General features: G+C 36.2%; 5 protein-coding genes across 5 annotated transcripts; all 5 read left to right on the forward strand.

The window, feature by feature from the left end:
- The first annotated feature begins 1,605 nt into the window (after nt 1-1,605).
- LOC104888652 (peptidyl-prolyl cis-trans isomerase FKBP53) lies at nt 1,606-8,792 on the forward strand. Its single transcript, XM_010673676.4, has 10 exons — nt 1,606-1,753; nt 1,874-1,947; nt 2,775-2,998; nt 3,142-3,278; nt 4,787-5,147; nt 5,849-6,119; nt 7,272-7,359; nt 7,436-7,477; nt 7,579-7,627; nt 8,242-8,792. The coding sequence occupies exons 1-10, from the start codon at nt 1,741-1,743 to the stop codon at nt 8,321-8,323; spliced, it is 1,341 nt and encodes a 446-aa protein (XP_010671978.2). The 5' UTR covers nt 1,606-1,740; the 3' UTR covers nt 8,324-8,792.
- Nucleotides 8,793-10,297: 1,505 nt separating this feature from the next.
- LOC104888653 (protein SEED AND ROOT HAIR PROTECTIVE PROTEIN) lies at nt 10,298-12,054 on the forward strand. The gene is made up of 2 exons (XM_010673677.4): nt 10,298-10,522; nt 11,546-12,054. Exons 1-2 carry the CDS (start codon nt 10,381-10,383, stop codon nt 11,854-11,856), a joined length of 453 nt encoding a protein of 150 aa, XP_010671979.2. The 5' UTR covers nt 10,298-10,380; the 3' UTR covers nt 11,857-12,054.
- A 6,182-nt stretch (nt 12,055-18,236) lies between these two features.
- LOC104888654 (hypersensitive-induced response protein 4) lies at nt 18,237-23,082 on the forward strand. The gene is made up of 5 exons (XM_010673678.4): nt 18,237-18,681; nt 20,594-20,714; nt 20,922-21,013; nt 21,632-21,728; nt 22,564-23,082. Exons 1-5 carry the CDS (start codon nt 18,487-18,489, stop codon nt 22,932-22,934), a joined length of 876 nt encoding a protein of 291 aa, XP_010671980.1. The 5' UTR covers nt 18,237-18,486; the 3' UTR covers nt 22,935-23,082.
- Nucleotides 23,083-33,393: 10,311 nt separating this feature from the next.
- On the forward strand, nt 33,394-34,452 carry LOC104888655 (hypothetical protein). The gene is made up of 2 exons (XM_010673679.4): nt 33,394-33,526; nt 33,674-34,452. Exons 1-2 carry the CDS (start codon nt 33,470-33,472, stop codon nt 34,289-34,291), a joined length of 675 nt encoding a protein of 224 aa, XP_010671981.2. The 5' UTR covers nt 33,394-33,469; the 3' UTR covers nt 34,292-34,452.
- An 11,669-nt stretch (nt 34,453-46,121) lies between these two features.
- On the forward strand, nt 46,122-47,171 carry LOC104888656 (hypothetical protein). Its single transcript, XM_010673680.4, has 2 exons — nt 46,122-46,235; nt 46,343-47,171. Exons 1-2 carry the CDS (start codon nt 46,167-46,169, stop codon nt 46,967-46,969), a joined length of 696 nt encoding a protein of 231 aa, XP_010671982.2. The 5' UTR covers nt 46,122-46,166; the 3' UTR covers nt 46,970-47,171.
- The last annotated feature ends 15,445 nt before the right edge of the window (nt 47,172-62,616 follow it).

The following is a 62,616-nucleotide window of genomic DNA, read 5'->3' on the forward strand; positions in this document are numbered from 1 at the left end:
GAGTTCTAGCATGATCCAATTTTCATTTCTAGCTAATTTGTACGTCAACGATTAACTACAACATTCCATTTAAAAGAGTCCTACTTGCCATCAGTGAGACTCACTTTCTTAACAATCTTTGGTTTACTTTTAACAGATTTTCTCCTAAGCAAATTAGCGTGACAAGCTAATTGCTAAATTTGTCTCTAATGGTAAAGCTAGTAGTTAGTGACTTTTAAAATTGCATGCAAGTCCCTATTTACAACCATGTGAGATGCTCTTAGGATACTCTGTATGGTTTACGGACAATTACTATTTACTATTGTGTGATTATCGGGTGAGCAATAAATTTATTGTATGTCCACTTTACTTTTAATCAAAATTGGTCACTTTTTAAGTTAGGAGTAGAGGTGATCATGGGTCAGGCACAAGCGGGCTTTGGCCAAAAAAAATGTGGCCCGAGAAAGCCTCAGTTCGAAATTCCGCCACTAATAGCGGGCTTTTCGGCCATTTTGAACCTACCAAAATTTAGCCTAATTTTCATATTTAAGTTACCCTGATTCTTTTTGCTAAAAAAGGATCAAGACCGAACCATGAACCGAAATTTGTGCCCAAACCCTGCCATATTAAGTGTGTGTCGGGCCCATGTTGATCACCTATAACTAGGAGGGATAACTTTATAAGTTAAGAGGGTCACTGTAAATGAAGGAAACTTTTAACTTGAAATATATCACTTCTGTATAAGTGAAAGTGATCCATTTAGGGAAAAATTAACCAGCATATAATGGGCAATTTTGTACCTTTTAAGGGTTGCCTTTTACATAAGTGACTAGTTTAAGTAAAAAGTTAGCCTCGTTTCACTGATTGTACACCTGTCTCAATCAAGAATTTGTAGGTTTACGGAATAGTTTTATCAGGGAGTTAAAACCAATTCAGTTTTTAAAAGTTAACCCAAATTCAAGTCTACTCAAACTTAAAGACTTGAATTATGTTTCTTTTTGAAGACGAAGAAAATACTTAACTTGAAAGTGAATGGTACCTCATATTCCATCGAGTTTAGAGTCGATGCAAACTGCCAAACTTGATAATCCGGGAATGAATAGATTGAATAAGCTTAGGTATTCCAAACTCTACACCAATCTACCTCTATTTAGATTCAAATTTAGTTATGGAACTTGAATAATATTTTATTTCCTCCAATCAAGTAGGACTTATGTCAAATGCAATAAATTAGACTTTTTTATACTATATTTAATAGAATTATAATGCTACAAACACAATATTTCCATTTTAGAGTAAGTTAAATCGATTTGTACATGAGGTAAAAAAATTATTTAGATTTTGGTCAGACCTGTAGATTTTACATAAATTCAACCTCCTAAAAATTCATAGACGAGTTTTCACTTTTCATTTCAAATCTAATTCCTCCTCGTTAAAAACAAAGTCGGACTTAAATCAAATCCGAACTACATTAGCATCCCTAAGTCAACCCACAACTCGATTTGAATGCCAACTGATATTAGATTGGGCCACAAGATGAAAAAAAAAATTAGGCCAAAAACATCCAAACCCTTCAGTGGGCTAACTCAGAAGGCTGCACATTAGAACCCAGATTATTCTAGAACGTTAAGTTGTTAATATCACTATTGCCAAAATTTAAAAAAAAACGTTAAAAGAGAGGTTCAACTAGGGTTTTAGCATTGCGCTTCCAAAACCATTCTTCTCCCCCATTTTCGACTTCCTTTGGGAATTCAAGCGAAAATGACTTTCTGGGGTTAGTATTTTGTTTTATATCTTTCCTTCAATTTCGAATGGAATTTTCATGATTTTAGTTACCATTTTAATTTGTGATTTATAAAGGTTATTAATTTTTTCTGGGTTCACTGAATTTCAGGGATTGAAGTGAAACCAGGCAAACCATTTACTTTTAATGCTGAAGATTTGAGTGGAAAGCTAATTTTAACTCAGGTTGGCTCCTTAATCTTTGCTCCATTTTTTTCTGTATAAAAATTTGTCATTTGGGGTTTGTATATTACAAGTGAGTTGAATTAATTTTGCATGTGGGTCTATTATATATGCGGCATAAATTATAAGGGAAAGAAAAAAAAAGAAAAGAGAGATGGGAAAGTAATTTTCATTGATGTTGGTGCTAATTTTTGTAGTTTTAGTGTTTTAAGATATGTCTGTTAGATTATGCTTAAATGTGTTACCTTTTACACCTTATGTTATTATGTTATGAAGGAATTATAGGTTTTGAAACAATTGAACGATATAGCACGTGTACTTCTTTTAGGTCATGTACTCGTACCGTTCTTAAAATATTGGAATCTCGTCGTTTCCGTCCCCGTACCCAAACCTGAACCTGTACCCATTCTCTTTGCAACCTAGAATTGAGGTGACTATACATTCATCACATAATTTGCATAACTATATACATCACATAGTTATGCAAATATAATTCTAAAGCTGTCTTATATGTGAATCTCAATAGTATAAATACTTGTGACCTCATCAACTATGATGTTTAATGCTGTAATATGATAGCCTAAATGTATGTGGAAGAATGATTGTGAACACTGTTGTGTGACGGCAAACTAGAAATTTTCATTGCTTTTATGTCATGGAAATGCTTTGTATAATTACATGGGTGGCATACTAACATTTTAAGGTATTTGGAACTATGCTGACTGTAATACTAGATGTGGAGTTGGTCTGAATCGAACTTGATTTGCTTCAACTTTTTGTATGTGCTATAATTTTGAGTTTTGATGGAAGTTTATTGTGCCTTAAATCAGGCCACCTTGGGAACTGGTTCAGCAACGAAGAAGAGCATTCTTCAGGTCAATGTAGGAGATAAGAGTCCAGTCTATCTCTGCACTTTGCTGCCTGACAAGACAGAGTCTTGTTCGTTGAATCTTGAATTTGATGAAGATGACGATGTGAAGTTCTCTGTTGTCGGGCCAACTAGCATTCACCTATCTGGCTTTGTTCAGGGCGATGTTGAACATGAGTGTGATTCGTATCCTCAATACGATTGTTAAATTCAATTTTGTACTAGCTGTTAAAATTGGCTTTCTAGCAGAAATTTATCCGGTGTTTCTGGTTTTCTGCTTTTTTCCCCCCATGATAAGTTTAATAATTCCTTGACTGAGGGCCCTTCAGTGACTCATGTGGGGAAGATATCTCTGAGACTGACTCCGGGAGCAGTGAATATGATTCTGAAGATGGTTTAGGGGATGATTTTGTTGATGATGATGATGTTCCCATTTTCCCACCTTCACCTGTCCGAAAGAGTGGAGGTATATTCTTTGGCCTAATGGTCTGTCATCTATTGATGCTTAGGCTATGTTTAGTTCACCTGAAATTTTCTGATCTGAACTTATCTGATCTGATCTGAACTTATTTTTTCTGATCTGATCTGAACTTATTTTTTCTGATTACAAGATCTTATCTTTTAGATTTTTCTCAATATATAAGAAAAAATACAGTCATGTGGGGTCTTGTTTGATTCGTCTCAATGAGTACTTTATTAATATTCAATTATTATAATTTTTACTAATATGTAATGAAAGATATAATGATTTTTAAATATAAGCATGATCTGAACTGATCTGATCTGAACTTATTTTTTTCTGATCTGATCTGATCTGATTAGATCTGAAATAAGCAAAAATAAGGTGAACTGAACATAGCCTTACTCGGACACATTGATTTGATATTCCTCCATCCTGCATTCCTGTTTCTTGTATACCGAAGAGTTTCAACCTTTTTTATTCTTACCCTATCCCTTACAGAAGAGAATTATAGTGCTTTCTCTTTTATCTGCTTTTTGTTCAACGATGAAGCTAGCAAAGACAGTTTTGATTAAAAGTTTACATTTATATAAGGAGTGACAGGTTTCGCTGGGATAGTGCAGCTGTTCAGACATAAGTCCATAGCAATCATCCATTCATAACTCCCTTCCTCACTATGAATTGTAGTCTTGGCCAAACTAAGATAACCAATATATAATACTACCTCTGTTTTTTTAGATGTAACATTTGATTATTTTAATCCACTCCTCAAAAAGAAAATATTGCATCTTAAAAGAAAATGGAGGAAGTAATTTTTAGATTAGGCCTTTTGCACAACATCAATATACATGTAATCATCCATCACATAATTTGCATAACTATATACATCTTGAAAAATTTCATTTTGTTTTACCAATTGGGTAAGGTCAATGGTTCTGGGATGGATATTGCACCTGGAAGGTGGTAAAACAGTGCTAACACAAACTAGGAGTTTGGCCAGGTATATATTTCTGGGGTGTTATTCTGAACTTTGGGGGTTTAGGACATACAGTCAGGAATCAGGATCTTCTATCCTATCTGTGCGATCCACTTTCACCACTAATATTAACCACTAATATTAAGCAACCAACTTTGACTTGATGATGTATCAAACCATCAAATGTAAGGGAAGATGGACATAATACGAGACTCATAATGGTAAATATGATCCATCTTTGGCCATATCATTCACAAACTATTCTATTGTGTTATGCGACTATTTCGCTGTAGGGCTCACATGTGTTTGCTCTCTGTGCCGAAATATTAACAATTGTTTTTCCTCCCTCTTTGTTTGAGATATTTTCTCATTATAGCAATGTACTATTTTTTTGAATCACTTGGCACTTTTCAAGTCTCATTTATGCATTGGCAGTGCTTCCTCCCCTTTTTCTCCATCGGAGGTGTATTTGTTAAGCTTTGTTCTGGTTGAGTAGGAGAATTTCAATGCAGCTGATGTATTCTTTTCATCACCTTAGTTGTTATCGAGGAGATAGTGGATGATGAGAAGGCTGCAACTGAAAACGGTGGAACCAAGAAGGGAAAGAAGAAAAAACAGTTGGGTGATTCTGACAATGAAAAAAGAGCTGAACAGCAGATCGTTGTGAAGGGCGATATTGTTGCCTCAGTGCTGGAAAGTGAAGATGAAGATGAAGATGGATTTCCAGTTTCTTCATCACGTAAAAGTGAAGCTAATTCTGAGAATTCTAAAGCAAACACAACAACCATAGCTGATGAAGGGAAGAAAAAGAAAATCAAGAAGGACGAAGCAAAACATGAAGATGAATCTTCAAAAAGTTTAAAACGGAAGGTTGATGCCATCAATCATGAACAGAAAAGGTACAACTATGCAATTATAGATTGCTGTTGCACTGTGAACAATAATTTATTATGTCATGTCAAAACGTGAATTCTGAATTGAGCATTCATGTTTTTAACCTCGGGGAATTGAATTTTGAGTCGCTTCCTTGTTGAAGTCATTGCGTTAAAAACTGGTTTTGGGGAATCAAATTCTTTAGTTTGTCTTTATAAATATGATTTCCAGGCTTGATCTCATTTTTGTTCAAACAGATTGAGCTGCTAAAATAAACTACCTCCTTTTTTGTTGTTGTACCCAATAAGATTTCCAGGCTTGATTTCATTTATGTTCAAAACAGATTGAGCTGCTAAAATAAACTACCTGTGTTTTTTTAGTTGTATCCAAAGACCTTGGCACATTTGCCAACAATGAATTTTGAGCATTAATATCCAGTTATGTATAAGTAGAATTCATAAAAAGTGGATGAAATTCTGTAATGAGAAGAATCTAACAATGTCAAATGATATGTAAATAGTGTCAAAAGTCAATATGATACAACTAAAGAACACGGAGGAAGTACTTCTATATTGCTTTATAAATAGCTTTTCTTTCTCTAGCTTTTGTTATTCTCTCTTCGTCACTGGAAGGTATGGTGACTGCAATTGTGGATGTCGTTTGGTGTTCTTTGTTATTTATCAAACTTGCTTTTTGATCAATAAGTGTAATATGTGGGATCTTCCAGTGATGCTACTGAAGCTGCTGATGGAGATGCATCTGAAAACAAGAAAAAGAAGAAACAAAAGAAGAAAAAGAAGGGGAAGACAGAGGATGATGAAGAGGGTGCAAATTTGAAGCAAGATGCACCAGAAGATAAGCAGATACATAAAACTGATAAAGAAGCCAAGAAATCTACAGCTAAGGTTGCCAGAGTTAGGAACTTTCCTAATGGACTTGTCATAGAGGACATATCAATGGGAAAACCTGATGGCAAAAGAGCTTCTCGAGGAAGCAAGGTAACTGCATATTCCTGGCTCAGCTTAGTCCAAAGAAAAAATGGTTTTCTTTTTAATTTGTTGCTTTGGATTTGTTATTCTCCTACAAGAAGCTTTGAAATATATAAGTGGATTCACGTGTCGGTACTCACAGCTCTAGTCATTATGTAGAGTTTGCATTTAGCGAGGGCTACTTTGTTTTTTTTAGTTGGGATGTAGGGGGGAAGATGTCTGCTGACAAGATTTTGCTCTGTTATAGCTACTCTTGAATGGAGGGAGCATGTAACTCTCTCGCTGAAAAATATTGAAAGCAACATGTGGTTCATATCTTGAGCTCTTCTTTCTTAGGTAGATCTTCTGAAGGAATTATGAAGTTCCCATGCTGAAAAATAATCTGAAGCAGCATGGTTCATTTGTAAATGTTTTTTTTTTTGTTATGAAGATCTTTTTTCTGTTTCCATAAAAGAAGACAGACATATGGGGGTTAAGAATATCCGTTTCATTTTGTAAGCTTACTTTGAGTCAGGGGCTTTGCCAATTTGAAGTAGATGTTGGACGAAGCAATATGGCATCAGTCTGGGGGTCAGTAATAGTAGATCTGCTGCTTAGATTGAGACTATGACTGAATCATGCACAGGTTGTTTGAAGTAGCCTAAAAGTATACCACTTGCGATTTAGCCAATTCAGACAAGTACTTCACCATGTTCGTTATTCTCTGAAATCTGAAATTTAAGCTAATTAGAGAAGTCCAAGAAAAGAACATCTAATTTTTAATCTGGACCCATCAGAAGAATCCTAAGGAACATTATGGAATTTCGTGTTATAAGTGACATTGACTTGGCAAGTGATTGATATAAAGGCTGTGCATATGTTCCTATTTCCCAAATAGCGATGATGGCATGGTTAGTGGGATACACATTGGCTAGTTGAAAATGTTGCTGTTGGGTAGTCACTGACACTTTGGTCAGTTATCTTTTCCGTGTTCCCACGATGGGGTTAGTTTGGTGATGTGTAAGGATTTTAAGTGATTAGGAGGACATAGTTGGAGTATCAATCTTCCATATGAGAACAGTGATTGTTCAGGACTTTTTTTACTTCCTGCATATTTTGCTGTTCAAGAATGGTGGGCCACCTTCTAGTTTTCGAAGCTTCTCACTAGTCTTCAATTTGCAGGTTAGTGTTCACTATACGGGGAAGTTGCAGAAGAACGGCAAGCAATTTGACTCTAATGTTGGCAGAAAACCTTTTAAGTTCCGTCTAGGTAAAACAAAATGACGAACAAAAAAATTTGTTATTATATCGAGATAGTCAGCTTATTCTTTTGCTTCATGTGACAGGTATTGGATCAGTCATTAAGGGTTGGGATATTGGCCTCGAAGGTAGAAATTGAAAGTTGAACATCAGAATTCTTCATTTGATGTCTTATACCTGCTTATATATTCTATATTTGTCATTCTGATGTGTGAAATTTGATGATTAGGCATGCGTGTCGGGGACAAAAGAAGGCTTACAATTCCACCTGCAATGGGGTATGTACTATATCTTTGTGCACTTCTCGATTTCTTTCTTTTTAGGTATTTTCTTTAAGATTGCAACAGTGTGATTTATGTATACTAATGATGAAAGTTATGTATTTGAGGTCCTCATAGTTTAAGTGTTGCACTAACAAAGAAACATATGAAGTATTGTACTGATAATTTATTTAAGTAACTTGACATGCATCTACATCTTTTTGATTTTTGTTACTTGTGAGAGCAATCTTTCTATGAGAACATGTGTACACAATGCTGTGATTCTTTTTAACCAATATGTAATCCATTTTGGCTAAATTGTAACCTTTTTTCCCTCCTTGCGGGGCTAATCTTCAAAAAGGATAGTTTCAGGACAATGATGTAACATCTTGAATTTGGATTATAATTTCACTGTTCCCATAGTGTTATTTATTCTCATATGAACTCTGTGTGCGCTTGGGTGTTGGGTGTGTGTGTGTGTGTGTGTGTGTGAGTGAGCACGTGCGTGTGCGTGTGTGTGCACGTTTGTTTCGTGATATTTTAGTTAAATAAACTTTCAGAAATCTCATCTTATGGCCCATAATTAAAAATTCGTTTTTCAGCATCTGATAATAACCTCTTGCACTGTGCAGATATGGTGCCAGTGGTGCTCCACCTCAGATTCCTCCCAATGCATGGCTAGTGTTTGACGTCGAATTGGCCGATGTTGCTTAATTGACCTCACCTTTACGGAAAGTGCCATTTTTGTAGACGTTTTGAGGCTATATAATCTACACCCGAGTGTTTGGACTCAAATTTTGTTTCTGTTATTCAAGTGTGGTATGTTATGGGAGAGCAAGTGTAAAGTTTTAATGTAATTCAGATTGGAACAGCTGATTTTATTTTAGATTATATGATCCTTAATGAAATATGGAATGTTTTACTCTGAAACTGTATAGGCAGAACAAGTCAGCCTACCTCCTTTTGCACCTTTGATTCAACATGCTTCGACAGTTCTTTTTGCTGTTTTCTACTTCCTCTCTTTCGTTGTAATTTCAATATTTTGACGTTTTGGGGACTGAGTTTGTAAAACTTCGATAGTGTGTTGTAAACCTTGATGATATGCTTTCATCAAAATCTGAGAAGAAAAGTTCTAAACATTTATAGTGGATTGGGATATCAAATGACTCGTTTATACTTTCAATGCGTTGTATTGAAAGCTTACCTGCCAATTGTAAATTGTTAGTCTGCTAGTCTCCTTCACTAAAGAGGTTCTAACTTTACTTCACCACTTTCAAGTTTCACGCCAAGGAAAACGAATTTGATGATCATAACTTACGAGTCTTTGTATATTTGCAAACTTATATGTAATTCTAAGCTATGTTATGTAGTTTTAGCTTTTTTTCAAACAAAAATATACTCATTTTTTCATCTGTTTTAGTTGTAATATGAGGCGAAACACGATTTTTAAGGAGAGGAGAGAGATAGAGAAATATAAAACAAGGGGATTATGTGACAAAGAAATAGAAAACTCAATGCTAGGTAAAGTATGTTTGCAATTAATTATTTATTAGCGTGAAATAGAGGTGATAATGGGTTGGGCGGGACCAAAATTTTGTGCCTAAAGCCCGCTATTTTGGGCCAAAATGAGTGGGCTTTTTGGGTCAAAATGGGGCCGGGAAAAAAAGGACTGAAAAGTCATTTTCGGCTAGCCCAAAGTCCGCCAAAGCGGAAAAAAATTCGGGCCGACCGCGGGCCAAAAAATTATACCTAAAACTCACCCAAAAAACGGGTTGGACCGGGCCAGAATGATTAGCTATAGCATGAAAAGTAAGTATAACAAGTACAAGTAAACAAAGCAAGTACAAGTGACAAATTGTTAACTCTTATAATGCAACAACTTGATGCGTTGTTTAATAATCCAAAAACTAGGTTATTCAATATGAGTATATGACGAGTGACCAAGACCTTCATAATGACACTATGACAAGTAAATCAATTAGATGTGCATATTTACAATAATATATTGTGCTTTCGAACTTTCAAAGATTGAACACTGAGGTGAAAAAAAAGAAAAGTAATGAGCAATACTATCTCACACTAATTCATTATTGAACTTTACAATCTTTTATAAAAGAAAAGCAAGTCATCCATAATAAGAGCTACACTTGCAAATAACAATGGAATGGATCTAGACCTAGGTCCTGATTTTTGGTAGCAATCAAGGCATGTTTTGATAATATGCTAATTTAGATCCACGTTAGATGTGAATTTGTTGGATTTAAAAATAAAATTTTTAAAGATTAATTCATGTCTTATATAGTAGGCCCGAATCTATAAATCTAGCTAGATCGAGTCAAGATCCATTGTCATCCTTACTTGCCAATAAGTTATTGGGATAAACTGCATTCGTGGCGGGCAGCAGGTGGGCAGGCCGGCCACTTTGTACACCTAGGCAGCTAACCTTCACATAAGGAATGTGACAGGGATCACTACTTGAAGAAATCAACCATTTTGGCAAAGTAATGCTAGTTATGCAATGCACGTCCTAGTATATGATCACAAATCACTTCCATATACAGAAAATTTCTGGGCATAATTTATTCAACGTGCAACCAATGACATCTCTAAATCTGCTTTTTTTTTTTCCGTTATGAAAACAAAATCCTAAAGCAATCAACAAAGAGTATGCCTATAAAAACAGGTGCAAGTTCTTGGCAAACTCACCCATTCATTCATTCATCTTAACTTACTTAAAAAAATCTAAAAAACAAAGAAGATATAAAAAAGCCATGGCTCGTAACTTGATCATCTTCTCCTTGGTTGTATTGTCTATGATTGCAATTGCTTCATCTGAAACCAAGAAGAAAGATCTTGGTAAGATCATCGTCCATGGCACAGTTCTTTGCAAGCAAGGCAACAAGACCATTGAAGGTATACATATATATACTTGCACTTTAATTAGTTTCCACCATTTTCCAAACATTGTATATATGTAAAGCATTCTTCCTAACCTAGGAGCTCAAATAATCTTCTCATTTTGCGAGTAATCTTGTTAAGGTTTGGAATGTGCGAAAACTCATCCATCTTCTCGTTAAACTATAGAGGAATATATATATATATACAACTTAATATCAGAAACCTTACTAATCTAGATATCCTAACAACTTAACAAATAGGAATATAATACAATCAAGACTTCTAATAAATATAATATACTCCGATACTTCCCTTCAAGTTGGAGCATGAAGATCACACATGCCTAACTTACGTAGTGGAAAACCAAACTGGCGTCGTTCCAAAGCTTTGGTCAAGATATCTGCTAATTGATGTCCAGTAGGATTTAGGAACATAAATATCATACTCCAATAAATCTACCCATATGAAACCATAGTAGACTTTGATTGTCAGTGTTCACAGGACCGTCTCATAAAATTAGGGACCCTATGCTAAAATAAAATTATAAAGATTACATTTTTTGGTGAATATAAGAGCCGGAAGAGTTATAAATTGGTCTTTTTGGAGGATAGGAGAAGAAGAAAAACGCCAAATAGAAATTAATCTCTTTATATTTATAATTAGATTTAGCTTTTTTTTTTTTTTCTTTGGACGGACAACTAACATATTTGGGCCCTTATTTTTCGAGGGCCCTGTGCAGTTGTTCACCCTGCACATGGCCTAAGCCGCCTCTGAGTGTTCACAAGTAATAGAAGTATCAATTAAGTTACAGGTTTTACGTACAAAATATAATACCTAAAAACCATATGTCGATTATAAATAAGATTAAGTACTGCGAATGAGCTAACCAACAGCAAATTGCCAAACATAAGGCATTTTAATTAAATTCATTGTTCCTTCAATCCCTTTACAAAACACTACATAGAAGTATATTATATTGATCATACATATAGAAGTAGAACTTTTCTTACGCTTGTTTTACTTTGTTGATGTACGTAGGTGCAACTGTAACTCTTAACTGCACCGGGCAACCACAAGGTGATAAACCAAGACAAATTATTACAGTGGTTAGCAACCCAACTAATGCGAAAGGTGAGTACACCATCGGAGTTGCAGCCACTCTCGAATCCGGCGAGAAGCTGATCCATTGCAAAGTTACACTCAAGTCTTCTCCATTGAAGACCTGCAAGGTCCCAACCAACATCAACAAGGGAATCAAGGGATTTGGTCTTACCAGTGTTAAGCATACTGATAACCCTAAAGACAAGCTTTTCTTGGTCCCAGCTTTATTCTTTACATCTTCCAAGTGAAACAATTAATGAGTGCTGCTAGCTTTTGGATCGATCTTGTCACAATAGTCACTTGCTTGTGTTCATCAATCTGTTTTTTCTATATTCATCATCTAGTCTGCATGTTGCAAACTTGCAATTCTTTTCTATTTTGATGTATTAATTACTTCTTTCTTGTGCTTTCTAAATAATAAAATGGGTTCTTTTTTTCTTATATAATTTGAGACTTTGTATTGCACTGCCACAGTCGTTGCATAATATATTAATATACCATTTGCTAATTATATAATTGTTTTATGTGAACAGTACTATAATTTTAAAATATATTTTTTACTAATACGTAAGATATCAATGATCAAAGTAGTATATTGGAGGTCATGAAAGCTCAAGCGTAGCATCTTTTGTGGAATGGATGAAGTAGTTGCATGTTGTAAATTGTAATGATACTCTACATAGTTTTAGGGTAATTTTAAAAGTAAATATATTACGAAAACCGTATGACCTTACTGTTTGAGTTAAAGGGGTAACTTGAAAGCAAATTGGACAATCAAAACTCCCTTTATATAGTTGTATGAATTTTATGGATATTTTGCGAAAAAAGATAATTTAGAAATTCTATAGTTTTTTTTGTTAAAAAAAAGATCTTACCTTATTGTAGAGGTATACATGGGTCGGGCCAGCACGCGGGCCTCCCCGCCCCGACCCGAGTTGGGCCCGGTTTGGCCCCTTGTTCGCTTCGTGGGCCTGTCACGGTTAAAGACAATTATTTCAGGCCTGCACGAGCACGAGCCCGCGTGGGCCGGTCCGCGGTCCGAACGCTCCTTTCCTCTCTTTTTTAGCCTAAAACTGTCAAGAATCCAAAAAACAACATAAAACATGGGCCAGCCCGCGGGCTCGTGGGCCTAGGTCGGGCCGTGGACAAAATCTGGAAATTTCAAGCCCGGCCTGACACGCCCCGCCATTTCTCCAAGCCCGTGGGCCGAGCCCGTGAACAAGCCCGGCCCATGCCCAGGTCTACCTTATTGTTTGAGTTAAAAAGAGGTAACTTGTGAAACAAGTGGACAAAAAATAACTGCTTAATAATAAATAATGAAGTCTCTTTTGACAATATGTTTTAAGAAAGTTCATAAAAAAATTGTCTCAAAATTTACACAGAATATCGCTGTGACGAGTACTACTATTTGTATATAAGTGTTGTAAATTATGGATACTTTGGATAAATTGTAGCCACCATAATGTTTATGTAATTTGAATTATTTATTTTTAATTTTAGATCCACATCATTCTTTATGATTTTATAATTAAACTATAATCAAAATTTGTATTTTAAATTTGTAAATATAATTGGCTTATATTCCAAAAATCTTTGTGTTGATGGTGATCACAAAGAATGTAAAGAAATAAAGGAATTATACTGCAAAAGGAAGAAGATGAGTAAGCAACAAACGTTCAGCAACAATTTATTTTAATTTTTAAAAATTGAAACTAGCCTTTTCTCATTTTCTTTTGTTTTAAAGATTCAATTCAATCAATATGGACAACATTAGTCTAAAAAAATAGGGTTAAGATGTCAATACTAATACGATTAGTTTGATATTTGGTTATAGATGGTGGTAATGAACCTATATGTAAATTTGTGAAGAAATCATTGTTCATTCCCATGTTAATGCTAATTGAGTTAGTTTTGCGTGGATCTGGTCCATACTAATATTATTGTGGACCAAAGCCACTTATTTAATATAATGACCTTTTTTTTCCATATAGTAACCTTTTAAAAAGCTTAAGTTACATTATATAATTACTTTTTATCATAGTTACCGTTTTTTTAAATATAGTCACTCTTGCTTACATTAGTTTATCGTGATGAAATTTTCAGTTTGTGACATAGTAACCTTTTTTCACATATATAGTGAAACTTTAGAATTTATATCTGTATACACAAATTTCGAGTCAAAATAATATACTTCCTCCGTTCCATAATAAGTGAAACATTTCTCTCTTTTACGTGAGAGGTTTTTTTAGATGAGTGTTTCACTTATTATGGAGCGGAGGAAGTAAGACGGGAAACAAAGTAGCAAAGAAATTACATTTTAATAAATGTATTGAGTACAATCTCTGTAAACAATTTATAATGAAAAAAAAACTAAGTCCTCTGATTCTGTTCAGTAGCTTGAGAGTGACACATGTTCGTGTCGACGTGGAGTTGAATGTAGATTAACGTGTTGTCAACGTCAACCTGAGTTTGAGTGTGGGATGACGTTTTGTCAACGTCAACCTGAGTTTGAGTGTGGGATGACGTTTTGTCAACGTCAACCTGAGTTTGTGTTTTGTTTGGGTATATATTCGAATGAGGGCTGACAAAAGCTTGAATCTTAGTCGGATATGTTTGAGTGTACCTGAACAGGCGGCACAAATTTGATGTGCTTATTGACTATTTGCAGAGAGATTTCCAAGAGAAATTTATGAGCTCTTGAGAATAATGATTTTTCCGCCCCCCTCAACTGAGAGATTGTGAGGTCTATTTATAAGGAATGGAGATCCCTTCATGGACTTGGTAGTTTATGGGTTTGGTCCCGTTTATGACTTGGAAGTCTTTTTACCTTTGCCATTTGACCATCTTATTCGGACTAGTAATATGGGCTAACCCAAATATTTTATAATCCACATTATATTTGTTTAATTTAAGTTGGATATGTCATTTAAGTGGGCTAAAATTAATTAGATTGGGCTAATCATATTTATTTTGTCTCAATAATAATTAATTCATTTTAATTGTACAACACTAATAAATTTTTAGTATCAACAATATCTACTTATTTTTTATATCTATTTTTTTATATAGTAACTCTTTTTTTCATAAATCACATGAGTTAGCATTAGGTCTACACTAATTAGTGTGGACCATGTCTATATAAGAATTTTACATGCTAATTTATCTTAAAATGACTATTTTTCTTCTTATTTTTTTTATTCCTTCCACCTTACTGGTGGTAATGAGTGTTAATGAAAATTCCTCCCCTTCGAGAAAAAAACACAAGGTTAGGGTGAGATAGCTTCCCATAGAGAAAAGAACACAAACTTAGGAGTTGAAATTGTCTCTACATAGAAATTTTAAGGGTAGTTCCTAAATTCATTTCAATTATCACCATTAATTAATGACTACCAAGCGGTGGATGGTCGATAATAACTACAACTTTATTGCAGTTATGAATAATCATCCATTAGTATCTATCTATACAAATATATTAAAAGGCGTGCGTGATAATGTATACACGCCACGTGACACCTCCATGCAATGTATACACGCCACGTGGCGCCTCTGTTACTCCACTAGAGTTGTCCAATGTGTACTCCAATGTGTTCATAAGTCATGTCAATTAACAAAAGTAAAATTAGTTTGCAACGAGATTTGAACTCATAACCTCTTGCAATTATATATCACACAATTACCATCTCAACCAACTTTTAATCAAGTTGTAAGTGTCGACATTATTATATAGTACCATTTAAATGTTGAGTTTTCCTTGATATATTTTAATGGGAATGAAAAAAAATGCATATCAAATTAATTTGTAAAATAGTATCAATCCGGAGTAACACCCGAACCCAAATACTAATTTTCTTTAAATATAGGTCTCTATCACTGGAATTGGTAATATGGAAATGACATTATATCACACATTCACACGATCTGAAGAATATGTCAAAACCCACAATTGAGATTAAAAAAGAAATATCCCCCCTTTTTTTTGGTAAAAACAAATCTGATGGCTAAAGGTGGAAATTAGTATATCCCTCTTATCGATGAGGTATGATAAAACGATAGTAGTTAGTGGATCACTTGTCACTAATAATTACTTTTATTTTTATTTTTTTTTAAAAAGTTTCCTTTTTGTAAAAAAAAAAAAAAATTGTTAACACAAAAATACAAAAAAGCTATTTTTTTTAAAAAGTAAATATGTGATTTCTACCATAAAGCAAAAAGTTGCATTGATTCACGCGTTTAGTTAAGCTTTTCCCCAAAAAGTACAATCAGTTATTAATAAGAACCCCTATTTGTATGTTTGAAACCCTAGTTATTGTTATATCAATCCTTGTTTGTGTGTTTGAAACCCTTGTTTCTTGTTAAACCAATCCCTGTTTATTTATGTTAAAAAAAAAAGTTGAAATCTACCTTATTTTTGTCAAAAATTTAACATGTGATCTCTTCCATAAAGCAAAATGTTACATTGATATGTGTGTTCACTTTAGCTTTTCCCCAAAAAAGTACAATTGTTTTTTTTAAGAAACTCTTGTTTGTGTATTTGAAACCCTGATTATTATTAAATCAACCCTTGTTTGTGTGTTTAATACCCTTGTTTTTTGTTAAATCAACTCCTATTTGTGTATGCAAAAAAGGTTGAAAGTTATTTTTTGTTAAAAAGTAAACATGTGATCTCTGTCATAAATCAAATAGTTGCATTGATTTGTGTGTACCATTCAGCTTTACCACCAAAAAGTACAATTGATTTTGATAAGAATCCATGTTTGTGTGTCTGAAACCTTCATTATTGCTAAATCAACCTCTGTTTATGTGTTGAAAACCCTTATTTTGTCAAACCAACCCCTATTTGTGTATGTAAATATGCTAAAATGACAATATTATCCTTGTTAGTGGGTAAGTTGCCCACGAGAAATGATAAACCACTAACGGATAGTGGGTTCACTATCCAATATCCAACGCATTTTGGTAATTTCCCGAGGGAAAATGTGAAAAGCTAAAATCTTATAAACCCATGTTTTTGTATCAAAAACACTTATTTTGATGAAACCAACCCATGTTTATGTATTGAGGCACGTGTTACTTATAAAATCAACCCTTGTTGGTGTGTAAATTACATGTAATATTTTGTCAAAAACCAAGACTGTGATTTCGGACAAAAAATAAAAATTTTCTCGATTTGCGTGTTGTCGGCAAATTTTTCCCCTAAAAACTAAAAAGTACAACTTGATATTTATATAAACTTATGTTTGTGTATCAAAAACAGTTGTTATTGATAAATGAACCCATGTTTATGTTTTGAGGCACTTGTTACTCACAAAATAACCCTTGTTGGTGTGGATTAAATGTAACTTTTCATCAAATTTTTAAAAAAGAAAAGTGTCCTTTCTGAATTTTTATAAAATCCGAAATTTGGTTTCGAAATACTGAAAGTGGGGTACAAGTTTTTTAAGAGGGAAAAAGTACTTTTACTCGGTTTGCAGCCATCTTTTCACTTTTTTGTTTGGTTAAATGACGCTTTTACCCTCGATATGGGATAGTGAATCCAATATCCGTTAGCGGTTTATCACGACTCAATTATCTACTAACTTTAACGTTTTATTACCCCCTTATCTTAGATGATGGAAGTATGACACACATAAAACTAGAATGACACATTTGGATATTGCACAATTTTCAAATAAAAAGTTCACTAAAGTACCATATTGTCAAAGTAGTTGCGGCTGCTACGCATTAATAAAGCTCTGACTGTGAGACGCTAAAAATTACTCTATGATGGTAACACTTCGAATTAGTCCTGGTATCAAAATATTTGTGAGATGGCAAGAGTTACCAATACTTTATTGCCTATATAATATGAGACTTTAAATATTTTGATGAAAGGTTACAATCAAGCTAAGACTAATATGAAAAGTTCAAGCTTTATATTAAATCAAAAGAGTAGTTGTGTTGGTTTTAGAGGATGAAGTGATGAACCAAACTGATGGGCAACGAAAATTCCATTTCTCTTTTTTCAATATTTATGACATATAGGGACTTAGGGAGACGTTTTCAAATTTTCACCAATAAGCTAAGCAAACCTTGAAATTTTGATAATTAGATTAAATTACTAGTCAACTGAATCTAGCTTGCCCTAAATAAGGATTGTTGCTATTTCTTCTATGATTAGTAAGGTAGCAGGCCATCTCGTATAATTTAGCGTCTCTACTTTTCTATGCTAAACTAAATTATAAAAAATAATTTTTTTTGATGAATAGAAAGAGACGAAAGAATCACTAATGAGTTTTTCTTTTTAAAGAATAGGGAAAGATGAAGCATAACACCATATAGAAATCAACTTATTTGAATCTGCATCCAATACTACACTTGATAAATTAGGAATGGAATAGGCGGTAATTAGATTTAGTTTTTTTTTTTTTTTACTTTGGACGGATAATTAATAAAATTGGACCGTGATATTTTGAAGATCGTGTACGGTTACTCACCATGAACATGGCCTAGGCTGAAGAATAAATTTTGCATTGAACTGGAACCTCCCACAATTGTAAAGTCGTGAAATGCAATTTACCACTCTACCAAACAAACTTACTATGGCTAAATTCTAAAGACATTTCATTGTCTTGACTCTTGATCAATAATGTTGTATTCTCATAGGAAATTTCTTCCAAAAATAAAATCAAGTGAACTCGGAAGAAATTGACTTACGCGCGCGTTCTTCCAAGTTCCACGTCTCAATTCCCAGTTCCACCACAAAAACCCCTTTCTTCATTCTTCCTTTGTATCTTTCTTCATGTGAATCTTTCTTCATAGTTCATATAATCATAATCATTTGTTTGATCACAAAAAGTGTGAATCTCCGTTGAACAAAAAGAAGAGATACAGAAAACAAAATGGGGAATTCATTTTGTATTTTATGTGGATGTATAGACCAAGCAAGCGTAGGTGTGATTGAAAGATGGGGTCGATTTGAAAAACTTGCAGAACCTGGACTTCACTTCTTTAATCCCATTGCTGGTCAATTTCTTGCCGGAGTTCTCTCTACTCGTCTCAATTCTCTTGAAGTCAAAATCGAGACCAAAACTAAGGTTTTCTTTTTCTTACCTTTTTTTTTATTTTTGAGAAATCTTCTATTGTTGAAATTCATTAATTCTTGCGATTCTGGCTTTCTTCTTTTGTGGGTATTTGATTTTTGTGGTGAATTTTGATACCTTGTCTCTGAATTTTGAGTCTAATTCGTGTTGCTTTTGTTGGGTGTTTGTTTTTGTGATGAATTTTTGTGTGAATTTATCTCATATGGGAGTGATTTTAGTAGGATGATGGATCGTACATATAGGGTTTCTAGTGGGATGATAGGCAACTACTACAATTTGGGATTTTTTTTTTATGATTGATTGGATCATGATTGTGATGACTCACTTGTAAGAGATTGTTTTGAAGTTTTTTGTTAAATTGTGGATCGTTCGTTGGTTGTATGCTGCATGGAGTCTTAGTGATTATTGGAGCAGCAGATGTATTTGGGTTTAATATGAGTTTGATTTGTATGTTTTGATGTTTCTAACCATGGATGGCACAAAATGTGGTTTGTCCCAGATGACCGTTCTTCGACGGTGTTTGAATTAGTGAGGAACTTTAGTGCAGGTAGTCTAAGTGACTGAGTTTTACTAGTAGTGGTTTTGCTAATAGGATGTACTTTTCATTTGGTGCTGATATCTTCTTGTAATCGCCAAAAAGGTTGAATGATCATTGAGATTTGAGAAAGCATGGACTAGGTGCGAGTTACTAGACATTGTGATAGGCGGTTTTGTGTGTTTCTTTTATCTTGTCATTGTGGTTTTGGCAAGCACAAGTGTTGTGAGGAAGGAAGGAAGCAAGCAAAGATGACTAGACCTACTTTCACTAGAGAGAGCTTAGCAATTTTACTTAGCTTAAGAAGAAGTAATTAGTCAAGGATTGACTTTTTAGGGTTTTGAGGAGATTTTACATGATTTGATGAATTCCTGATTTAGGCTTATAGGCTATAGCTGGTTCCGGTTGGATTGATGGCCAAATAATTTCCTTAATGAGCATCCTCATATTGCTAGTTCTGAGTTATGACATAACAATAAGCATATTTAAATTGAAGGTGGTCTTATCATGAGTAAGATTAAATCTTAGAGTGTACTGTTTTGATCATTATGATGACCGTAATGTTAAACAAACCAGTCCCACATGGCCTAACACAGGAAGGGGCCGACCTGGTCAATCAGCCAGATGGATTGTAAGGTATTTCAGTGATGGAAATTGAGAGTAAAGGCTCAAACTCTGGAGTCAAGTTTTAGCTCTTTCTGTGATATTTTACCTTTTTTTTCACCTTGCTAAATTATCAATTAAAGTAGCTGAAACTGGTTGGACCTCAAGCCACTTACCTGTGCTAGTCAGGCTTTGCTGAGTGCTGCTCACATTATAATTTTGTGGCCAACCTTCACTAGCTTTACAGTTGATGCTTACCAAATCATAATCATCAAGAATCTATACTAATTGGTGATGTAAATCTGGAAAACAGTATACTTTCATTTTATCATAAAACAGTATGTAATTTGAGAAATTGGTGGCTAAAGATGGCAATGCTGTCTGACCATATAAGTCAATTTTGGCCCATGATCGTATTACTGACAGAAAGGGAACAAATTCTTCAAGGATATCTGCTTCTAGTTACACAACCATATTTCTATTGTGCTTTTCAAATCTATTAGGACCTTAAGGAATATAAGCCAGTTTAAACTTGGCATCATGTTCTTTATCAAGTGATTTATTGATAGTGTGTTAGAAAATCTGAAGGTGTAATATGTTGTGTCAATGTCTTCAGAACTAATATCTTTGTTATGGTCCGTTGGTTCTTCTACAAGGCATGTTCTTGTTTCAAGATATTTTTTTTTTTTGGAGTGTATGTGACAAGTGCGTCAGTGTTTAATATTAGATCCTTATTATTTTCCATACCTGAACAATGCCTTTTTGCAGGATAATGTCTTCGTTCAAATGTTATGCTCAATTCAGTACCGTGTGATCAGACAAAATGCTGACGATGCATTCTATGAACTGCAAAATCCTAGAGAACAGATTCAGGCATATGTTTTTGATGGTAATCTTATAAATTAATTTTTCTGGCTTATTCTTGTCTGTTTTCCTGTTTGTTATGTGTAGATAGCCCTTTTCGCCTCTCTTGTGGAGTTGTGGAGTTGTGGAGTTGTGGAGTTGTAGACTTGTGGTTCAGCTGAAATGTTATCTTGCATTTCTTTTTTTACTGCTAATTTTTAACTTACCTCTACTTTTATTTATGAGATTCTAGTTGTACGTGCTGTTGTCCCAAGGATGAACTTGGATGAGCTGTTTGAACAAAAGGGTGAGGTTGCTAAACATGTACTGGAGGAACTCGCAAAGGTAATGGCTTCGAAGTTCTAATATGTTCCCTTCAGTTTGGTTTCTCTTGGTCTGTTCAGAGTGCTTGGGCTAAACTTCTTGTCTATCTAAGTTGTTTACCTGAAAGGAATGCAAGGACCACCTCAATTCTGTAGAACTAAAAAATTATTGAACTCCCTTTGACTATTTTACCCAACCCATTTGGAAACTGTTTTCAACTATTGTGTTGATCATGACACTGCAATCTGTTGAAGATGAATTTCTTAAATCATCGTCGCTGAGTGCTTTAAGAAAAAACATGAAGCGGCAGTTAGAAATTATTCAAGACAATTAGAAATTGAAGATTTAGAGTTTGTACCTGGGAAAGGGGAGGGATTGAACAGATGGAAAGGTTTTGAAGAAGTTGGATTATATTGTATGTGGAGATTTTAAAGTACTGAAGACCAACAGAAAAATTGAACAACCATTTTTTCTAGTAACCAATCCTTTTTCAAGTTTTCAAAAATAATTTGGAATTCACAACGATAGAAAAGAAGCCTTTAGGAACTGGTTGGTGGGATTTATCTCTGTTTCCTGTTATTTCGGATTTCATGTGCTCGCACTTCAAGAACAATGATTTTCTATGAATTCCTTGGGCAGGTTATGGGAGAATATGGATACAGCATCGAGCATATTTTAATGGTTGATATCATACCTGATCCAGCAGTACGAAAAGCAATGAATGAGATAAATGCAGGTTATTTTCTTCTATCGTTTGACGTCATTATTTTTCATAGGAGTGCCGATCGAGCATGTTTATCTGTGAGCAACTTGAACTCGACTCAATCAAAAAGCTCCGACTCTAATTGGCTGGATTGGAGCTCAGACTCAACTTGAGACCTTACATAGTCGAGCTCAGCCAGTCCCAAGACTCCCAACTGGACTCGATAAGCTCATAAATAGCTTGATGAATTTATTACTGTTTTGTATACATAGTACCAATTTACGTAGTTTTTTTTTTTTTTGGTTTGAAAAAGATAAAAATTAAGTTGGTACATAAGAGTAGAGGAGTGAGAGGACCTTTCAGAAAAATATGGAGTATTAGACTTACTGGAAAGGCCAAATAACGTGAAAGGGAAGGTCAGAAAAACCCACACCCTATTATCTGAAATTTAGCTGTTTCCTCAAGTTCACACTCCTCTTTTTATCCTCCTTATTGGTGTTAATTGAGTTTGTATGGCTGTATGCTCGTAAGCAATCTGAACTTGACTCGCTCAATGCTTGGCTCGTTGATTCGTCTGGACTCAAGACCTTAACAAGTCTAATCGATTTAGAGAATATTAAGCTCGAGGAGCAACAAGACGGTTCGAGCTCAAATCAAATTGTCTTCGAGTCTGTCTCCATTAGCACCCCGAGTTGTACTTGTGTCTCATTGCAAATAGCATATGTAGCATATCAATAGATAATGTTCAAATGTTCATACTACTGAAATTATATGTTTATTTTATAGAATCAATTACATTTGAGCTTTTGCTCACAATTTTCACTGTTGTCCTAGAATCTTAATTGTATTTGTGTACCTCATTGTACAGCACAAAGACTTCAGCTAGCTAGTGTTTATAAAGGGGAAGCGGAGAAAATTCTGCAAGTGAAAAAGGCTGAGGCAGAAGCAGAATCCAAGTATCTAGGTGGTGTTGGAGTGGCAAGGCAAAGGCAGGCAATCACAGATGGGCTAAGAGAGAATATACTGAATTTCTCAAACAAGGTCGAAGGAACATCTGCTAAAGAGGTCATGGATCTTATTATGGTCACTCAATACTTTGATACAATCAGGGACCTCGGTAACCAATCAAAGAATACAACAGTTTTCATACCGCATGGCCCGGGTCATGTCAGAGACATCACCGAGCAGCTACGTAACGGGCTTATGGAGGCAGCAAGTGCAAACTTAGAGGGTAAGTAAGTACCTTATCATGAGACATGCTTATAAATTTTGAAATTTGGTAAATGACAATGTGTGGAAAACGTATGGTGGACACTGGCTGTATATGAGTTTTCACTTTGAATGAATTATATAATATGGCTATAATTGAAGTCATTTATTTTTGTAATATGTCTCTAAATTATCTGGAATATTTCTTTGGATGTTGTCAAGAAATTGCTGTTCATGAGACTAATTTATTAGACCTTTTGAACGATCACGAAACAATGGTGCGAATAAGTCGAAATCTAGAGAAAAGTCTCCTTTACACTTCGTTTGAAGAGGAGGAAATGGAGAGAAATGGAAGGGGAAAGGAAAAAGATTAATTAGCTGCATGTTAAAAAACTTTCAGAACTAGTATAGTGAATGAATTTTCGCACAACTAGTGTAGTGAATCAAACTGAGACAAAATAGATGCATAACTTTCAGAACAGAGGATATAAAACATCTTAATGATAGGAGAAAAGACTCACAAAGTAATAAAAGAGAATCATTGAAACATAAAACCATAGGACAAAAGATCTAAGCTAATAAAACTAAGGAACAAAAAAGGATTACCATTGATAAAGTCAGTGGAAGCCCCTATAAAAAACCAAGAATTGAGGCTAGAGTTAGAGACATATGTAGTGGAAAAGAACGAAAGAAGAGAGTTATGTGTGCGTGAATTAGAGACATAAGTATATCATATGAGACTCTTAAGTAGTTAAGTGACCATAAGGAATCCCATCCTAGTAGCAATTTCTTTGTCCAAAATTCTAATAGTTCGTTATGATTATTTCATAAACTCTAACGACTTTTTTCAACTTTCTTATATCGTATAATTTTAAATTTCGGACCAAGGGAGTATCACTAATTAAAAAGTCATGAAGGTATGTGATGAAAATGACAACCTTATAGATATGGATCCAAAATTCATTTTTTAAAAGCTCTTTGTTTTATTTAAAATATAGACATAGAATCCATAAACAAAAGAGAGGTATGACGATCTTAATTTATAAGGGGGATGGATATGAGGTTCCATATCCAAGCTACCTCAATCAACTCTTTTTTTCATCATCAATGCCATTCCATTACATTCCAATACCTTTAACCAAATGCAAAGAAATTCTCATGAGATCATCCAACAAAACTTACATTTATTATAGGAGTCCAACAAACTTAATACTAGTAGTTATTACTTATGACACCAAATCTAACATCAACTCGACAAAATCCTATTTCAAAGGTTATAATAATTTATATAAACTCATGGAACATGTTGAAAAACTTGTTAAAATTGAATTGCGAATTCTTTGGACCAAGATTCCTATTTCATCTCCTCGATTTCACGTATCCTTTGGACACGCTAATTGATTCTTCCATCACTTTGTCTTAAGCTTATAAGTTATAACCTTAATTATTTAAATTCATGCACCGCCTTACATATTTAAGATTACTTGTCCGGTTTTCCCGGTGAAAGTACATTATCCATCCTCGATTTAAAATAGCTTCACCAAAACTTAATTCTAGGTGTGTACTTTTTTGTACTCGATATGTAATGGGGTTGTTTGGGAATTGGCTATTGACTATTGGCTTTTGGTTGGTTTAGTTAGCTTGTTTGACTGGCTGAAAGCATTGGCGGTATGTATTGGTTGTTTAAGCTAGTTGTTTGCAAAAGTGTTTGGCAAAATTAAATTGTGGTTGTTGGCTGTTTATTAAAGAGTTTGTGGGCCAATGAGCCAATCCAAAAAGTTGCTCCAGGCAGCTTTTTCATTTTGGCTTAAAGCCAGCTTTCCAGCCAACCAAAAAGCCAATAACCAAACACTTTTTTTTTTTTGCTGTTTGACCAAATTGAAAAGCCAAAAGCCAATGAAAAAACTATTTACCAAACATGGCATGTTTGAGTTTATGTATTTTCTTTTTTTTAGTGGTTACACTTTGAGTTTTAACACTGTTTACAAATTCATGGGTAAGAAAAAAAATAGTCATGTGTGATCTTGTTTGATTGATATGTACTTTTAAAATATCAACTTTTATAATTTTTACAAATGCAAATTTAGAGATATTAATATTCAAACATTTATATTAACAAGCATGAAAAAGCAAAATGTAACTATTAAAAAGAAATAGGAGTACTTGATAATACTTTTAAAAAGTTCTCACTTTGATCAATTTATCCTTAAAAAATGTTTAAATATGAAGAACAAATAGTTTTGGAGGGATATTTGTAATTTTATAAGATCATATATAACCGTTTATTTCCTCATAATTCTTGTACTTTTTACTAATTGCAACACTTTAACTTTATACTCCCTTCACAATTCACATATTAACTCTTGGTTAAATGTTTTTGACTAGTATAAGTATAACAAATCTAATACTCCCTTACAATATTATGAATTCATCTTAATATTCAAGTTATGTATTGACAACTATAAAAGTTAAAGTATTTAAACCAATAAACAACGTATGAAGTAATATATAAAAGAAATAGAATATGGTCCGATAGATAAAGTTTTACCAAGCATCATTCTTTATATAGGTTTTTTTTTTTTTAAATGTGGATCTCGCCATTCATGTCTTGTTTATAAATTCAATCAAATTTCATTCAGCCAAGCTAGGAATTTTCTTACTTCCTCTGTTTCAATTTAGTTGTGACACTTTCTATTTTAGGAAGTTTCAATTTAGTTGTGGCACTTTCATTTTGGGTAATAACTTCTCTCGATCTTTCTCCTATCACATAGTATCCTTTTATTTTCTATCTCTATCTCTCTTCTCTCCAAAAATTGCCTAAAAATCTGTAATTTTAAAAATGTCGGAGGTATGTTTCTCCGATCTTCTAGTACGGATGAGGGATACCCCCAAGACATGATGGAACAACCGAACAAAGTAAGAGCGGGAGAACCGTATCACTATCACTGGGTTGCTAATGATAAAAATTAAAACATCAAAAATAGCTCTAAATTGTTTGTTTGTCTCCCACAACATTGAAAAGTTATTCAATCAAATCAATGTAGTCTTATGGACTATGTTTCCTTATTGTCTAGGTATCAACCGGGACATCGTGTGTTAAAGAAGCAACCTTGTGTTCCTTGTTTATAAATTATACAGTAATACACAATTACTATATTACATCTAATTTCTTATCCTAAGTTAAACTTTAAAGATCTTCATTTCATTTGATCTCTAAAGTTTCGATTGTTTTATGTAATTCTTAGAATTTTATTATGTTATGTTGATGGATTTGGCTTTGCGTAAATAAGTTTTACGCATGACTTTATTTGGCTATTTAGTGATTGTATTAAGCACTTAAGCCACAAATATACTATTATATGTTTATTAGTGACTCAAATAATAACAATTTATGTTCCTCAATACATACAAAATACATGAATAAATAAAATTTAAATTTACTAATTGCATTTTAACAATTACTCCATTGGTGAAGACAATTCGATATAAATTGGAGAGTTTCGAGAAGATATATCTAAAAGCTAAATTAGACTAGATTATAACATAGCATGACTTATTTTTCAGTTTAAGAGCATCAATAGAAGTTTGGAAATAATTTAGAGGAAAATGCTACTATGCTACTAATTGCTAAATATTATGATTTTATGATAAATATAAGTTAATTAAAATTTTAATTTAGGACTATACCATCAATTCTTCCGACTTGCCATATATAATTGATGAGTTGCATTTATTGTTGTTTGTTTCGTTTAGTTAGATGGATAAATAAAAATTTAAGTTTTGGTAGTGAGTAGTGAGTAGTGAGTAGTGAGCAAGAACAATACTTCTTGTTGTTGTTTGCTTCATCCAATTAAAAAGCATAGTCGAAAATCTTTCGTTAGATTCTAAACCAACTACACATGGATTCCTTCCTTTGGTTTCCAAACAAGAGGTACAATTATGATACCTAGTATTATATTTCACCTTGCATGTAATAATGTATTATTTTTCCCTAGAGCATAATTTTGTGTAGACAATTGACCTAAGGAAAACATAGATAAATTGGTCCACATGAATGGTGCACATGAATGTATTGTCCTTTGCTTGTTCCTACCGATGAATTAAATGATTTGTCTTGCATCTACAAATAAAAATATCGATTTGTCGATCAACTGGCCATTTTAATCTTTTGATGCTCCACAATATAAAGACATTACAACTCATCCGATCTTTCTTTGTTTTTCTTCTGCTGGACATCATATTTGATTAAAGAGTGATATCAAACGAAGGATCCAGGAAGCTAATCCTTAAACGAGTGAAGATTAATGCCTAGATTATGCATCATGAATTTCTATAATGTTCCTCAACAACACCCCATTATTGACATTTATTAATATAAAAAGTTAATGTAGGGTGCATTTAGGGTTGTCTTCGTGGTTCAATTTTTATTCATACCGAATTTTTTTTTGGCAACAAGTACATACAAGTGAAGAACAACACAAACCACTACTCATGGCAAAAGGCCATTTCGTGGGATAGAAGACCAAGGACACATATATTTGTACAAAGCAAAAGATAATTAGAGTAACCAATACTAAACTCAGTACTACGAACATAGCAACCATTACTTAATTACGCTTTTTCCTTGGAAAATAGTAGAAGAATGATGAATAGACGATGAAATCCTTTCTTTTCCTACAGTCCGCCAACCTGTATCTAGAAGTAGGGTTGCTTATCGCACGAGCCAAGCTCGAACTATACTGGCTAGGCTCGGCTTGTTTATCGTTTAGCTCAGCTCATGAACTCGACGAGCTCAATAAGTGAAGCTCGGCTTGTGAGCTTCTCTCAAGACTAGAGCTCGATTTGAGACAAATTAATAATAAAGAAAACAACATTAAACCAAACTAAAAATTCATATTCGACATTAAAAAAATTGTCGACAGATCTTGTAGAATTATAGACTAAATTCAAAAAGTACCACAAATAAATTTATTTTATTTTATTTTTACATGCTAACCAAATGAATTACTTACAAATACACATAAAAGATCGACAAACTAGATCTAAAAACATACAAAAAGAAAAAAAAAACATGAATTTTTCAATGAAAAAAATTGTATGAAAGGATACGTATAAAAACCTTTTAAAGTGTTTTAACATATAATAGCTTTTTAAAGGCTTTAAGTTATATTAATTTTTTTATATATAAAATAATAATCGAGCATGTTCACGAACTTTCTGAGTCGAGCTTGGCTTGTCAAGGTCTCGAACCGAGCCCGAATTCGAGGTGAGCTTTGATCAAACCGAGCTCGAACTATTCGCGAACAGGTTAAGCTCATTAATTAATACCTATCTAAAAGCAAGTTAGATGATGAACAAACGATGGTCTTAATCTTAGAAATTTTCTTTCTACTATCATTCTTCACATGTGATCACGGGCGAGCCTTCATTCCTTTTGCTGAAACAAAAAGTTTTTTGAATGTCGCTTCTCTCTTTAACTTCGAGCAAACCAGGATGAGGCTTCAATATTCTTATTGATCATGGTATCATAGCAAAGGCTAGCTGTTTGTAATCCTACTTCTTACTCCATTATCCTCATCCCCATTCATGGACTCACACGAAGCCTCCATTGTAGAATCCTGTTTGATTTGGTCTTCCGACTCCAAATATTGAAATCATATAACACTTGATTTTGTTTTAAATTCTCAAACATGGTCGAACCATCTACATTATTTTTTTTTTTTTGAAAGGCTTACATGCTCTTGACACTAACATTTGAAGACATGACTACCCTAAAATTCATCATAGAACCATATCTACAATTAACGTAGTAATAGATTTTTCCTTTATTAACACTTAATAATCTTTCATTGAGATGTGAATAAAAGAGTTCAACCTCCTTCAGTACGAAAACCGATATACTTAGCTCTAGGGCTGTGTAGTTTCTGACCAGGACCGGACCAGATCAGACCAGATCGGACCAGACAAGACTGGACCGGAGAATTTCGGTTCGATCTCTGGTCCACGAAAACTTGGGGTTATGGGTTTCCGATCTGGTCTGGTCCGGTCCAAACCCAGAATTTTCCAGTCTGGACGGGATTTTTTTTTTTGTAAAAATAGGTTAGAAGGTTAAAAAAAAGTTTAAAACTTAGAAAAGTTAGAAAGTTAAAACATCATCGTTATTGCCTTTAAGATTATTACTTTTCGTATTATTAGTATTAATCTATCGAATTTATTAATACGTATAAACCTTAGAAGAAAAGATTTGTTAATAAAAAAATACAAATTCCGATCCACCACCGGACCCCGGAATATTCCGGTCCCGATCCAAAAAAATTTGAATTTCGGTCTATCGGTCCAACAGGTCGGCCGGTCCGATTTTGGATCGATGCACACCCCTACTTGGCTTTGCCATATTAGAATTTTCAAAATTGGGAATGTTCTCGCTATCCTCTATCCTCTCTTCCTTCAAGTTTCATAGATACCTCTTGATTTTCAGGTTCCAACTTAGTAACCATCAACAAGTCCCAATAGCCCCAATCTATTTTCTCTAGCTTTATTACTTCCATGGCACTTCAACACAAAACTTTCACACTATCTGGTTTGAAATCTAAGACGATTGAACTAATCCGAGCTACTTGTTCAAACTTATATTTCCTGCTAAAATAAGTTGCAGAGTTTAAGAGAGTACAAATAATCAGCTTAAAACATTCAATCATATACTTTTCTTCTACAAATTCATATCAAGTCAGACTGATCCCTACATAGTCATATTTCTCTAGGGCATCATCAATTTTTCTTTGTTTAAAAAATATATTACCTTCCTCTAACTCTTTTGCAAACCCAAGAACACCCTCTGAAATTTTCGGACTTGAGATTAAATCAATCAGGATATCATCTATATCTATTAGATCCTCTCCTTTAAAACATCATGTGTTAAACCCCCCCAACAGAATGGTAGAGTGGACAGAAAACATGGTCATATTTTAAATGTTGCCCGGGCATTGAGATTTCAGGCTAATCTTCCTTTAAAATTTTGGGGGGATTGTGTGCAGGCAGCTTGTCATTTGATAAATCGCACCCCCTCTGTCGTCCTTAATTATAAAACCCCCTATGAGTGCTTGTTTGATAAGCCCCTACCATGACCGATATCAAGATCTTTGGGTGTTTGTGTTATGCCTATAATATTTCACATGGGGGTGATAAATTTGCTAGTAGGAACAGAAGGTGTGTGTTTCTGGGATATTCTTAAACCACGGCAAAAGGGCTGGAAATTATATGATTTAGACACCCAGAAATACTTTGTTTCCCGCGACGTGAAATTCATTGAACATAAATTCCCCTTTAGTGAGCCTGCACCTGTACCTGTGTCACCTGCAGTTCCTGATAATGTGGTTTATTATGAAGAGGAGATGAGTATGCCCCTTGTGGACACACCAGGACCAGCGGTTGGTCCTCTTGGAGATCAGGAGGGTGGGGCAACGCCGGGATTGGCGGAACCTCCAACGGACGGTGGGCGGCCGGAGGTGGCGCCTACCGTGGGAAATGACCCGTCCCTTGTCCAGGGAGGTTGTAGAACAGGCGATGGGGAGGATTTGGGAAGAGGAAAACGAACCAAAATACCGAATAGAAAGTTACAGTATTTTGTTACTCATACGGTAGTGAAAAAGAAAAGTTCATTAACTCAGGCACATGCTTCGACAACGTCCTCAGGTACCCCATATCCTATTACACATTATGTTAGCTGTGAAAAGTTTTCTCCTAACCACCGCAGGTTTCTAGCTGCTATAACTATAGGGAGTCCTCCAAAATCATTTAAAGAGGCCATGAAACATGAAGGATGGCGTGAGGCCATGGGAGTTGAGCTACAAGCTCTAGAAAATCAGGGCACATGGAAATTACAGCCACTTCCTCCAGGAAAAAAGGCATTGGGGAGTAAGTGGATGTATACAGAAAAATATGATGAGAAAGGAAACCTTCAGAGACTGAATTAAGGCGCGATTGGTTATTCTTGGCTATCATCAGGTGGAAGGGATTAATTATAACAAAACATTTGCCCTAGTAGCAAAACTGACTACTGTTCGTACTTTCCTGGCCGTTGCAGCAGTCAAGAAATGGGACATTCATCAGATGGATGTCCATAATGCCTTCTTACACAGAGATTTGGAGGAAGAAGTGTACATGAAAATTCCACCTGGTTTTCAGGAAAATAAGTCTAATCTAGTGTGCATAATGAAGAAATCATTGTATGGCTTAAAGCAGATGTTGGTTTGCGAAATTGGGCACTGCTTTGAAAACATATGGGTTTAAGCAATCCTATTCTGATTATTCCTTGTTTACATTTACTAGGAATAATATTCAGTTGAATGTTCTCATCTATGTGGATGACATGATTATTGCAGGCAATGATCAAAAAGCTTTACTGAACTTCAAAGCTTACCTTGGGAAATGTTTCAAAATGAAGGACTTGGGAGCTTTGAAATATTTCCTAGGTCTTGAGATTGCCAGGGGGCCACAGGAAATTTTTATGAGTCAAAGGAAGTATGCATTGGATGTCATTGCGGAGGCAGGGTTACTTGGGGCAAAACCTGCAGAGTTTCCTATGGATCAGCACCATCAGCTGGTTGTGGCAAAGGGTCCTGTGTTTGATGATTCGGAGAAATATCGTAGATTGATGGGCAGATTGATATATCTTGCTATTACGAGACCTGATCTGGCATACTCTGTTCACATTTTATCACAGTTTATGCAGGTGCCTAAGGTGGTTCATTAGGAGGCCGCGTTACGCGTAGTTCGATATTTGAAGAAAAATCCAAGACATGGCATATTATTTCGTTCTTACAGTGATCTCCGCCTGGAGGGATGGTGTGATTCGGATTGGGCTAGTTGTCCTCTTACTAGGAGATCTGTGAGTGGGTGGTTTGTATTGTTGGGATATTCTTTTATTTCTTGAAAGACTAAGAAGCAGCCTATAGTTTGTCGGTCATCTGTAGAGGCAGAATATCGTTCGATGGCTGCTATTGTGTGTGAATTAATGTGGTTGAAGCAGTTATTAGGTGATCTCGGAATTCATCAACATCCTGCAGGAATGCGATTATATTGTGATAGCCAATCTGCCTTATATATTGCCCAGAATCCGGTGTTTCATGAGCGTACAAAACACATTGAGCCAGATTGTCATTTCGTTCGTGATGCTGTGACTGAACGTCTTGTGAGTCCGTCCTATGTTCCTACTAAGTTTCAGCTGGCCGATATTTTTACCAAAGCACTTGGTAGGACTCAGTTTGAACTTTTATTGTCCAAATTGGGCATTCGTGATTTGCATGCTCCCACTTGAGGGAGGGTGTTAGGAATTATCTTTATATGTTTAAGATAAACTTGAGGGATAGCATGTTATCCCTAATTGGACTCTAGATGGAGGATGTATATATATACTTGGGGTCCGGATCCTCTAGAGTTTTATGAAAACTCTACAAAGTAGAGTTGAATCCTGACCATATATTATAAAATCAAAGGCCCATGATTAGTGGAAAAGGAAAAGATATGGGCAGGATATTCGGGGGGAAATAGAGGGATTTTTGGGAAAGAAAATACAAGCCTTTGATCTCTTAATCAACGACTGATATTTAACGAACTCTACCGTATAGAGTTATTTTGAAACTCTAGAGGATCTCAACACATATACTTGATTGATGAATGAGATGGGGAGACATAACATTAACCTAAATTTAACATCAATTAATCTCCCGATTAAGACTCTCATAAACGTCCAAGAAAAACATCATAAAAGACCCAGAAAAACTAAACCTATAAAATTATAGAAACTCACTTGGACAATGGAAACAAATCATATTACTAAACTAAGACACTATCCCAACTGATCAATACCCTGATTTATGAAGTACTTTATATATGTTAATTAAGTCCTCATTTATATATGCGCATATTTATTATACATGTGCATATTAACCTAATAAGATACGAATCCACAAATTACATTAACTGTATAGAAACAATCTATGCAAATAACCTGTTTCATGAATAATTCAATTGATTAATCTAATTTTTTGTTGTAATAATCTCCTCTCTTTTTGTATTTTACTACTTGATTCCTTTAAAGTTCATCACATGATACATAGAGTAAATTATCTACTAAAAAGAAAAAGTAAACTATTTCATTTAAGTTTCACCATGCCTGAATGATGAGAGTTTAGGATATACATTATGAATTTATGACATACTTTTACAGTTCAAAGAATCACTTAATTTCCAAATTTAAATAGTTAGGTAGGATCTTCTCAAAAGTACAAAATATTTTATCAATCTGAATTAGGCTTCAAAATCCACATATTCCCACTTCACAATTTTATTTTTTCTCTAAATTATTAAAATAAAATCTGAAACTTTAAGATACCCCCATCTACTTCTCAGACAAGCCAGCTGTAATGACTTAAGCTTGTCCCATAAACCATCCTTTTAACCACTCTATATATATATCTGCAATTTGGTCATACTTTTAAATATCACTTCATTTCTTCACATCAAATTCAATACAATCTCTCTCTCTCTCTCAAGAAAAGAAAACAATGGCTTGTTGGTCACCTGAAAATGCTACCAAGGCTTACATCAGAACTCTCAAAATGGTAAGTTCTTTTCTTTTTGTTCCATTTTACACATTTCGGAGTTCGTTGTTTTGACGTCCTTGACATTAAAATTCCGCAGTTGTTTTGACGTCCTTGACATTATATTAAAAATCTGACATATGTGATTTTATGTGATGTTGTTAACAGGAAAGGCAAGAAAAAGAACCAAATGCAGCAGAATTTATATCAGCTCTAGCAGCTGGGAACAATGCACAAGTAATGGTTGCAGCATGTGCCCAAAAAATGGCAACACCAAACTTATTAGCCTTAGTTTCTGCAGCACAACAAACAGGAGGTCATGTAACCTGCATTTTCCCTACACGTGAAGAACTACAATCATCCAAACGTGCACTTAAGTCTGATGCAAAATTTGTGAACTTTGTTGTGGGTGATGCTAAAAACATGCTTCTCAATGAGTACAAAGATGCAGATTTCTTCCTTGTTGATTGTAATTTCAAGGACTATGAGGGAGTTATGAAAGGATTGCACGCTACGAAAAGAGTAAAGAATGGTGTGATTTTAGGTTATAATGCATTTTGTAAGGGATCTTCATGGCAATGGAGTGGTTTAAGGACACATTTGTTGCCTATTGGTGAAGGTTTGTTGGTGACTAGAATTGGTGGAAATGATAATAATGTTGGAGATTTTAGAGGTGAAAAAGGTGTTAGGAAGAGTAATTGGATTGTTAAGGTTGATAAATGTACTGGTGAAGAACATGTTTTTAGAGTAAGATCACCTCAAAGAAAGGTTGCTGCTGTTTTATAGGTTTTAATTATACTAGTAATTTTTATTATTAGGCACAAGTTTTGGTAATTCTTTTCAAGTGGTTAATTATATTCCACTTCTTTCATATGTAGGATTTGTAAGTGTATATAATCAATGAAACTAAGATGATCATATTCAAGATCGGGTTCAGTTTGGATCAATTCGTGTTACAATCATTTTCGAGTTAGAGTTATCAAATAAAATTTGATTCGATTCAAATCAATTTCAGTTTATTGTTAGATAAACTTATTATGATATGATTTGAAGGTTGGATATAGATTGGTGCTTATTAAAAGTATTGTTCAATTTTACCAAGTTTATCAAAATTAAACTATAAACAGAAATCAAGAAATTAAATATTGTGGCCTTGATGATGAAAAAGACTGTATATTTACTATTTATGAACGAAAATTAATTATCAATTTCTAACATTCAAAGGTCTCAATAAGATCAATTGGATTGAGCTTGATAGCTATCTACTTATCTAGTACATGTGCCTTTTGTGAACATTAAATTCACTAAATGAAATTTATGAAAGCAATAGTTGTTTTTGTACTACTTCAGTATTTTGAGGAGTAGTTCTATGTTTTAAAACTATATATGATCAGCAAGATCACTTTCTTCCCTTTAGTTTACCACTAAAATTGAAGGTAGATAGATGGAAAAATTGCACGCTAGCGTAGAAAAACAATGATTTAGGACTCGTTTGGTTACCGTTGAAACATAATTTTCATGAGAAGTTTTATTTTATGGGAAGTAAAGTCCCTTGTCTGTTTCCTAGGAAGTGGCTTTGGGTGTTTGGTTGAGCATAAGAATTTGTAATTGACACAGGAATTTCTAATCATCAAGGGAGGATTGGTGATTAATTTTCTATATTTCATAGGAATTTCCATTTTCTTGGAAATTCCATTTCCCATGAATTTCCTATTTCCAGCATACCAAACAACTACCTTATTTTGTACTTTCTAAAAAATTCAAATTCCAGGAAAATTTTAGGTGAACCAAACGACTTCTTATTCTTCATTACTTGTATTGAATTTTTCCCTAGGCAACATGGCTAGTCAATTAGTCCTTACATTTTATGCTAAGAGTCTATGGTTGACTTTACATATATATACTAACTTTCGTTTCTAAATAAGTACAACAATTGTAATAAAAAATAGGTGCAATAGTTTGACTTTCACGCTTGCAACGCACAACGTTAACCATTAATACTCTAATTATGTATTTGTAAAAGTTATAAAAAATTAATATTATGAAAATATCCATTGAAACAAATCAACAATATTTTATATGGTCATTTTGTTTTTATATATTTGAAAAAAACAATATGTTCAAAGTAGTTATGTGTGAATAGTGCAAAAGTCAAAGTGTTGCACTTAAAAGGAAATCGGGGAAGTATAAATTAAGGAACAGCATAAGGCTTGGTCTGTTTGCCTTTATATTTTGACTATGTTTTGTTGAAAGGAATCTAGAAGACGAGTTTTCTTATTTTACCTAGTTTGGGTTGTGAGGAGTGAATATATAATGAACAATGGAAAATTTTACCTATCTTTGACCTTCCTCCTCTTCGTTTCATCTCCTTCCTCAATCCTCACCCCCTCTGATTCTTTCTAACTTAAGTAAATGAAGGGATAAAAAGGAAAAAAAAAAACAAAAATTGATTTCCCAAAATTATATTTCAAAAAAGATCAATTTAGTCAAACGTTAAATGGGAGTGGACAACTTAATACAAGACCAAAGGAGGTTCCATCTAAAACCAATTCGCTACAACCACATCACATGTGGTTATTCGTGGGATCTCAACGAACCTTGTTATGATAAACAATACAGTTTAGCTAACTTTGTAATGCATTGAAGAATTGACAACTCCAAGAATGTACTACCATACAGAAAGTAACATGTACTGATGTACATAGTCTCCTTTGCCAACTTGTACTAGACAGTGAACATGTTGTGCCTTGCGCGCTCTCATGGATGCTCTGACATATACAAGTATACATCAGTTAGGAGATAGATCTGGCTTTTATATTTATCAGCTTTATATATATAAGACTTTGTTATAATTGATCAATGAAATCTTCTGATAAATTTGATATGACTGAAAATGGACATGGACAACCCAGTACGGAGGAGGAGAGTTCGGTCCACATATATACAAGTCCAAAGAAGGTTCCATACTAAAACCAATTGGCGATAATAGGAATAGTTCCTCTAGCTATATTGTGGTACTTTCTCTCATCTTTCTCCAATGTAGGACAACTCATATGTGTACAACATACATGGAGTTCTACATTTTCCATTCTACTTTCTCCGCAGTTCTTAATAAATAATTAAAACGCAAATAAATACATTCTGGCTCATGTGATTACTGATTATTAACAACAGAAGAAACAAGTTGCCTTTGACAGTTCAAATGATATTCTCCCCTCCAACTTAATAAAATTATTTTCTTATCATATGATCATAATGTGCTGGCCAATAATAACAAGTAATTACACCATATATATCAGATAATCAAAATAATTGCAAGTATATATATAAAAAATATAGTTCTGACATGGAAGAGAATCTAAATACAGGAAGATGCACGAGTGTATACGTAGGACCACATAATTTATGTTCAATGAATAGGTTTAATCTTTTTCTTTTTCCCGAATTCAAGATTGGTGGCTTTTGGTCCCATGTAAGTCTTATCTATATATCCCAAATAGACAATATTAAATTCAATGCATCTCATCGAGGAGCACAAATTCATTTAATGGGGGTGAATAATCACTAGAGATGTTGGCAATGCAAATGCAAAGAAATTAAAATCCATGTTGGAACTTTTTTTTAGAGAAAAAGTTGAGTTAGTTTCTTGTTATACCATTGACTCAATTAGGTCACTAACATTTTGTGTCTTGCTGTAAAACTTTTGTTGGTTAAGGGTGGTGGAGAGTTGGGATTATATATAGATATTTTTGGAGAAGTCTAGAGGTCAACGATAACTTTGATAAAAAACGCGTATTAAGAGAGATAAAGGTTTGTAATAGTATATAACACTTGACATAAGATAATAAAAGTAGAGAATCTATGTGGACAAGTGGGACAACCACCAAATATAGACTCGCTCGTGCCTCTTCTTGACTCATGCAGCCGACTCAATTTTATTATTTTGTTGTTAAAGTATTGTTTTTTGTTCAACTAATAGTGAACTACTGGATTAGACCGTCTGATACAAGAATTTAGCGTTTAATATCGCAAGAGGGACAGCGAGACCAACAATTAAATAATGTGTCATGACGAGGAGGAGGCAGTGCTAGCAGGAACAGATCTCTGTGGTGTGTTTGGGAGGCAACGCAAAGACTGAATTCTGCCAAGGGAACCCTATTTTTTTGGAAGGAAGGTGGTTGGAAGATATATTGAAAGAGGGTTCAGAAAAAATGAATGACTTTTTTTGGGGGAGGGAACATTATCATATAGTAAAATGGCAGGAATGGCAGAGTTGGAAGTGGTGATAATATTGTCAGAAATCTCTTAAAGAGATGTTAGTAATAGGGAAAGGGGGGAAGAAACTAGAAGATGAACTGTAAGATAATAAAGAAACAAATAAAGTATGGGAATTTCATGGGAAATGCATGGGGATAGTTGGAAACTTTCACATCTGATAGTAACTCTTTGCTTTGGTTGGTTCTTAACATGTAGGATGCATGGCTGAAATTATCTTATCTGTTTGTAAGGCTCCGTTTGGTAGGACGTAAAACATTTTCAGTGTAAAATGATTTTCATGGAAAACAATTTACAATGGAAAACACAATTCCAAAATTAGTTTTCCGTTGTTTGGTTCGATGTAAGAAAAATGGTGAAATGAAAGGAAAATGAAATGGAAAGTAAGGAGGTAGTGAAAAGAGTGTACAAGAGAGATAAGGAAAATAGTTTTCCCTTCATTTTGAAAGGAAAATGGTTTTCCATCATTGGGAGAGTAATTTTACCCCAAGGGAAAATAGTTTTACACTCTTTTGCCAACCAAACAATGTAAAACTGAAAATAGAGGAAAACAGTTTTCCGGGAAAACGTTTTACGCCCTACCAAACGGAGCCTAAGTGAATGTCCCAGTTCTAAATGAACAAAACTGAAACACAGGATTGATGGGGAGCACTCATTCATTTATTTCTCTGGCAATGTTTACTTTATGTGTACTCTAATAACTGTTTGATGAAGGTTAAGAGCAGGATATAAAAGCTGTAAATTTTTCTGATATTCTGTAAATGAACTGCTGTTAGCCTGCTGCTATATTGTTTCATTGAATTTGTATTTTATTAGGTTTATCCAATGTAACCTAATTCGCTATCTAATTCGGCTTTTGTAGTCGCCCATTCGCCCGAAATAGGCCAAAAATGAACCAAAACCGACCATAATTCGCTTTTCTCAATTCGCAATTAGCGGGCATTTAGAGAATTAGGTAACACTGGGCATATCATTAGGCTAAGAAAACAAAATGTATGTCCTTTTTACGTAAGAAGGTTATCTGTTTCGACGAAGAAGTCCATCATCGAAAAAGCCGGAAATGATTTCGATTAGTCATGCTCACAATGTCAAAATGCTTAATAAAATATTGTTTCGAAAAGAAAAACGGGCCAACATGTCCAACACCATGTTGTGATCTATAGGCTTTTGTACCATTCGAGTTCGTTTAGGGCCCGAAAACAGCATTTTAGTAATTTTCGGATTTTATTTTTGCCTAATTTTCGTAATAGGATTTTGTTTAGACTATATAAATATTTTTAGCCGTCATTAGGAGGCAACTTTTATTCTAATAATAATATTTTAGTGTAATTTCTATTGACTATCAATCTAAGAATAATATCAAACAATAATAGAATATCAAACAATAAAGCAGGAAAGAACACACCAGAACTTTTACGTGGAAACCCAAGAACTGGGAGAAAAACCACGAATCTGCACTAGAAATCGATGAATATTCAAGAAAGATTACAAAAGCACTCAAAAACTCTCTCTACAGCTTTTTCTCTCTCAAATATGTGTTTAGAGATGATGAATGATAATCATAATTAAGGCACCTATTTATACCCTTATTAAACAAAAGAAAAACCCGTAAAATCGTAACCCCGCAGCTCGACATCCCGCGGGCGCAGGGTCCTAGCCCGCGAGCGGACAGAAACACTGATGAAACTCGTCAGTTTCGTCAGTTCTTCTTAAATTTGTCATAACTTTCTCGTTTCTCACCGGAATTGGACATATGACCTATCATTCGAAAGCTCTCGGAACAAGCTATCATCTCCACTTTGAATCACCTCAAAATCATTTATAGATTGAAAGATGTGTCCATTCAAAGATGTGTCCATTCAAAGTTAGCCTTATGTCCCAAATGACGTTTTCCTTCTACGCAACCTCATCTCCACACCCATACACATCCATGAACTTCATATACTACCATATACCCAACAAGCTCCCACTTGGAGATAGCTGTAAGTAAAGAAAACTTCATACCTTCATCATCCTCTCATTCATCATCCTACACACAACTCCCACTGCAAAAGCAATCTCTAGTCGTGTCTTAACCATGACATACATCAAACATCCCATGACAACACATCACCTCTACACCAAGGAAAATAACATTGAAGTTTGCACCAACTCCAATTGAAAGACATCAACATCTACACCGACTTTGATTCTTAATGACTAAACTTCAAATCATTGCACCATCACTCCATGAACCTACACACCCTCCTACCCCGGAGGTCGGATCACCTTAGAGACAAGCACAACCAAATGAAGCTCCCTTCCTCTACAACTAAAGAAGATAATCACTTCCTTTCCAACCAAAGAAGCACATTGAAGTCTCATCAAACTTCAATAAAATCAATTACCACCTAAGCCAAAGAAGCTTCTCATTGTTCTAAAAGCAAACTCACATTGCTCCCACTCGAACAATACACCCTTTGTTCCACTTAGGATTTCCGGCACATCATGCTTGTGTGCCGTCCTTCACCTTGTACGCTTACCGGTCAATTTACCACCGGGATACCGCTTCACCACGATTCTCATCCCTTGGCCCACTATCGATAGTTTTTCGACCAAACGACACTTTACATGAAGTTCTCATCCCAATCTCGGGCCCCTTCACTGTGCTCCCCATGGTGTAAAGTGTTCCACTCCTTGCCCCACGAGCTATGATCATTGCTCCCTTGACAATCTTCCAAGAACCACCATCAAACACAACCTTGTAACCCGATGTAGCAAGTTGGGCTACCGATATCAAGCTTTTCTTCAACCTTGGGATAAACTTGACATTCTTCAACTCCAACGAGCCACCATGAGTGAGTTTCACACTCACATCACCTTTCCCCATGACTTCCACTGCCTTGCCATCCGCAAGGTAGACCTTTTCAAGTTTTCCGGATTTGAAATTCCGAAACAACTCCTTGCATGGTGAGGAATGATGAGAAGAACCCGAATCCAAGACCCATGATCCCGAGCACCCAACCAACTCTTCCTGATCATCCATGCTTACCATCAAAGCATCGGAATCGTACTCAGAAATCAAGTTAGTTGATGCTTCTTCTTCATCATCACTTTCTTGAACCTTCTTCTTCCCTTTCCCATTCTCTTTCCTAGGACAATCTCTCTTTAAATGTCCTTCATTACCCACCCCAGCAAGTAACACTAGTCCTGCCTTTTGACTTACTCCGTCCCCCTTTACTCCGATTTTCCCTGAAAGTTCCTCCCTTTTCCCCTCCCTCTACCTTCTGCACTGTATGCTCCAGATGATTCTCCACTCTCCTTCCTTCGAATGCTCTCACTCAAAATCAGATCACGGACAACATCATAAACCAATTTCTCTTTACCAGAGGAATTACTAACAGCAGTTACAACAGTTTCCCAAGCAGTAGGTAAAGAGGACAACAAAATTAGGGCTTTCACTTCATCCTCAAAGACAATATTAACCGAAGATAACTGACTTATTAATGAATTAAATTCATTAATATGTTCAGCAGCAGAACTACCATTATTCATCTCTAAATCAAAAAACGACGCATCAGATATACCTTATTCATTGCAGAGGGCTTTTCATACATATCTGACAGTGCTTTGATCAATCCAGCCGTTGTTTTGATATCCTTGACATTGAACGCCACAGTCCGAGCCAATGTCAAACGCACCACCGCTAGTGCCTGTCTGTCCAGTACCTTCCACTTAGCCTCCTCAATCTCATCAGGCTTTTCAGACAAAGGTTGATACAGATTTTTCTGATATAAGATGTCCTCTATTTGCATCTTCCAATATCCAAAATCTGTCCCATCAAACTTCTCAATTCTAATCTTTGAATCCTCCATTGTTAATTATTCTAGATCTAGACAATATCAAACCTAGCTCTTGATACCACTTGTAAGTTCTATTGACTATCAATCTAGAATAATATCAAACAATAATGAATATCAAATAATAAAGCAGGAAAGAACACACCATAACTTTTACGTGGAAACCCAAGAACTGGGAGAAAAACCACGAATCTGCACTAGAAATCGATCAATATTCAAGAAAGATTACAAAAGCACTCAAGAACTCTCTCTACAGCTTTTTCTCTCTCAAATATGTGTTTAGAGATGATGAATGATAATCATAATTAGGGCACCTATTTATACCCTTATTAAACAAAAGAAAAACCCGGAAAATCGTAACCCCGCAGCTCGACATCCTGTGGGCGCAGGGTCCCAGCCCGCGGGCGGACAGAAACACTAATGAAACTCGTCAGTTTCGTTAGTTCTTCTTAAAACCGTCATAACTTTCTCGTTCTTCATCGGAATTGGACATATGACCTATCATTGGAAAGCTCTCGGAACAAGCTATCACCTCCACTTTGAATCACCTAAAAATCATTTATAGATTGAAAGATATGTCCATTCAAAGTTAGCCTTATGTCCCAAATGACGTTTTCCTTCTACGCAACCTCATCTCCACACCCATACACCTCCATGAACTTCATATACTACCATATACCCAACATTTAGCCGTCGTGAAAATTACTATATAGTAGGAGGGGCTCTTATATATAAGAAACCCTACTACCATAAAAGTTATATCCACTAAAATTATCCAAGGTAAATAGTACCAAAATATGTACCACAAAAAATAGCTTTGAAGTACTATTGCAGTTTGCACAAATACAAATATACAGTTCCCGTACCATTAGAATCAGGATTGGAGTGTTTTGTTGATCATCGAGATGGCAAGATAAAGCTATGAGTTCCTAGAAAAAAAATTCATCATTTTTTGTACCACAAATCTATAGACTATAATGTCTTAACATTACACGTTACAACGACCCAAGCTATATATGGTATATGCACCAAAATCATGCATAGTTGTGTATCAGTTATCACCAACAAGTCTTTCAAGTATTACTGGATGCATACGATGTTGACAATGTACGGCCAACATAGGACATTGATTGAGTGACTCTAAAGGTTGTCAACCCTCTTATTATTGAATTTTCATTGGTCAGGATTACATTAAAACATTATTTTTATATCTCTTCTCTCCTCATTTATTACATACATATCACTATTTTATTCTAATGTATCTAAAAGGGTTGACAACTCTAAGGTTTACTCAAACATTTTCCGCCAACATAATGGAATTTGGATTGTTTAATTAATCCTAGTTAATATCAACTATGAGTTCCACTTTATTATGTACACAATCAAGTTTGAAAAAGATAGTACCAAGTAGTACACATATATCCTTAATAACATAATTATATTACCAATCATTTATTTATTAATCTCCCTTGACAAACTAAATGTATTAATTAAGTGAAAGTATTGGGTCAGACCGTCTGACCCAATAGTTTCCGTCGGACGGATGCCATACTCTCTTTCACTAACGAGAGAGTGCGAGAGAAACACCAATGGAGCAGAATGCGAATCTAGATAATGAGATCTCACAAAGCAAACATAAACATAAGGTAGAAAATGCATTTTGAAACCTTCATACTATATATCTATTCTTCACATATACCACAAGTATAAAGTTTGTTTCGTAGGATTCACATATACCAATGGAGCAGCAATCTTCCATAACTTCAATGATTCAATCCAGAACACCGACGCCGCCTCTTTCACGCTATTCACAGCCGCGTAATCTCCGGCATCTCCGACTACAACGCCGTCGTTTGGTGCCTCCAATCTCTCATTGCCTACGACGTCGTCCAACAATGGTGCCTCCATTTCTTTTCGTAAGTTTGCCTACGACGTCGTCCAACAATGGTGCCTCCATTTCTTTTCGTAAGTTTCCTTTCAGTTCTAAGAGGAATGAAGAAGAAGGAGAAAGTGAGAGAAAGCAGAGGTTAGTGTTTTGTTTTCTTTTCAGTTGGTCTTTGTTTTCTTTCAGTTGGACTTTCTTTTCTTTCAGTTGGACTCTTTCTTCTTTCAGTTGGACCAACTGAAAGAAATAATGGACTAACTGAAACAAAATGAAGACTACCTGAAGAAAAATGTAGACTACCTAAAAAAGAATAAAGACCACCTGAAGAAAAATGTAGACTACCTGAAAAAGAATAAAGACCAACTGAAACCCAATTAAGTCTAACTGAAGTACAAAAACCCACTGAAAAACAAAGAAGACTAACTGAAAACAAAATGAAGACTACCTGAAAAAAAATTGGAACCACCTGAAAAAAAATGAAGACTACCTGAAAAAAAATTGGAACCACCTGAAAGTCGTCCGACCAAGATTATGGTCGGACGAGTCCGACACAATACGTTCTCATTAATTAATCAACTTATTAACTATTGAGTGTAATGCACATAATAATACCCTCTCTTTTAAGCAGGCCGTACAAATTAGTAGTACATACAAGGAATTTAGTACACAATAATTTTGCATTGGATAATTAGTGTAATAATTAAATCACTAACCCTCCAATATTAAGATTACAGAAACAATTTAGCACCAAGTTGAAGCAAGCTTTTCTGAAAGATTTAAACTTGGCCATTACAATGTGTGTCTCCTAGTCAGTTCTCAGGACCAAGAAAATTTATAATTTTATACACTTGGTCTCTGATGATATGAGTTTTTAATTTCAAGATTGTCCAACAATGCAACAACATAACAGCTAATATTGGTTAATTTACATCGGAAAATGGTGTAACGTCAGAAATCATCGTGTTCATAAGATATATGGGAATCAAATCAAGTTGCTAATTGTTTGGGATTATAATAATATAATCCTACTAATCTATACTTCAATTAATTTAAATGGTGGATGTTGAGCACGTCGAAAGAGACAATAGTGAATTGCCGGAAGTTTTCTTATACAATAATGGCACAATGCCAGAGAATAGAGATACAATCCTCTCACAAGTCTTGTAAGTAAGGAGTTGGGAGAATTCGACTTTGTATGCAACGTGTTACTGTTACATGATCACTTGATAGTGCGACTGTGACATTGTGGTTAGTGATAATGCATATATGATGGTGCAACATAAAGAATTATAAGCTAAGTTGCACGGAAATGGAACATTGATGTTTCTTTGAAGTTTTCTTTTTCTTTTTTTTTTTTTTTCTTTTTTTTTTATTGGGAAATTAAGTCAGCCCAAGGGCTAACCCCTACCAAGGCTACTAGCCTTGTAGGAACTACCAACACATTGGCTGGTAATGCATGCAAAGCATGCTAAGGAAATACCCCAACATAATGCTGGGGGTAAGGATCGAACCCCTGACCTCAGAAATCAGAGGGGAGTGCTCTACCACATGAGCTAGCTCCTCATCCTTTCTTTGAAGTTTTCTAAACGTGGACAAGTTTTATGTCTGAAACAAACATGTCATTTATTTTCCTTGTAACATACTCCCTCCGTTTCCTAAAGATCTTCCCTCTTTCCGTTTAAGGGTGTTTCCGAAAGATCTTTCCTCTTTTGCTTTATTCCTTATTTGGCAAAACAAATTTTCCTATTTACCCTCTCATGTCACTATCATATGGTCCACCATTACATTATTAATTCAATTTTACTCCCTTTCTCTCTATTACTTTAACCCCTTTTTATTGGTTTATTTATTTTAACCCCTTTCTCTACCCTACTTTACTCACACCATGCCCCACACAACTTGATTTTCCTTGGTATCTGTAGGAACCGTAAGTAGGAAGATTTTTAGGAAACGGAGGGAGTATTTAATAAGTATAAATGGGCATACTATTCTATCGAGTTACTCATAAGTATAAAAGGGCATACATATTTGACAAATTTTCTAAACGTGAACAAGTTTTCTAACATATGTGGTTACTCATAAGCATTACTGAAGTCATAATATATGGAGTTACTAATAAGCATAATATTCTATCGAGTTATTTTTCTCATAATGATGCACCAATATTTAAGCTTACGATAAGTAACACAAAACACAGGCTTATTTTATGTATTATATTTCAATTGGTTAAGAAGTAAGTAATTATTAATTAATAAGCATAACATTTTATCAGGTTATTTTTCTCATAATGATACACCAATTTTTAAGCTTAAGATGCGTCACACGAAACACAGGCTTATTTTATGTATTATATTTCGATTGGTTAGAAGTAGGTAATTAATTGTATCATGTCAATTATAAAAACGTAGAAATATTTGCTTTTTACGACATAATTGTATAAGTGACTTCAGGAAATAAATTGGTTTGTCTATGAGATTTGCTACTGCCATTGTTACAAAATCAAATAGGAACAAAAATGCCAGTTGGCATGTCAGTGCTTCTTGTAACAACCATCCTAATTATTTTTTTCATCTGCCTCCTATATATACGTACCAACTTCTCTACAAAGCTTAATGCAATGCATGTGTAAAGGGAAGCAAAATCTCAATCTTTAAAAAAAAAAATGGAAGGAAAGTTCACAAATTGGTCAGCTGAAAATGCAACCAAGGCATACCTCAAAACTTTAAAAATGGTAAGTTTTTAGGCAACAAGATAAACCATTTTTGTCATCCAATATTATCATGTATTACTTCTCTTATTTCTTAATACTTACTTTGTTTTTCCTTTGATGTAATGCAGGGTGTTAAGAAGCCTACTGAGCCAGATGTATCAGAATTCATCTCAGCAATAGCAGCAGGAAATGATGCACAACTTATGGTTGTAGCATGTGGTGAGGGCACAAGCCCTACCACACTACTAGCCCTAGTAGCCGCAGCACACCAAACTAGAGGACGCGTAATTTGTATATTTGACTGTCTGAATAAATTACAATCAATCAAACAATCACTTAGTCAAGACACGATAAATATTATCGAATTTGTCGTAGGAGATATTGAAAGGCTAATCCTCCAAGACTATAAGGAAGCTGATTTTGTATTAAACGATTGTAAGTTGAAAAATCACGAATCGATACTTGTAGCAATGCAATCTTGTAGTGGTAGCAAGTGTAAAGGGGGTATAGTTTTGGGGTGTAACGCATTTTGTTCGAACTCATGGGAATGGGCCGGCGTGAAGACTCAATTGTTGCCTATTGGAGAAGGGTTGTTGGTGACTAAAATCGCGGGTGCTAATGAGAAGAGAGAACGAGGTAGAAGTAGTAGTTTTGGAAGAAAGAGTCATTGGGTTGTTAAAGTAGATCAAAATACAGGAGAAGAACATGTGTTTAGAGTAAGATGCTCTAATAATGGGAAGGAAATTGATGATTAAGTATGGGATTAGTTTGTTTAATTCTGCAGGAAGAACCATAAGTCTTGTTTTTGTTGCATTGGTTCATGGCATACGTATAATTAATCAATTGTAGTTGGATTAGATTCTTTGCAAATCAATGAGTTGTATATATATATATTATTGTATGTTCTAAGAGTTAGTAAGTGTGTAATGTGATATTATTATGCACACCTTGTTTTCATGGTTGATTAGCATACTTCATTTTGGTCTCCTCTTTCTCCCAAGTTTTACGATCCAAAAGTGTTGGACGGCCCAAAGTGATTGTAGACTTAGTCTTTCAAAATGACTGTTTCTCGAAATGTTCCCTTTTCAGGCCCAAGTAAATAAAGGGCCCAGTCCATAGATACATGATACTATTGACATAGCTGGAGCTGAGCACAGGCCATGCTGGGCCAGATGCCATACTAGCGAGTTTCGAACTTACGCCATTTTTTCCAAATAAAAAGGAAGGGGGCCATGGGCCGGCCAACTGACTCCGCATATTTTAAGGATTTAAGATAATAAAAACTGTTAATTTTGAAATTATATTAAATGGTCCACGAGTTACACGATAAGGAGTACGAGAGTTCAGCCCACTTACAAGTCCAAGGAAGTTCCATCCTAAAACCAATCGATGATACAAGGAGTAACTCCAAAGCTTATAAAGTGTTTTAGTCTCTCCTCTTTCTCTAATGCGGGACACTCATATGTGGTCATCAATGGGATTCAACACTTCCCTCACATGTGAGTATCTTTAGAATTTAGAGCTAACTGGAAAAGTAATTAGAAATAATCTTCTTAGGAGTTGGACATCCTGTCGAGGTAAACTCTTATCCAGTTGTTTGATTAAAGGTCCAGTTTAGAAGAGACCCACAACCCAGGCTTTGATTCCATATCAAAAGATCAACTCAACCAAAAGCTTAAGTTGATGGTTGGAGTCTCAGGAATAATTTTATACTCTATCATGCCCCCTCACGCGAGAGCCCATTGAGCTTGAAGTGTGGATGCAACACAGGCCTCCCTCATACCTGGTGCTAAATATTACACTTAAAAATGAGGGATAGATGAGATTTGAACCTATGACGTTTATGTCACGCTGGCTCATAACCTACTCTAAATCATAGCAAGTATTCTACTTGCCAAGTGATTAACTCAAAAGTTGCTATAATAAGTAATTTAAGGGAACCTTTGATTCAATTTAGCTCATGATATTTAGTTTTTTTTTATGACTACAGGTTCCAAACATTTTTAATCAGTTCAATTTACAACTATTGATGAGCAATTATTCAGTTTTTAGTTGCAATGTTGTATACCTTTTGAATTTGTTTAGTTGAATAATGTCTAATGATAAATCTTCATACACAAAAACTTACTAATTTTTTGTATAGAATGTTATAGGAAATCAAGATGACTTTTCCAAAGGCTATTCTTACCAATATAATAAAATTCTTATATGCGACCGGCCATACGGGAAGTTACAGGTGTGGCCACGCGTACGACACGTTGTCAGCCTGTTAGTTCATTTTCAAATGGTCATATCTCACTCATTTCTCGTCGGAATCGAGGTTTTGACCAAGTGTTGAAAAACTATCGAGACAAATTTTCATCTGCAACTTGAATCTTCTCAAAATATTAAGTGTTTTGTGAGATATAACCTTTTGAAGTTCACCCTTATGCACAAACACTTATAAACAAATGGAGTTACTCTTATGAACAGATAGAGTTACTCTTATGACCAAATGGAGTTCCTTGTATGATTATATGGTTTCTTTTAACAATAAAAAGGTGTCACTCATATAAAAAAAATGTGGTTACTCTTATAAGCAAATGTGGTTACTTTTGTGAACCTTTAGGGTTACTCGTATGATTAAATAAGGTTACTCGTATAATTTATTGAAGTTACTTGTATAAATGAATGAGGTTACTAGTATGAATTAATTGGGTTACTCATAAGATTAAATGAGGTTACTCATAGATTAAATGACATTACTAGTATGAATTAATTGGGTTACTCATATGATAAAAATGGGATTACTCATATAATAAAATGGGGTTACTTTTATGAACAATTGTGAGGAAGATGGATGAATAATCCCAATTGACAACATTTTGTTGTTAAAAGTAACCACATACTCATACAAGTAACTCCCTTTGGTCATAAGAGTAATTTTATCTGTTCATAAGTGTAAGTCCATTTGTTTACAAGTGTTTGTGCATAAGGGTCAACTTCAAAAGGTCATATCTCACATCACACTTAATGTTTTTGAAAGAATCAAGTTGGATATGAAGATTTGGCTCGATAGCTTTTCAACGCGTGGTCAAAAGCTCGATTCCAATGAAAAACGAGTGATATGTGACCATTTGAAAATGAGTTAACGGGTTGATAACATATCATGCGCGGCCACACCTGTAATTTTGCATGTGGCCGAAGACGTGCTGATACTTTTATCTTATATAAATTTGTGTAAAAACCTTTTTTTATTTTATACTTGCTCTGATTTAAGATAATCACAGCTCTTGCTCTGCACGACTGCACCACCCAATAAAGGAAGGTCTCATTTTATTTGGCTAGCTTCTTGGCGTTCTTCAAAAGAATTTTGAATTGATACTACTAATATTTTGGCGAAAAAATATGTTTGCAAAAGTAAACAAACAGAAGAGGTTAAGAGGAAGGAAGACAAAACCAGTAGGACAACAAAATATAGGGATTTGTATATTATTGTGATTGTCACATGATTGTCCTAGAACTTGTTGCTGGCCATGCTGGGGTACTACTTGCTAAGCTAGTTTCAAAAGAATCACCCTATACTATATATATTTTTGTCTTATATCTTTGTGTTTTCTCTTTCCCTTATGTTACTATGTTTGCATAAAACGATGTGCCTAGCTACTTATCGTTATATCATTATAATTTCAATTTATATGAATGCAAGGATTGCTAAAAATCAAGTATCTCCAATGACATACACTTGAAAACATGATATGTGTTATGTTTCTGATTCTTTTTTTTTATTATTATATGTTCATCTCTTTCATTATACTAGTTAGAATGTTGCATTACTAATTTCCTTGCTTCTTTTATATTAAAAGCTATTAAAAGAGATGATCTAGTTTATATAAAAGTAGACCTAATTGCTAAATAGATTAAACTAGTTATCAAAAGAAATTAACTTAATCACTATTGGGCTATTTCTCCTTTTAATATTAGGCTTATCATTACCTAATTTTAATCTAAAAGTAGGTAGGGATGGCAATCCAATCCGAATCTGATACTAGTCCGCTCCGATCCGAAGGAAAAAATCCGAGTTGACTCCGACAAAAAAGTAATCCGACTCCGACTCCGTATAAAAAGTCCGACTCCGAGTCGGAGGAGGGTCGGAGTCGGATCTCATAAAATAATCCGACATCCGAATCCAACTCCAACTCCGACTTTGAGTCAATCAATCCTTTTTTCTTATTTATGTTAATGTATAATTTATATATGACCTGACTTCGACTTTCAGCCAACGGTATTATATTGGATTTTTTCATTGAAGAAATGATTGTTTTAAATAATGGTAATATTTGAATTATTTGTACTATATAAGATTTCCATATGATTATAAGAATAAATTATAATGATTAGATTATTGTATTATAGAAGATTATTCTATTATAAAAAATAGGCAGAAAATAAGTCTGATCGGATTCGTAGTCGGATGTTCGAATTTTAAGTCAGGTGTTCGGACTTTAAGTCGGATCGGAGTCGAAGTCTGATGTTCGGATTTTAGGTCGGACTCGGATTATCGGAGTCGGATGTCGGAGTCGGACTCAAACTCGGATTTAAAATCCGACCTCTTTTAGGGTCGGAGTCGGATTATGCATAATCCGGTCCAAGTGCGATCCGTTGTCATTCCTAAAAGTAGGTATCTTACAAGAGAAACTCCGTTTATAAATACATAAAGATGAGATATAAAAGTATATTTTTCTTCTGAATAAGATATTAAATTATTTAGCCTATAGTATGTGCATACGATTTACTTTCTCTGTTTTTTATCAAGTGATTGACTTTCCTTATTTATATTTGTCACTATGAGTGACTAACTTTCCTTATTTGGCAAAAAAATCATTTATATTACAAAACTGACATCACAAAATTGTTTCCTTTGTCAAGTGTAGTCCCCAACTTTTTCTCTTTGAATTTCTTAAGAATTGCATCATTTCTCTTTCACAGTGTGTTTGGTTCATTTTTAGTAAAGGAAAGAAAGGGAAGAAAAAGGAAGGGAAGAGAAAAAAAAGAATGAAAGAGAAAGGAAAAAAACCTTAAAACTGTCCGTCACAAGATGGAGGAAGTATTTTGTCTATCTTTTCACCTAAAATACAGAAAAAGCATTTTACAACAAGTTCGCCTAAAAAATAAATTGATATTTTAAGAAGAATCTATATGCAACAATCTTACTGCTAGTTTCTGTCCATATCAAAAACTCAAACTATATTCAACAAGACGGAGGAAGTATTTTGCCTATCTTTTCACCTAAAAAACAGAAGAAGTATTTTACAATAAGTTCGCTTCAAAAATAAATTGATATTTTAAGAAGAATCTATATGCTTTCTGTCTATGTCAAGAACTCAAACTCTTCTTGGCTTTCTCATGAAAACGTCTATGTACAGGGGGCCAAAAATTTGGCATTTTGTGATGAGACTATTATTAGCAAAAAGATTAGTGACTGCAAAAATTGGAGTATTGGACCATGCTACTATGCTAGTATTAGTTATGACAAAATCGAGAAAATTATAAAACATGAAAAAGACTACCGTTGAGGGTGTAAAAGTTCCCTCTAGGGTTTCCTTGGGAGGGTCTTGCTAGTCTCGATACTAGGGTTCCTCATCTGAGGTTGTTCTCGAGTTTTCTCGAGAATCTTTTCGGTGTAATCATGAGCGCGGAATTTGAGGATGATGTCGAGACTACTAACCAGAATAATACTGAATTGATCCGGCGGAAAGAAATACAAAAACCTGACAGCGAGGTAAGGGCGAATCTGAAACAATCGGACGTAATTAATGAACCGATTGAGTGGATTGATGAAGGTTCTGAGGAAGAGGACGCTCGAGTCGAATTAGGGCTTGTAGGACAAATCTGGACTGAGCGGCATATAAACCCAAATGCTTTCATAACTACGATGAAAAATGTATGGCAACCAAAATTCGATGTGGAGATAAAAAATATGGGAAAGAATCTGTATGTCTTTCAATTCCACCACTGGCGAGATAAGAAGAAAGTGGTGGAAGGACAACCTTGGCATTTTGATAGGCATGTTATACTCATGGATGAAGTGAAGGGAAATTGCAAACCATCAGATTTACAACTGCAATATTTTCCAATTTGGGCGAGAGTCTATAATTTACCCTTCAAGGGAAGGATGAATATTGCGAACGTGAAGGCGATTGGAGATAAAATAGGGACCTTTGTAAAGCTGGATAACTCGGGAGCAGTGGGTATAGATAAGTCTATCCGGATACGGATCCTCCATGATGTTCATAAGCCTCTGACTCAGAGTGTAAAAGTGAAGATGAAGCATGGGGGGGAAGATACATTCGAAGTAAAGTATGAACGACCTCCTCTTTTCTGTTTCTTTTGCGGCAAGGTAGGACATGGCACCAAGGATTGTGATGATGATGTTGATAACGAAGAGCAGGAGATAAGATATGGGGGTTGGTTAAAAGCGTCGCCGTGGAAAGTTGGCTTGGGAAGTGCCGAGAGAAGTGAAGATGTGGGGAAACGCTCTAGTGCTAGGGCCCTTTTCATCACAAAGCCGAAGGCAAATATAGGAGAGATGGAGCATAAAGGGGTTGAGGATGTTGTAGACAGAATGACTAGGTGGGAGCTCAAAGAGGGGAAACAAGTAGTGGGGAAACAGGGGGAGGGCCGGAATAAAAGATCTATGAGAGATGATCCTACCAATATGGTAGAGCAAAATGTTGAAAAGTTGGCTTCTCAGGTGCAGGAGGTCCCTAGCCCAGCTTGTGATACAAATGCAAAGGAGGGAGGAAGCACTAAGAAGGTTGAAAAAAAATGGAAAAGGGTGGGGAACAAAAATAGTGATAAAATGAAGGTAGGAGAGGTGTTTGGGGGTTCTAAAAGAAAGAATAGAGAAGGAGATGGCAGCGGGTTTGATGAAATGGAGATAGAAGAAATGAGAGCGACGAAAAAGATGGGAGTGACTATAGTTCCGAGACGGGAGGACGATGTTGCTGAAACTGAAAATGTGGCGGGCCCCACTGAATGGGCCCTTGGTGGTCAATGAGTTACACCCTAGCCTGGAACTGTCGAGGGTTGGGGAGTCCCTCAGCAGTTAGCGCACTAAGGAGATTAATCTCCTCAGAAACTCCTCAAATTATGTTTCTCTCTGAAACAAAAATGAAAAAAAAAGAGATGGAGGAAATTCGAAGGAAGATTCGAATAGAAGGCATGATTGTGGTGGATTGTGAGGGTGAAGGGAGGAAGAGAAAGGGAGGTTTGGCTCTTTTGTGGAAACAAGAAATGAATATTACTCTGACATCAATGTCCACTAACCATATTGATGTCATTGTAGCAGATGAACACAAAGGTGACTGGAGATTTACTGGAATTTATGGCTTTCCTGAAGAGGAAAATAAAGGGAAGACAGGGGCCTTATTAAAAGCTTTAGCTCGTGCAAGTGTAATGCCGTGGTTGTGCGGAGGGGATTTCAATCTTATGATGGTGTGTAGTGAGAAGAGAGGAGGAGACGATTTTAAGATAGATGAAGCAAATATTTTGCGAAGTGCCGTGGAAGCCTGTGACTTTGTTGATATGGGGTATATAGGTTATGATTTCACTTGGTCGAATAATCGGGGAGGTGAAGCAAACATCCAAGAGAGGCTAGACAGATTTTTTGCCAATGATTTGTGGAAACAAAAATTTCCAGGGTCCTTTGTTACTCATCTTACGAAAAGAAAGTCGGATCATTTACCTATACTGATGTCTATGCGTGAGTACAGAGAAGTGAATAGGAGACAAATGAAGAAAAAGTGTTTCCGATTTGAAGCAATGTGGCTTCGTGAAGAAGAGAGTTTGAAAGTGGTGAGTGAAGCATGGCAAAAAGGAGGGGATGCTGCGGTAAACCTGATGCGAACTGCACACAAGCTGGGATCATGGAGTAAAAAAACTTTCGGTAACATGGCAAAAGAAATCCGGGGGTGCCAAAGTGAAATGCAGAAGCTCATGGAGGAAGAGCCAACGGTGGAAGTAATGGAGCAGATGAGAAGACTGGATGGTCGAATGGATGAGTTGGAAAAGAAAGAGGAAGTGTATTGGCAGCAGCGTAGTAGGCAAGACTGGCTAGTGAGCGGGGATAAAAATACAAAATTTTTTCACCAAAAGGCAAATCAAAGAGAAATACGCAATAGAGTATCGAGATTGCGGGACGAAGCTGGAACTTGGTTTGAAGAGGAGGAAGAAATAACAGAATGCTTTGTGTCGTACTTTGAGACGTTATTTGGTTCGGAGAATAATTGTGATGTAACCCCTGTTATTGATCTTGTGAAACCACTGGTGAACGGTAACATGAAAGATATGCTCGAAGCGCCTTTTTCGGGCGATGAAGTGAAGAAGGCTATTGCGCAGATGCATCCAAATAAGGCGCCGGGGCCTGATGGAATGAATGCATTATTTTATCAGACTTTCTGGGAGACTATAGGTGAGGACGTTACGAAAAAAGTTCTAAACTTTCTGAATGGTGTTGATAATATTGGAGAGGTGAATCAGACTCATATAGTGCTTATTCCTAAGAAAAAACATTGTGAGTCCCCTGGTGATTACCGTCCAATTAGTCTGTGTAACGTCATTTATAAAATTGTTGCGAAAGTACTTGCGAACAGATTGAAAGAAGTGCTACCAATGGTTATTCATGAGAGCCAGAGTGGTTTTGTACCAGGTCGTCTGATCACGGATAATGTGCTAGTTGCGTATGAGTGTTTCCACTACCTGCGAAAAAAGAAAACAGGGAAGAAGGGGTACTTAGGCCTGAAATTAGATATGAGTAAGGCCTATGATAGAGTGGATTGGAATTTCCTGGAAAAAATGATGACTAAATTGGGGTTTCCGACAAGTTTTATTGCAATGGTGATGAATTGTGTGTCCACGGCAACTCTATCAGTCCTTGTAAACGGGCAACCATCAAGACATTTTAAATCTCATCGTGGGCTTAGACAGGGAGATCCGCTGTCGCCTTTTCTGTTTGTGCTGTGTGCAGAGGGGCTCTCAACTCTTATTAGAAATGCAGAGGAAGAAAATCGAATTCATGGGGTGAAGATTGGAAGGAGGGTGACACCTATTTCACACCTATTTTTTGCAGATGACAGCCTGTTATTTATCCGGGCCACTGAGGAAGAGGTGGACAATGTGCTAGAGTTACTTTCTATCTACGAAGCTGCGTCTGGGCAGAAACTGAATATGGAAAAATCGGAGATGTCCTATAGCCGAAACATTGAGCTGGAAAAGATTAATACTCTTCAGATGAAGTTAGCATTTAAGGCGGTAGAGGGGCATGATAAATATTTGGGTCTTCCGACTTTCATAGGAAGCTCAAAAAAAAGAATTTTTCAGAGTATTCAGGATCGTGTCTGGAAAAAGTTAAAAGGATGGAAGGGTCAACTACTATCTCAAGCAGGAAGGGAGGTGTTACTAAAGGCAGTGGCGCAAGCAATTCCTACCTATGCAATGCAGTGTTTTCAGATTCCGAAAAGTATTCTTGCAGACATAGAGAGAATGTGTAGGAATTTCTTCTGGGGGCAAAAAGGGGATGAGAAAAAAATGGCGTGGGTGGCATGGGAGAAACTTTATTTAACAAAAAAAGAAGGGGGGCTTGGTGTTCGAAATCTAGAGGTGTTCAATAGGGCGTTGTTAGCTAAGCAGGCATGGAGGATTATCACCATGCCCGAATCTCTAATGGCGCGGGTGCTAAAAGGAAAATATTTCCCAAGCAAGGAGTTCCTAGAGGTGAGTGTGAGCCCAACTGCAAGCTACACTTGGAAGTCGATATTAGGGGCGAGAGATGTGATAGCTAAGGGTGTTTGTCGAGTCATAGGCAATGGGAGATCAACAAATATTTGGAGAGACCCGTGGGTACCTGCACTACCATTGTCTCGCATTCAGAATAGTGGAGCTGAAATGAATGCAGGTAGTCCGCAGAAAGTTCAGGAAATAATAAGCAATGGACAGTGGAATCTCGACCAAATAGAATGTGTCCTAAACCCATGGGAGGTGCAGTCCATAAAAAGAATTCCTCTTCCAATTCATAACCTGGATGACTCGTGGATGTGGAAATATGATAAGAAGGGACGTTTCTCGGTTCGAAGCGCATATTTTATTGAACTAAGAGAGAAGCGAGCAATAGTTCCCACTACGTCCAAGTGTGGGAGAGAGGGTAAATGGAGGAGATTGTGGGACGCAAGTATCCCACCAAAAGTAAAAATTTTTGGGTGGAAGGCGATACATAGTGGGCTGCCTGTGATGAAAAACTTGGTGCGCAGGGGTATTAAGAGTGAAGATAAATGCCCGAGGTGTGGTACTGAGGAAGAATCGACAATACATATGGTCTTGAGGTGTGATGAAGCGAAGAGAGTGTGGTATATGTCCCCTCTTAGAGTTGATGTAGATAAAGTTGTTAGCCAACATTTTGGAGATTGGGTGGAGGACCTTACCAAGCGTAATCTAGCGGATGATTGGTGGAATATGTTTTGGATGGTGAGCTGGCACATATGGCTAGCCAGAAATGCGTGGGTGTTCGACAAAAAACGCACGTCATTCATGGAAGTGGTTGAGAAGGCTGTGAAGGGGAGTATGGAGTTTGTTGCTGCAAACGAAAAATCCGAGGCGATATCAAGTGTGTGCCCCTCACCTGCTAGGTGGTATCCTCCTCCTGTGGAGGTTTATAAACTGAACTCGGACGCTGCTGTATTTAAGTCTGGCCAGATTGGGATGGGAGGGGTGATTCGAGATAATGTAGGGGAGGTGGTGATGGCCACGAGCAAGCGAATGGATGGAACGATGGATGCGGATGTCGCGGAGGCTCTCAGTGCTCGTCATGGGCTACAAATAGCGCTGGAAGCAGGTTATTCTGCTCTAATCTTGGAGGTGGATTGTTTGAAGCTGTTCAACAGTCTAAAGGAAGGGAAGATTGAATCTTCTTTGTTTGGTATGGTGGTACAAGATATTGTGCATTTAACTTCTCAATGTTCATGTATTAGCTTTAGCCATGTAAGAAGACAAGGAAATGCTGTTGCTCATACTTTAGCAAAAATGTGTAAGGAGATGGAAGGATTAAAAGTGTGGCTGGAGGATTTCCCTCTTGAAATAGCCACTGCTGTAATGGTTGATTTGCAAGAGTAATAAAGTATGGGTTTCTGTTTTGATGTCAAAAAAAAAAGAAAAAGACTACCGTCTAATTATATTTTAGTGGGAGGAAAAATAATAGCAATTTCACGTAATGATGAAAATAGAGACAAAAAGATTACGAGTCGACTTGGTGGCCATTAATCGGAATTTTTTCCTTGGATAATGCAAAATTGGGTTTTAATTCCCAAAATATGCCCAAAAAAACTAAAATTCCCTGCGTACCGTCCACGTAGGACGGCACGTGAGAATTTTTTTTTTTAGTAAAACCGCTACTTGCAGTAGCGGTTTACAAGTGCCGAGAAATTTTTTTTTTTTCAACTTAGGTAAAACCGCTACTCGGAGTAGCGGTTTTTTTTTTTTTTTTTTTTTTTTTTTTTTGTAAACCGCTACTCCGAGTAGCGGTTTATTATGAAAACTGATATCTGCTTACCATATTTTGCGCAGGTAAACCGCTACTCAGAGTAGCGGTTTATATTTATAAACCGCTACTCAGAGTAGCGGTTTATTTTAAAATTAAACCGCTACTCAGAGTAGCGGTTTACGTGGGTTCAAACAAAAAAAAAATAATTTTCTCGCGTGCCGTCCTACGTGGACGGTACGCAGGGAATTTTAGTTTTTTTCGGCATATTTTGGGAATTAAAACCCACTTTTGCATTATTTAAGGAAAAAATTCCCATTAATCGAAGACAAAAAATCATTGATGATTGATTTTTATAGTGTTCAATGTTTATTTGGGGACTATTGCTTAAATGTGAAGTATCAAGTTCTTATTCATGGGGCCGTGTGTGTCGTTCTGCTCCGCGAGTTTCTCATTTATTTTTTGCAGATGACAACATTGTTTTTACTAGAGCGACTCTTCAGGAATGTTCTGTAGTGGCTGATATTCTCAGTACGTAAGAAAGAGCATCTGGGCAGAAAATTAATTTCAATAAATCTGAAGTGTCTTTTAGTAAGAATGTGACGAGTTGCAGGAGAGCAGAGATTCGGGATTTGTTTGGTGTTAGAGAGGTGATGAGACATGACAAGTATTTGGGTCTTCCTACGGTTATTGGTAGGTCAAAAAAAATGGTGTTTTCGGTTCTAAAAGAGCGAGTGTGGAAAAAATTATAAGGGTGGAAAGAGAAGTTGTTGCCTCGGGCGGGGAAGGAAGTGCTTTTGAAATCGGTTATTCAATCGATTCCCACATATATGATAAGTCTTTTTGCACTTCCAGAAGGAATTCTTGATGATATTAATTCGATGTGCGCACGTTTCTGGTGGGGAGCTAGAGGGACTGAACGCAAAATGCACTGGTTGAGTTGGGAAAAACTATGTCTTCCGAGGTCGATGGGTGGTATGGGCTTTAGAGACTTAAGAATCTTTAATCAGGCCCTCCTCGCAAAGCAAGGTTGGCGGCTAATGTGTGATGAGGACTCGCTTGTACATCGCATCATGAGCGCTCGGTACTACAGGGGCTCGAGTTTTCTTGAAGCTCGGAGGGGTTTCGACCCAAGTTTTGTGTGGCGAAGTATATGGGGAGGAAAGACTTTGTTGTTGGAAGGTTTAAAGTGGAGGGTGGGGGATGGCAGGAGTATTAATGTGTGGGAGGATGCGTGGCTTCCGGGAGATACGGTTGCGGTGGTGCCAACTCCCAACATTGAGAGTGACGCTGGGTTGACAGTAGCGGAGCTGATGAATGGTGAAGGGGGGTGGAACGAGGCTGTTGTGGCAGCGCATCTCACTGAGGATGACACGAGGCTGGTGAGGGACATTCCCATCAGTGCCAGACAGCCCAAGGACATACGGTATTGGTGGCCTAACACTGACGGAATATATACGACGAAGTCGGGATATTGGCTCGGGCGGTTGGGGCATATTCGGGGGTGGGCGAATCGATTTGGTGGGGATAGGAGTGATGTGTGGCGATTGATATGGAACTTGGGAGGCCCGCCTAAATTGAGTCACTTTGTATGGCGCGCATGTTCGGGAGCTCTTGCTACTAAGGAAAGATTGCGTGAGAGACACATAATTAATTGTGGAGAGTGCAACCATTGTCCGGGTGAGAGGGAGACTATTACCCATGCTATTTTTCATTGTGCTCTAGTGCAACCAATATGGAAGAACTCTCGATCCTTTTGTGAATTATATGGGTGATTTACCGACCACATCGTTTATGGATGTATTTATCTGGCTGTGTGCTAAATTGGACAAAAATGGATTATTGTCGTGCTTGGCTCTTGCTTGGGCGGCGTGGGCTTACCATAACTCTGTAGAACACGGCGAACAATGGAGCAATCTCGAGGTGGGTGCGGTCGGATTTTTAAAGTTAGTCCTGGACTATACGGGTTATGCTGTGAAGACCCAAGGCTGCAGTATGAGGGATTCACTAACCTCACGATCGAGCTGGGCTCCCCCCGCACTTGGGTGGATACGAGTTAACACAGATGCAACAATGTTGGAGGGAACTACAGTGGGGGCAGGAGCAGTGTTTCGGGATGAATTGGGTCGGGTGTCATGTGCTGCGGTGCACCGGTATGGGGCAAGATGGAGTGTAGCTCTGGCGGAGGCAATGGCAGCCAAGGTTGGATTGCAGGAGGCGCTGAAGGCGGGGCACACAAGGGTGGAGTTGGAGTGTGATGCTTATAATCTCGTCAAGGCTATCACCCAACAGCATTATGGAAGATCTCCCTTAGACTTGGTGATAGAGGATATTGTTTCCCTCATCTCTAATTTTATTCATTTTTCTAATCTCATGTTAAGAGGGGGGCAATACCGTAGCTCATTTGTTAGCTCGTGTTAATCCTATGAATGGGGTTGAACAAATTTTTGTGGATGATGTTCCGCAAGGTATTTTAGCCTTGGCGGAACTTGATGTTGGTTAATGATATTTCGATCGAGCTTTCCCCTCAAAAAAAAAAGTGTAATTGTATGAGTGTGACTATGTTGTTACATGTATAATTGATAGGACGTTTTGATTAATAGCTCCACTTTCTGAACATAAGTCATGGATTATACTGAATAAAGTGGGTAAATTTTTCTCAAATACAGGAGTGCTATTGCTATAATAAAAGGTTTTTCACTAGGTACCCCTGTGGTTTTTCAAAATTCATGGGGTACCCCTAGTTTTAGAAAAATGCACAAGGTACCCTTATTATTTAAGTTAAATGCACCAAATACCCTTAATGACTAACAGTGTCAAGTTTCCGTTAGTCATTAGGATTAATTAACTCCTCTAATTCTAATTAAACCATAATTAAGCCCTAATTAACTAGCTAAACCCTAACCTCATAACTTGTACCCCTAACCCCACAACCACCACCCACCCCACCCCCACCCCCACCCCCGGCAGCATACCCCCACCCCCACCCCCGGCGACATCTCCCCTCTCCCACCCCCACCGCCGGCAGCATCACCCTCCCCTAGCAGTAACCACCACCACCTCCCTGTAGACCGAACCACCACCTCCTCTAAAACTGATTTCAAAAATCATTTTCGAAAATAAATTTCGAAATCATTTTCGAATATCAATTTCGAAATCATTTTCAAAAATCATTTTTCAAAACATTTTCGAAATCATTTTCGAAAACATTTTCGAAAATCATTTTCGAAATCATTTTCGAAAATCATTTTCGAAAACCATTTTCGAAACTATTTTCGAAAACCTTTTGCGAAAACCATTATTGAAAACCAATTTTGAAATCAATTTCGAAAACCATTTTCGAAATCAGTTTTTGAAATAAAAAAAAATCAATGAAGAAGAAGGAGATAGAAAAAGAAATGAAGAAGAAGGGCAGGGCGGGCTGCGGGGTGAGGGGAGGACGGCTACAGGGGTTGCGGGTAGGCTGCGGGGTGGGGGAGGACGGCTACGGGGGTGGGGGTAGGCTGCGTGGGTCGGGGCTGCGAGATGAGGGGAGGGGCTGGGGAAGGTAGAAGGGGGATATAGTGGGTGGGTAGTTAGGGTTAGGGTTTAGGTTGGGGGTGGGTGTGGAGGTGTTAGAGGGTTAGGGTTAGGGTTAGGGTTAGAGGGCTTAATTAGAGTTACAGGACTAATTAGAGTTAATGACTAACGGAAACTTAACGCCGTTAGTCATTAACGGCATTTGGTGCATTTTATTGAAACAATAAGGGTACCTTGTGCATTTTTTTAAAACCAGGGGTACCCCATGAATTTTGAAAACCCCAGGGGTACCTGGTGAAAAAACCGTATAATACCTATTACTAGGTTGTACCTCTCTTTCTACATAAAAAAATATATATTACTAATTTTTAAGAAATCTGTACATAATAATGAGCAAGAAAATACCATTATTTTCTTGACGACACACAATAACAATATGCCTTTATTGATTAAATTTTGTTTCAACCCTCTTATATTGTTTATACATAAAAGAATATATTTATGTATATTTATGTGGGGTCTTGTAAAATTTGTCTTAATATGTATTTTCAAGATATCAACTTTTTATAATTTTTTCTATTATGCATAATTTAATTTACGGTTATTTCACCAAATACCCCCGACAAATCAACAAATTCACAATATACCCTTAATGTTTCAACAATTCACCATATACTCCTGACTTTTCATTTTTGTGCACCAAATACCCTTTTTTTAACTGTCGTTAACTCACCGTTAACTTTATTTATCATTTTGCCACAATTAACTCCTAACCTAAAATCTAAACTTAATCCCTAACCCTAATCTAAATACTAACCCTAAAATTTAAACCCTAACCCTTAATCCTAAGCCCAACCCAGCCCGGCCCATCCCAACCCCTTCCCCCTCCCCCTCCACCATCCCCCCACCCACCCTCCCTCGCAACCTCCACCTATCCCTCCCACCGCAGCCCCCAACCCCTCCTCCTCCCGCCGTCGCAACTCCCACCCCTCCCCTCCTCCCGTCGCAACCTCCCACCCCCTCCCTCCTTCTGCCGCAACCCCTCCCCCTCCCTCTGCCGCAACCACCCACCCCCATCCCTCTGCCGCAACCCCCACCCCTCCCCCTTTCCCTCCCGCAGCCCGCGAAGTGTTTTCGAACACCCCCCACCCCTCCCCTCCCCATCCGTCTGTCGCACTCGTTTTCTCTCTGCTCTGTTCGTGGTTGTTACCTCAAATTCCCAACGAAGTTTTCTCTCTCCTTTGCTCGCTGGAGCTAAGGCGTCGCAATCGCCTTTTCTCTCTCTCCTTCGTTGCGTTTTTCTCTCTCTCTCCGGTGTTCGAAGGGGAGGGTGGGGGTTTGGTATTCGAAAGGGAGGGTGAGGGGTGGTCGGTG

Source organism: Beta vulgaris, chromosome 3 (assembly GCF_026745355.1).
Source record: "Beta vulgaris subsp. vulgaris cultivar EL10 chromosome 3, EL10.2, whole genome shotgun sequence".
NCBI lineage: Eukaryota > Viridiplantae > Streptophyta > Magnoliopsida > Caryophyllales > Amaranthaceae > Beta > Beta vulgaris.

What these genes read in the sequence shown, in the direction of transcription:
- LOC104888652 (XM_010673676.4), top strand. An exon ending in ATCAATCATGAACAGAAAAG is followed by an intron (nt 5,148 to 5,848) that starts GTACAACTATGC and finishes GGGATCTTCCAG; the next exon opens with TGATGCTACTGAAGCTGCTG. An exon ending in GAGCTTCTCGAGGAAGCAAG is followed by an intron (nt 6,120 to 7,271) that starts GTAACTGCATAT and finishes TTCAATTTGCAG; the next exon opens with GTTAGTGTTCACTATACGGG.
- LOC104888654 (XM_010673678.4), top strand. Translation starts at nt 18,487, where the DNA reads ATGGGGAATTCATTTTGTATTTTATGTGGATGTATAGACCAAGCAAGC. An exon ending in TCAGGCATATGTTTTTGATG is followed by an intron (nt 20,715 to 20,921) that starts GTAATCTTATAA and finishes ATGAGATTCTAG; the next exon opens with TTGTACGTGCTGTTGTCCCA. An exon ending in AATGAATGAGATAAATGCAG is followed by an intron (nt 21,729 to 22,563) that starts GTTATTTTCTTC and finishes CTCATTGTACAG; the next exon opens with CACAAAGACTTCAGCTAGCT.
- LOC104888653 (XM_010673677.4), top strand. Translation starts at nt 10,381, where the DNA reads ATGGCTCGTAACTTGATCATCTTCTCCTTGGTTGTATTGTCTATGATT. An exon ending in AGGCAACAAGACCATTGAAG is followed by an intron (nt 10,523 to 11,545) that starts GTATACATATAT and finishes TGATGTACGTAG; the next exon opens with GTGCAACTGTAACTCTTAAC.
- LOC104888655 (XM_010673679.4), top strand. Translation starts at nt 33,470, where the DNA reads ATGGCTTGTTGGTCACCTGAAAATGCTACCAAGGCTTACATCAGAACT. An exon ending in ACATCAGAACTCTCAAAATG is followed by an intron (nt 33,527 to 33,673) that starts GTAAGTTCTTTT and finishes TGTTGTTAACAG; the next exon opens with GAAAGGCAAGAAAAAGAACC.
- LOC104888656 (XM_010673680.4), top strand. Translation starts at nt 46,167, where the DNA reads ATGGAAGGAAAGTTCACAAATTGGTCAGCTGAAAATGCAACCAAGGCA. An exon ending in ACCTCAAAACTTTAAAAATG is followed by an intron (nt 46,236 to 46,342) that starts GTAAGTTTTTAG and finishes GATGTAATGCAG; the next exon opens with GGTGTTAAGAAGCCTACTGA.